Below are 60,785 nucleotides of genomic sequence, written 5' to 3'. Positions count from 1 at the left end.
CATTGTTTAGTCATCTAGAAAAGAGAGTAAATTTCATATTGAACTAAAAAGTGTCCATAACTTGATTAGGTTTTTAATCAACCTAATTCACCCCCCTCTTAGGTTGTTTTCGATCCTTACAAAGTGCCTTGGGAAAATTATTTCATTTGGTTGCACAAAACTAGAGTTTTCGAAAATGGAAGAAATCTGAAATTTGTGATCAGGAGGTCCGGACAGTACCTCTTTTTTTTAACATAACTTGATGTACAAAAGTTGAAATAGAGTGCCGTTTGTGGTATTTAAAACTAGACATTTAATAATTTCTAACAGTATAAAAACCACCTGCTAGTTCAAATTGAGTGAACCGTAATGATTTAATAAAGTTGACTGTCCTGTTGTGACTCTCTGTCCGAGAGAAATGAATAAGCTGCATCTTGTGGCTTAATTTTCTAATACTTGTGAACTGATTTTGGAAATCACATTTTCTGATAAAATGTAGAATTTTGAACCTAATTTCCAACGCCACCAACCATTCCCAATTTGAGTTTGTATTGAGTGAGATGTGGTCTGATTTCAAAAGTGCAACAAAGCAGGAAACTGGAAGCTTTTCCCTTTCTTGTTGGCCGAATAGTCAAATCTATTTTGAGATGTTTTGCCTCAAAAATTTTTGTGTCAATTGGTTAACAAATGTTTCTGGAACTTTGGTTTCAAAATGGAGTGAATTGGGATTGATTTTATTGGACAAAAATCTTTGGAAAGAAAGAAAGAGTGAGTTGGCAGATTTACTTTAAAAATTTCACGAAATTTAGTCGTCTTGTTAACTGCCTTCCTGTTTGATTTTTTGCCTATAATTTTCGAGGGAGGAAATCCACATATGATAGTTTAAGTGTACCAAATTTGGCATAAATTCAATTCCATTTCGATATCTAAATGATGCCAGCTCTTCAAATCTGGAAATTCACTGTTCAAGTAGTGAAAATTAACTGACTTTAGGTTAATATATCTTGATGCTCGAAATTCCGAATTTAGTTCCATTTATTGTGTTTGAAATCTTGTTTGGAACTCTTATTGTGTTACAAATTTCAAAGACTGATTCGTTTCCTGTGAATTTTACCGAATTTCCAAAAATGGCTGAAAAACCAAGACTGGTTCAAAACTGTCCTCTTGGAACTGAAACTTTGAATTGAAAAATGAGTGCTTTTCGTTTAGAATCTTGAAAAAGTGTCTTCTAGGAACTTTTAGTACTTTGGATCTAGTTTCCAATAGAATAAATTTTTTCCATATTTGGATGTACTGAACTCAAGATCTGATTTTACCAAATTTATCGCGCAAAGCTGAAAATTCATGATTTCTTGAAAAATGAGTTTTTGAGAAATTTTCGTTGTCTTTCAATATCGATCATCCGTTTTAAACTCATCTTCATAGAGGATGCAAGTTTCTCTTGTGAATTTAAATCTCACTTTTGAATCTCAATTTCGAGATATTAAAGTTCTTTTAAGATACTATCTTAGCATTGCACAAGTGTACATTCTTTTTTGTTTGGCAAGGGGTTTCTAAGTAATTGTGAGTGATACATAATTGTTATTTCTTCAGGCGCTCAAGAGAATCTTAAAAAGAATTTCGGAGCCAACCACTAAAGGTTTATTTGCTCACTTACTCACTTTTGGACTTGGTGAGTGTCAAGTGTATGGAGTGTTGCTACGTGCATAAATGTTCTCATTAATTGAGTATTGTGAAAGTGCCGAGTCGAACGGGTACTTTACCGCACTCGTTCTCTTTTAGGTGAATTATATATTGAATTGTATGAAGTGAATTTGCTAAGTGAATAAAATGAAGTGTTGCAATAGTGAATCATACTATGTTTGAATCAATGTCGATTGGAGTGAATCTCATCGACTTATATTGATAATAGTGGGAGACGCTCAAACTCATCGGTCGACCTTGTCACTCGAGCTGGCATAGGTTTGGTCGTGAAACCTGGTGAGTTATGAGAAAAAATTGTATAAGCTTGACCTATTTGAAAGATCTCGCTTGGCATACTCGATTAGTATCGCCTTATCTAAAAGATGTGCGGGCCCGGAACAGGGGGTGTAACGGTCATCGGGAGTGCGAAGTAAGTGGGGTTCTACGGACCTATAACCTACCTAGTTGACGGAGTGTCAGCTCGTGGAATATAGCTTCTGAGAGCTTCCGTTTCCTTATCAAGCGTGTTTCATTGTTAGTTGTGAACTACTTGAATGTTATAGATTTAATTCTCGTATAAGTGCTATCGTTATTTGAACTTTGTGTTTTGCATGTTTTTCTTGGTCTCACTGAGTATTAGCTCATCCCATTAGATTTGTTTTCCTTAACAGGAGCCAAAATCGAAAGAATTATGGAGAAGTCGACTTGATGCACTTTTGATTAGGATTTTGAATATAATTGATTAGATGACTTTTGAAAGTTGTATATTAGGAGAAAGTGATGTACTTGGTATCTTGTAATGTAGTAATTGAATACTTATTAAGGAAGTGACCTTTTCTTTGTAGTTTCGACTCTTATTGTTGATTGTTATCCATAAGTTTGAGTTCGTCTTTTATTGAGTCCTGGCGAGAGTTAGGCAGGCGTCCCGCCGATACCCTTGGGTTCGCCCTTGGGAGAAGTGGGGGCGTTACAGTTGGTTTCGGAGTTTAGGCTTCAAATTATTATTGTGTATCTTAGACTAAATGTTTAGGATACCGGACTATGGGATTTAATTGTGTGTTAAGTGCAATGTGACTTTGGTGCTTGATGTTTTAACGAGTAATATTGAAGTATTTGTGTTTAATTAGAAAGATGTTGAATACTAGTGTTTTATTTTTGTTGGAGTTAAATCCTTATACATTTATAATTTAATGCCTTGCGGACTCTACTCTAAAGGTGATTCCATCTCTTTAAGTTGTTCTTGAGTTGAGGACTTGAAGCAACATTGATTTCAAAAGTTTCTTGATGTTGTTGCACCATTTTGCTCACACAACACTATAAGACTTTAATTTTCGAGTTGTGTTGGAGGTGAATCAAGATTTTGAATTTTAAATGGCCTTCTGATGAGTTTAAGGGTTGGACACCTTGTTTCTTCCACTATTTTGTTTTCCGAATTTCAGCAGAAAAGTTGAATCATTTGAATAATTTTGGACTTCATTTTGAGTTGAAAATGAGACATCTTTTGCATTCCCTTTTAATTTGACTTATTACTCTAGTCTGTATAGGAATTGTCACCTTGAATTTAGTGAGGAAAGCTTGCATTGATTGGAAGTTTTAAGTTAAGAATTTAGACAGTAATTTAGGATTTTGGATATAATTTGAAATTTATAATTATTCGAATGATGTGGCCTGGTATCGTGGATTCTTTTAGTTTTGTCCCTAACTAGGATTATGACTTTCCTTCTTTTGATCTTGCCAAGGATAGTAGAAGTGGTGCATGCCGTGGGGTCTTTTGTATTTTGCCTGCATATACTCCTATATTTTGAAGCACTTAGTTGCCTATATCGTGTATTTGATATATTTGGCTTGTTTTGTGATCTCCCGACTCGTACTATGACTTTTGGTATATGTAAAGAATCATGCTTTAATTCTAAATATTTTTACAACTTGTATACGCATTAAGTTCTTATATGCCTAATTATTTATTTTCTTACGCCTATAGACTTGTACTAAGTATGGATTGGCAAGAACGAGAAAAGGGCCGTGAGCATGGGTTTAGGCAATCCCGCACTTCTAAGAAAGATGGGGAATTACGGAAAGAAAGATTGATAGATGGTCTTATGTAATTCAATGAGATCCTAGTGTTGGATATGAATCAGAAATGAACGAGAAAATTAGACCTACCAGTATTATAATGGATTGACCTAGTTGGGTACCTAATGAGGTTCTCCCCTGTGAAGTTTTGATAATTGTTCTACACGTATCTTGTGATTGGTCCTGTTGACATGTTTTAAACTTTTATGAACGTTTGAACTCCCAAAATATTGTATTGGTTATTCGTGAGGTGACTTGAACTCAATTCCTATTTGTTTTAACTGAATAAAGGTATTTTCAGATTCCGCTCGACTATTACTATATATATATCCACTTATTTGTTGTCCTTTTTCCACAAATATTTATATATATGTACATACATTTTGAACCCGTATGAGAATCGAAAATCAGGCAGAGATTAGATTCGGATCTTTTCTAAGGTGTAAGAATGAATATTTGTTATGAATTAGAGAGTAAAGATGACCGAGTTTTATGTACCATTAGAGTTAGTTCTTGGATTAGATGTGAAGGGTGGTAAAAGTGTTGGATCGAAATTTATGCATATATGAACCTGCATGTTTACTTATCTTTCTTAAAAGCATTTTCCAAAATATACGTTTTACTCAAACCCAGCTCTTAACTCAAGACTTTGAGGAAATTTTTGAAACACCGTCCATGTATATGTTACTATATTATATATGAATTTTAATGTGTATTTTAATATCCACGCGTTGAGTCGCATGGTTAATCTTCTTAAATGTATTTGAGGAATTCGAAATATATATTGATAATTGTGGCAAAAACATTATTTGAAGTTTCTTACTAAGAAAATTTAGTTTTGAACCATAAAGAAAAGTTTGTATCTTTAACTCTAATTTTGAGATTTTGAATTGCATTCTACCACATACATATCCAAAATACATTAAAGCTCTCGATTATATCTCGCATGTTATGATTGACTTGATTTGGACAAAAATTTGGTTGCTCATTTGGGAAAAAAGAAATCTGGTCATTACTAAAATTGTTGATTTTGAAAATCGAATGCCAGTAAATGGTTTTGGACAAATTGAGTCCAAAAAATTTGGTAAGGCTAGTCTTCTGTTGAAAATATATCCTTCTATTCAAGTTTTGAACTACAAGATTGAATCATTTAACTAGAGTTTTATTTGACCTTGAAGCTAACTATTCTTATGTAAACCCTAGTTTCATGAATGGTATAGATAAAGTGTGATCGCTTATCCTATGACTTGGAAGTTAGGACTCCTACGGGGAAATCGGTGTCTAATTGTTAGTGCAAATTATGGAAACATTGAATTTTTGGCAGATCTAGTGGATCTAGCAAATAAGGGGTATGATGTGATATTAGGAATGGATTGGCTAGATAGATGTGAAAAGTAAGCTGGCATCGTATTCTATACATACGGAAGCATGAGCATATTTAGCTTTTCTTATAAATACACCCGTGGATAAGATAAAATTGAAAAATGTACCAGTGGTGAAAGTTCCATTAGGAGAGTAAAGTACGCTTTATTTGAAATAGTATTCATTAGGGAGAGTGAATTCCGTGGAGGGTGCCTATGCTCTTTGTTTAAAAAAAAAAGATGGAAATTTAAAACTATGCGTGGATTTTTGAGACTTGAATGAGGGGACCATTAAGAATAAATACCCTTATTGCCTCACATAGATGAATTGTTTAACCAATTATAAGGAGTCAGGGTGTTTTCTAAGTTGGATCTGAGGCAAGACTATTATTAGTTAAGGAACTTAGAAAGAGTTATACCTAAGATTGCTTTTGCTTCAAGACGTGGCTATTTTGAGTTTGTAGTTATGCCTTTTCAGTTGACTAATGCACCGGCAGTTTTCATAAACTTGATACATTGAGTTTTAAACTCTATTTGGATTAGATTGTGGTGGTGTTCACAGATGATATATTGGTATAGTCTAAGTCTCGAGAGAATCAAGAACAATATTTGAGGATAGTTTTGCAAATCTTGAGAGAGCGTTGACTTTCGCTAAGTTCCACAAGTATGAATTTTTTGTCAGAAGAATCTCACTGGTCTAAGCATATGCTGCACCCTAGAGGTAATAAGGTGTACCAGGATCTGAAGAGTTTTTATGGTTGAGATAAATGAAGAGGAAAATTGAAAGAAGTATCCAGAGTTATTTCTGAATCAAGGTATAATTTCGAAGACGAAATTCCTTTAAGGGGAGAAGAATGTGAGGACCCGAAAATTTTCTTATTTTTTTGGCTTATTTAAATAATTATTCACCTGTTTTTTTCGAATAATTTATTTCGACCATTTTAAATCAATTTGCATGGAACAATGTCTCACTTATATTTTTAAAACGTCCCGTTAGTAAATTTTATTTTTTTGCGGCTCGTTTAGCGAGAAATAACGAATACACATTTTTTGAGATAATATTCAATCCAAGAGTACAATTATCTTAAAAAATTAAGAATGATCAATAGTAGACTAAGAAAAGTTAATTGAGCGATTAGAGGTGAGTAAGTTCAAAAATTTCACCTTATTGCGTGCGAGTAGAAAGTTCGTGTGTTGCGTGTAGGAACGATTAAGTGGAGATTTGAGAAAGTTATACTAGACTCACAAGAGTGAGTAAATACATTGTTAAATGAATTACAGTTGAAAATTAGTGTACAAGTGAAACAAACAAGAGAGAAAAGTGGTAGTACGGGACACTATCTGAACCCTATTTAAAGTTGACTTTTGCAAAGTTTTTTGCCACAATTTCTTCAAGCTTCCAAGATAAGATTCACACAACTCAAACCACTCACTCTCTTCTCTCTTTGGTCGGCCGAAACAGCAAAGGAAAAGGAAGAAAGAAAGCTTCTTCATCTTACTCCAAATCTTGTTCCACTTCCTTCACAAATCTTCACCCAAATCACATACTATTTGGAGATTAGTTCTAATTTGGAGAAAGGCATCATCTTGTGGAATTTCTTGGAGGTTTTGTGGTGAAAAAAATTCTGGTGTCATCTAGGGTTCAAGAGGTAACTTTTTACCTTCTTCAATCTTTCTAATTTCTTCAAGAATGAAGCTTAGTTTGCATGGGTTTACAACCCTAAGCAAGAAATAAGTTAGAGGACTTGAGGAATTTCAATTCTTGTTTTAATCTCTAGGCTAGCGGTCTTGAGGTGGATTATAGATAGCTGACTTGAGGATTAAAATGCTCGATTGTTGTGTTTATGTGTTATATAAGAGATTTATAGTTAGAATATGGAGAGAAAGTTGGAAGAGGTATGAGATGTGAGCTAGCCGAAACTATCTTGTGGTTATCTTGCTTGTGTTTCGAATTTTTGTTAGTTATTTGACAATGAAATGGATGGATATATGTTGTATAATTGGTGTACAAAGTGCCTCGCGAAAAATATTTCATTTGGTTGCACAAAACTAGAGTTTTCGAAAATGGAAGAAATCTGGAATTTGTGATCAGGAGGTTCGGACAGTAGCTCTTTTTTCGAACATAACTTGATGTACAAAAGTTGAAACAGAGTGCGGTTTGTGGCATTTAAAACTAGATATTTATAGATTTCTAACGATATAAAAATCACCTGCTAGTTCGAACTAAGTGAACCGTAGTAATTTAACAAAGTTGATGGTCTTGTTGTGACTCTCTGTCCGAGAGGAATGGAGAAGCTGCATCTTGTGGCTTAATTTTGTAATACTTTGTGAACTAATTTTGGAAATCACACTTTCTGATGAAATGTAGAGTTTTGAACCTAGTTTCCAATGCCACCAATCATTCCCAGTTTGAGTTTGTATTGAGTAAGATGTGGTCTGATTTCAAAAGTGCAACAAAGCAGGAAACTGGAAGCTTTTCCATTTCTTGTTGGCCGAATAGTCAATTCTGTTTTGGGATGTTTTGCCTTGAAAATTTCACGAAATTTAGTGGTCTTTTTAACTGCCTTCCCGTTTGAGTTTTTGCCTATAATTTGATAGGGAGAAATTCCACATATGGAAGTTTAAGTGTACCAAATTTGGTGTAAATTCAATACCATTTCAATATCCAAATGATGCCTCAAACATTGCTCTTCAAATCTGGAAATTCACTGTTCAAGTAGTGAAAATTAACTGACTTTAGGCTATTATATCTTGATGCTCGAAACTCCGAATTTAGTTCCGTTTCTTGTGTTTGAAACCTTGTTTGGAACTTTTATTGTTTACAAATTTCAAAGGCCGATTCATTTTCTGTGAATTTTGCCAAATTTTCAAAAATGGCTGAAAAACCAAGACTGGTTCAAACCTGTCCTTTTCAAACTGATACTTTGAGTTGAAAAATGGGTGCTTTTCGTTTAGAATCTTGAAAAAGTGTCTTCTAGAAGCTTTTAGCACTTTGGATCTATTTTCCAACCGAATAAAGTTTTTTCGTATTTGGACGTACTGAGCTCAAGATCTGATTTTACCAAATTTATCGCGCAAAGCTGAAAATTCATGATTTCTTGGAAAATGAGTTTTTCAGAACTTTTCGTTGTCTTTCGATATCGATCATCCATTTTAAACTCATCTTCATGGAGCATGCAAGTTTCTCTTGTGAATTTAAATCCTCACTTTTGAATCTCGATTTTCGAGATATTAAAGTTCTTTTAAGACATTATCTTAGTATTGCGCAAGTGTACATTCTTCCTTGTTTGGCAAAGGGTTTATAAGTATTTCTAAGTGATAGGTAATTGTTATTTCTTCAAGCACTCAAGAGGATCTTGAAGAGAATCTCGGAGCCGACCACTAAAGGTTTATTTGCTCACTTACTCACTTTTTGACTTGGTGAGTGTCAAGTGTATGGAATGTTGCTACGTGCTTAAATGTTCTCATTAATTGAGTATTGTGAAAGTGCCGAGTCGAGTGTGTACTTTACCGCACTCGTTCTCTTTTAAGTGAATTATATATTGAATTGTATGAAGTGAATTTGCTAAGTGAATAAAGTGAAGTGTTGTAATAGTGAATCATACTATGTTTGAATCAATGTCGATTGGAGTGAATCTCATCGACTTATATTAATAATAATGAGGGATGCCCAAACTCCTCGGCCAACCTTGTGACTCGAACCAGCATGGGCTTGGTTGTGAAGCTTGGTGAGTTATGAGAAATAATTGTAAGCATGATCTATTTGAAAGATCTTGCTTGGCATACTCGAGTAGTATCGCCTTATCTAAAATATGTGCGGGCCCGGAACAGGGGGTGTAATAGTGATCGAGAGTGCGAAGTAAATGGGGTTCTACGGATCTATAACTTACCCGGTTGACGGAGTGTTAGCTCGTGGAGGTACTGGATCGAGCATTGGCGGAACAAGTGGAATATAGCTCCTGAGAGCTTCCGTATTCTTATCAAGTGTGTTTTATTGTTAGTTGCGAACTACTTGAATGTTATAGCTTTAATTCTCGTATAAGTGCTATCGTTATTTGAACTATGTGTTTTGCCTATTTTTCTTGGCGTCACTGAGCATTAGCTCATTCCATTATATTTGTTTTCCTTAACAGGAGCCGAAATGGAAAGAATTATGAAGAATTCGACTTGATGCACTTTTGATTAGGGTTTTGAATGTAATTGATTAGATGACTTTTGAAAGTTGTATATTTGGGGAAAGTGATGTACTTGGTATCTTGTAATGTTGTAATTGAATACTTATTAAGGAAGCGACCTTTTCTTTGTAGTTTCGAATCTTATTTTTGATTGTTATCCATAAGTTTGAGTTCCTCTTGTAGTGAGTCCTGGCGAAAATTAGGTAGGCGTCCTGCCGATACCTTTGGGTTCACCCTTGGGAGAAGTGGGGCCATCACAATTAGTATCAGAGTTTAGGTTTAGGATATTTGTAGTGTATCTTAGGCTAAAAGTTTAGAATACCGGACTGTGGGATTTACTTGTGTGTTAAGTGCAATGTGATTTGGTGAGGGATGAGGGATCACGGAAAGAAAGATTGATGGATGGTCTTATGTAATTCAATAGGATCCTAGTGTTGGATATGAATCAGAAACGAACGAGAAGATTAGATCTACCAGTATTATAATGGATTAACCTAGTTGGATACCTAATAATGTCTCCCCTGTGAAGTTTTAATAATTGTTCTACACGTATCTTGTGATTGATCCTGTGGACATGTTTTAAACTTTTATGAACGTTTGAACTTCCAAAATATTGCGTTGGTTATTCATGAGGTGACTTGAACTCAATTCCTATTTGTTTTAATTGAATAAAAGTATTTTCAGATTCTGCTCGACCATTACTATATATATATATATCCATTTACCTGTTGTCCTTTTTCCACAAATATTTATATATATGTACATACATTTTGAACCCGCATGAGAATCGAAAATCAGGCAGACCTTAGGTTCGGATCTTTTCTAAGGACTAAGAATGAATATTTTTTGTGAATTAGAGAGTAAAGATGACCGAGCTTTATGTACCATTAGAGTTAGCTCTTGGATTAGATGTGAAGGGTGGTAAAGGTGTTGGATCGAAGTTTATGCATATATGAACCTGCATGTTTACTTATCTTTCTTAAAAACATTTTTCAAAATATACGTTTTACTCAAACGCAGCTCTTAACTCGAGACTTTGAGGGAATTTTTGAAATACCCTCCATGTATATGTTATTATATATGTATTTTAATGTGTGTTTTAATATCCACGCGTTGAGTCGCATGGTTAATCTTCTTAAATATATTTGAGGAATTAGAACTATGTATTGATAATTGTGGCAAAAACATTATTTGAAGTTTGTTACTAAGAAAATTTAGTTTCGGACCATGAAGAAAAGTTTGTATCTTTAACTATAATTTTGAGATTTTGAATTGCATTCTGCCACATACATATCCAAAATACATTAAAGCCCTCGATTATATCTCGCATGTTATGATTGACTTGATTTGTACAAAAATTTGGTTGGTCGTTTGGGACAAAAGAAACCCGGTCATTACTAAAATTGTTGATTTTGAAAATCGAATGCCAGTAAATGGTTTTGGACAAATTGAGTCCAAAAAATTTGGTAAGGCTAGTCTTCTTTTGAAAATATATCCTTCTATTCAAGTTTTGAACTACAAGATTGAATCATTTGACTAGAGTTTTATTGGACCTTGGAGCTAACTATTCTTGTGTAAACCCTAGTTTCACGAATGGTATAGATAAAGTGTGATCGCTTACCCTATGACTTGGAAGTTAGGATTCCTACGGGGGAATCGGTGTCTAATTGTTAATGCAAATTATGGAAAGAGTGAATCTTTGGCAGATCTAGTGGACCTAACAAATAAGGGGTATGATGTAATATTAGCAATGGATTGGTTAGATAGATGTGAAAAGTAAGTTGGCATTGTCTGCTCTTGTATCAGGAATCCAAGCTAGAAAATCTATACATACGGAAGCATGAGAATATTTAGCTTTTCTTATAAATACACTCGGGGCTAAGATGAAATTGAAAAATGTACCAGTGGTGAAAAATCCATTAGGAGAGCAACGTATGCTTTATTTGAAAGAGGATTCATTAGGGAGAGTGAATTCTGTGGAGGGTGCCTATGCTCTTTGTTTAAAAAAAAAAAGATGAAAGTTTAAAGTTATGCGTGGACTTTCGAGACTTGAATGAGGGGACCATTAAGAATAAATACCCTTTTTGTCTCACATAGATAAATTGTTTGACCAATTATAAGGAGTCAGGGTGTTTTCTAAGTTGGATTTGAGCCAAGACTATTATTAGTTAAAGATCTTAGAAAGAGTTATACCTAAGATTGCTTTTGCTTCAAGATGTGGCTATTTTGAGTTTGTAGTCATGTCTTTTGAGTTGACTAATGCACCGATAGTTTTCATAAACTTGATACACTGAGTTTTAAGCTCTATTTGGATTAGATTGTGGTGGTGTTCACAGATGATATATTGGTATATTCTAAGTCTCGAGAGAATCAAGAACGACATTTGAGGATAGTTTTGCAAACCTTGAGAGAGTATTGGCTTTTGCTAAGTTCCACAAGTATGAATTTTGGGTCAGAAGAAACTCACCATTCTAAGCATACGCTGCACCCTAGAGGTAATAAGGTGTACTAGGATCTGAAGAGTCTTTATGGTTGAGATAAATGAAAAGGAAAACCGAAAGATGTATCTAGAGCTATTTCTGAATCAAGCTATAATTTCAAGGACGAAATTCCTTTAAGGGGGGAAGGATGTGAGGACCCGAAAATTTTCTTATTCTTATCTTATTTTTTTGGCTTATTTAAATAATTATTCAGCCATTTTCTCCAAATAGTTTATTTCAACCATTTTAAATCCATTTACATGGAACAATGTCTCATTTATATTTTTAAAACGTCCCGTTAGTAAATTTAATTATTCTGCTGCTCGTTTAGCAAGAAATAGCGTATACACATTTTTTGAGGTACTATTCGATCTAAGAGTACAATTATCTTGAAAAATTAAGAATGATCAATAGTAGACTAAGAAATGTTAATTGAGGGATTAGAGATGAGTGAGTTCAAAAATTTCTCCTCTCTTTGGTCGGTCGAAACAGCAAAGGAAAAGGAAGGAAGAAAGCTTCTTCATCTTGCTCCAAATCTTGTTCCATTTCCCTCACAAATCTTCACCCAAATCACATATTACTTGGAGATTAGTTCTAGCTTGGAGAAAGGCATCATCTTGTGGAATTTCTTGGAGGTTTTGTGGTGAAAAAAATTCTGGTATCATCTAGGGTTCAAGAGGTAACCCTTTACCTTCTTCAATCTTTCTAATTTCCTCAAGAATGAAACTTAGTTTGCATGGGTTTACAACACTAAGCAAGAAATAAGTTAGAGGACTTGAGGAATTTCAATTCTTGTTTTAATCTCTAGGCTAGCGGTCTTGAGGTAGATTGTAGGTAGCTGACTTGAGAATTAAAATGCTTGATTGTTGTGTTTATGTGTTATATAAGAGATTTATGGTTAGAATATGAAGAGAAAGTTGGAAGAGGTGTGAGATGTGAGCTGGCCGAAACTGTCCTGTGGTTATCTTGCTTGCATTTCAAATTTTTGTTAGTTCTTTGACTATGAAATGGATGGATATATGTTGTATATTTGTTGTACAAAGTGCCTTGCGAAAATTATTTCATTTGGTTGCACAAAACTAGAGTTTTCGAAAATGAAAGAAATCTGGAATTTGTGATCAGGAGGTCCGGACAGTAGCTCTTTGTTCGATCGTAACTTGTTGTACAAAAATTAAAATCGAGTGCTGTTTGCGGCATTTAGAACTAGACATTTATAGCTTTCTAACGGTATAAAAATCACCTGCTAGTTCGAACTGAGTGAACCGTAGTGATTTAACAAAGTTGATGGTCCTGTTGTGACCCTCTGTCCAAGAGGAATGGAGAAGCTGCATCTTGTGGCTTAATTTTCTATTACTTGTGAACTGATTTTGGAAATGACTCTTTCTGATGAAATGTAGAATTTTGAACCTAGTTTCAACACCACCAACCATTCCCAATTTGAGTTTGTACTGACTGAGATGTGGTCTGATTTCAAAAGTACAACAAAGCTGGAAACTTGAAGCTTTTCCCTTTCTTGTTGGCCGAAGCTCAAAAATTTTTGTGTCAATTGCTTTTAATTGCTTATCAAATGTTTCTGGAACCTTGGTTTCAAAAATGGAGTGAATTGGGATTGATTTCATTGGACAAAAACCTTTGGAAGGAAAGAAAGAGTGGGTTGGCTGATTTGCTTTGAAAATTTCACGAACTTTAGTCGTTTTGTTAACTGCCTTCCCGTGTGAGTTTTTGCCGATAATTTGATAGGGAGGAAGTTCACATATGGAAATTTAAGTGTACCAAATTTGGTATAAATTCAATACCATTTCGATATCCAAATGATGCCTCAAACATTGCTCTTCAAATCTGGAAATTCACTGTTCAAGTAGTGAAAATTAACCGATTTTAGGCTATTATATCTTGATGTATGAAACTCTGAATTTAGTTCTGTTTATTGTGTTTGAAACCTTGTTTGGAACTCTTATTGTGTTACAGATTTCAATGACTGATTTGTTTTCTATGAATTTTGTCGAATTTCCAAAAATGGGTGAAAAACCAAGACTGGTTCAAACCTGTCCTCTTAGAACTGAAACTTTGAGTTGAAAAATGAGTGCTTTTCGTTTAGAATCTTAGAAAAGTGTCTTCTAGAAACTTTTAGTACTTTGGATCTAGTTTCCAATGGTATAAAGTTTTTCCATATTTGGACGTACTAACCTCAAGATCTGATTTTACCAAATTTATCGTGCAAAACTGAAAATTCATGATTTCTTGGAAAATGAGTTTTTGAGAACTTTTCGTTGTCTTTCAATATCGATCATCCATTTTAAACTCATCTTCATGGAGCACGCAAGTTTCTCTTGTGAATTTAAATCTTCACTTTTGAATCTCGATTTTCGAGATATTAAAGTTCTTTTAAGACATTGTCTTAGTATTGCGCAAGTGTACGTTCTTCCTTGTTTGGCAAGGGGTTTGTAAGTATTTCTGAGTGATAGATAATTGTTATTTCTTCAAGCGTTCAAGAGGATCTTGAAGAGAATCTCGGAGCCGATCACTAAAGGTTTATTTGCTCACTTACTCACTTTTTGACTTGGTGAGTGTCAAGTATATGGAGTGTTGCTACGTGCTTAAATGTTCTCATTAATTGAGTATTGTGAAAGTGCGGAATCGAGTGTGTACTTTACCGCACTCATTCTCTTTTAAGTGAATTATATATTGAATTATATGAAGTGAATTTGCTAAGTGAATAAAGTGAAGTGTTGCACTAATGAATCATACTATGTTTGAATCAATGTCGATTGGAGTGAATCTCATCGACTTATATTGATAATAGTGGGGGACACCCAAACTCATCGGCCGACCTTACGACTCGAGCCGGCATGGGTTTGGTCGTGAAGCTTGTTGAACCATGAGAAAAAATTATATAAGTTTGACCTATTTAAGAGATCTCGTTTGATATACTCAAGTAGTATCGCCTTATATAAAAGAAGTGCGGGCCCGGAGCAGGGGGTGTAACGGTGATCGGGAGTGCGAAGTAAGTGGGGTTCTACGGACCTATAACCTACCTGGTTGACGGAGTGTCAGCTCGTGGAGGTACTGGATCGAGCATTGGCAGAGCAAGTGGAATATAGCTCCTGAGACCTTCCGTATCCTTATCAAGTGTGTTTTATTGTTAGTTGTGAACTACTTAAATGTTATAGTTTTAATTCTCGTATAAGTGCTATCGTTATTTGAACTATGTGTTTTGCATGTTTTTCTTGGCCTCACTGAGCATTAACTCATCCCATTAGATTTGTTTTTCTTTAACAGGGGCCGAAATGGAAAGAATTATGGAGAAGCCAACTTGATGCACTTTTGATTAGAGTTTTGAATGTAATTAATTAAATGACTTTTGAAAGTTGCATATTTGGGGAAAGTGATGTACCTGGTATCTTGTAATGTGGGAATTGAATAATTATTAAGGAAGCAGCCTTTTCTTTGCAGTTTTGACTCTTACTGTTGATTGTTATCCATAAGTTTGAGTTCGTCTTGTAGTGAGTCCTGACGAGAGTTAGGCAGACATCCCGCCGATACCCTTGGGTTCGCTCTTGGGAGAAGTGGGGGTGTCACAGTTTATTATTAGTCGAAATGCAAGGTGCTAGGTTTGGATAACATAAGAAGTTCTATATGGAACTAGTTCTAGGCTTGACAATGATGTCTCACCTAAAGAGCTGCTATTATAATTAATTTCATCCATATTCCACCTAAATGCATTGTTTCAAAGGCAACCCATGGAACCATATAGTACAAATTAAACCTTGTCAAATCTCTTAGGCCTATAAATTACGTTGATTTGGTAGACCCATTGATAATTACCTCCTCCTTGGTCACATAAAAAAAAAGCAAGTTTTATCGCTTCGAAATTTTAAAATTGACTTATGATTAAGGGTCTATCAGCTACTGTCTTCGAAAATGGTTCATCACCTGCACTTCATGATGTTATCCAAATTTTAGATTATCCTCAAATATTTATTGAAATTATACTGGCCTTGCTACATAGACAGAAGCATAACAATTACTTTGATTAAAAAAAACTGTATATATATATATATAACTTTTTATCATTAAATTTTATAAATTTTTTTGGAGGCAAAAGTTAACATTTATGCTTTCAAACCTTTAATGAGGGAAAACTAATATTTCTAGGCTTTAGAGAGTCGGTGACTAGAGAGAGGAATGGCAATGAGGTGGATATGAGGCTAGGAAACACTCACCCGTCTCCCTCCTTGTGCTTTAAAAACTTCTCCTGGCTTTAGTGCTATCCCCCCACTTCTCTTACCCCCACCCCCATCTGTCTACCCAACCAGGGTGCCCTGATGGGTGGTTCAAAACAAAATTTTATTTTTTATTTTGATCTTATGTTTTCATTTATAATATTAATAAATAACTTTATAAATCAATCTTTTGGACTTTTAACTAATATTCAACATTACATTATGTTTAAAATCTACTTTAATCTTTTAAAAACATTTCTCCGTATTTGTTAGCAAATCTAAACTAACAACTGTTACTATTATTGTTACAAAATTATAAATAATATAATATGTACATAGATATTGGCAAATATAGCTGCATATTAATTAATTAATTTAATTTATAGGCAAGGTTGGCGCGGGGATGGTAGCCACATGGTGGGGGGAGAAAAATCCCCACCACCCCACTCCTGTCCCCACAGCTCTCTTCACTCCATTTCTCTCCCCAAATGACGGGCATCCATTCCTATCATGACCTCTCCCCACCTCTTAATTCTCATGCCATTGGATGGGCCAATTTAGAGGGAAAGTGAATAAAGTTGGCATCTATCTGCCCTATGGTTTAAGTCGTTATGGAAAGGAGGTGACCTCTTAATTCTCATGGCATTTCCAGCTTTGAGTGATGAAACCAGGAAGATGAAAATTCTAGACAAATTGTCGTGTCTCAATCAATGAACTCGAAGATGGATCATGCAACGGCGTGATTCTTGGTATGTTATTTTCCAATTAGCAAATTTTGAAAAATCATTGATGGTTGAGATGAAAGTCAAGTAACAAGAGGTTTAAAACTTTTCGGATTCTTCTATTCACGGAACATAATAAAAGATAGGTGCACTCTTCAATTATTCATGCCACCGTATGTTTCATTAATCAACATTATTGTTTATTATTAATCGAATGCAACGTTCTATATTTGGATTATAAAAGAAGTTGTATACGGAACTAGATTATAGGCTGACAATGATGTCTTATCTAATTAAAAAGGTGCTATTCCAATTAATTTCATCCATATTTCACCCAAACGCACTGTTTTAAGGGTAGCCTATGGTACCGAACTAGAACTAGGTATGTCAATGGATCGGATTTTATCCAAATCAAATCCAAACCCAGTATATCTGAGTAGGGTTTAGGTTTAATTTATTAACCCAGACCCTAACCAAATCTAGATCCCGTAAGAGAATCATGAATTGGGTGGAGTATGGTTTTCTATGATTTAAATCCAAATTCAAATCCAAATTAGACCCTACAAATACCCATGCAATATTCTATGTGTGTGTATGTATCAGTAAATTCGGAAAATAACCTAATATTCTATGTCATTATAATTAGTACAAACATTTTCAAGAAAAAATGAAAAAATGAAAGCAAATAAATAAAAGATTGAATATAGACACAGATGAAACTTTGAAAACAAATAGTTTTAGTTGATAATAATTCTTTCTTTGAGTTCATAATATTGTGTTCAACATCATGAATGTTGATTTTATTATTTGAAAATAAAAATTCGATGATATTTATGTTATTTTTTAACTCTATATATTTTCAAAATATTTTCACTTTGGTTCTTCATTGTATGTTCAAAAAAGTATTCACGAATACCCATTGAATACCTAAACCTATGAGGGTTCGAGTTTGAGTTTACTTTTTCAAACCCATAAGGGTTGGGTATGAGTTTGGGTCTAACTAAATTTAATAAGTATGAATGTAGATCAAAGAGATCTAAATCAAACCCTATCCATTAAAATACCTATAAAATACCTATACTATACAATATAAATTAAACCTTGTCAAATCCCTTGGGCCCACAAATTATGTTGACTTGGTAAACCCCTGGATAATTACCTCCATTTTTTTAATATAAAATATCATAGTTTTATTAAAATTTGCATTAATGATAGAAATTACATTATTAAACATACACAGATATCAAAAAACAAGATAATATGGCGAGCTCTATCGAATAGATCCAAAAAATTCCAAATCTGATAATCAAAATCTAAAAAAACTCAACTTGGGCACATGAAGAAAGCAAGTTTTGTCGTTCCAAACTTCAAAATTGACTTTTAAGAGTCTATTAGCTATTGTCCTTGAAAATGGTTCATCACCTTCACTTCATGATGTTTATCCAAATTTTAGATTATCCTTAAATTTTTTATTGAAATTATACTGGCCTTGCTATGTTACCTATGTAGAAGGAAGCATAACAATTACTTTGATCGAAAAACAATATATACAAATAACATTTAATTTTATAATAATATTTTATAGAATTTTATTGGAGGTAGAAGGTAACATTTACTTCAAACCTTATGTGAGGGAAAACTAAAATTTCTAGGTTTTAGAGAGTTGGTGACTAGGAATGACAACAAGATAGATTTGGAAGTAGAGAACCCTCTCCCGTCTCCCCTCCTGTGCTTTAAAACATTTCCCTTGCCCTAAGCTGTCACCCTGCCCCCACCCCACTACCCAATAAGGGTGCCCCAATGGGTGGTTCAAAATAAACTTTTATTTTTCATAATTTTTCATATATAATATCAACAAATAACTGTATAAATCAATCTTTTGAACTTTTAACTAAAATTCAACATGAAATTAAGTTTAAAATATACTTTAATCATTTAAAAATATTTCTCCGTATTTATTAGCATAACTAAAGTAATATCTGCTACTATTATTATCTTATTGCAAACATGCAATACACAAAAAAAAATTCACTAAACTAAAAATAACAAAATCATCATTTTACCACACAAATAATGATATCATGAGTTTTCAAATTATAATGTATATGTCTGTATGTGTATGTGTGTGTCTATATATATATACATATATAGAGGTGGGGATAGTACCGATACAAATCCCCACCACCCCTACTATATATAATATGTACATAGATATTGACAAATATAGTTACGTATTAATTAAGGATTAATTTTTCCTACACTAACAGTATACACTATCAATGAAGAGGTGATTTTTGGTGGGTAGTTGAACCGACCAGAATTAGACTCCTCTGAGATGAAGTGAGGTGTATCCTCGTGTCCGAAATGAATGGCGGGGCTTCTCCCCTGGTGTCACTCCGACGGTCAAGTTAGTATGGGAACGAGAGAAATCGTAGTATATGAGAATGAACAGTGTGCTTACTTGTTGGGAGTGTGTGGGGTATTTATAGAGTGAGAGTGGAGGGCAGGACGGAGGTCTTATGCCGGTGGGACCCATGTCCTGCCATTACGGCTCTGCTCCCTGTCAGGCGGCCTGGCTCTGACACTATAGCCTTCTGGGTATGATGACGGAGAGTATGGTGCAGGTGCCATTAAGTGCCTCCAGTGCTTTTCAGATAAAGCACTGGTCCCAGGTGATGTCAGGTGGCTTGACATCATCAGCGTGCAGTTGAGGTGGAGGTGCCGAGGTCACCTGCACGGTAGACTAGGGATCTGGCCGAGCTTAAGGGATACCCCGAGACGCGGACGAGCTCTGATGAGGACGAGGTGAGTTCACCTCGGGCATGCGGGATGGCCGAGGTGAGCCTCCTCAATAAGCCCCCCAAGCCTCGGGAGCTCCGGGCTAGGGGGGTTCCGAGGCTTCCTTGTGCCGAAGTCGTAGAAGTCGGAGTCCCGAAACTGCCCCGGAAGATGCGGGGACGTGACACGTGGGCGTGTCAGTTGAAGGGACGTGGTCACTGGTAACCGTCGCGTCATGAAGTAGTGGGACGTTTCGTGCAGGGTGTCAGCCGAAAGGACGGGGCATTAATGAGGAGAGAGGGAGGCACGACGTTCTGAGTTCGAACGTGGCCGTCCTTTCGCATTCTTGCCGCCTCTTCATATTCCGCCCAAACCCTTATAAATAGGGGGGCCCCCTCACTGCACTTCTCACACCTTTCATTTTCATTTGAGATTTGCAAGTTCACGAGCGTAGCCGAGGTCAGTTCTTTCAGCCGAGGTCGGTCTAGTAGCCGAGATCAAAGCCGAGGTCATCCACTTCGTCCAACTCCGTAGGCAATAGTAAGTATTCTTCTTCTTTCTTACCTCATCTTTCACCCATGGCCAAAACAGCTAAGACCCACAAAGAAACCGTGACACCGAGTTATCGAACCGAGGTGAGGCCGGATCCTATAGAAGTGACGACGTCCAGCTCTGATGGGTCGATGCCGAGCTCTGGGGAAGGATCCACCGAGGAGGTCCGCGAGGAGGTTGACGTCGAATTGGAGTCATCCGAGATGAGCGATGGTGGCTCCGAAGTGGCCTATGATGAGGAACTCGGCGTCGAGATACCACACGACGAGGACGCACTGGAGCCTGTCGCTCCCGAAGATACATCCAACATCGACTTCGGCAAGATGCCGAAGTTTAGAAGTCGAATCGGAAGAGATAGGGTCGTGAAGGTGATAAACAAGTACCCTTTCCGGTCGGGGTACGAGATCACACCGCCCGGGGTGGATGACTCAGCCGAGAAGCCCCCCATTGGCATGGTGGCCATCTATGTCCAACAGTTGGAGGCCGGGCTGAGGATGCCTACGTCGAGGTTCTTCAGGGATCTGCTCCGTCACTTCGGCGTGAGGATTACCCAACTCGCCCCGAATGCGATCCGCATCATTATTGGGTTCGAGATGCTGTGCCGACATCAGGAGGTGACTCCGTCTGTCGACCTCTTCCGCCGATGCTATACCCTCAAGGCGCACGGGACAGACAAGGGATGGTTTTATGTTGGCAATCGGAACAATGCCATTCCGAAGTTGGTGGTCGGCGCTCCCAGCTCAATCAAGAATTGGAAGCGCGACTACTTCTTTGTGTCCGAAGTGGACTTCCCCAGGGGCTTTTGGTGGAGGCCAATCAAAGCGAAGGCCGATCCCTCTGCTGGGGATGCCAAGGAGGAGGACTTCCAGAAGCTGATGGGGTCGGGACTTCGGATATACAGTCTGGACTACCCCGAAGCCGTGCTGGTTGACGGGGGAATTAGCCGAGCTTTGATCCCTCCTGACAAGACTCCCTTCACCTCCACTAAACTTAAGATACCTTGTAATTTTCTTTCATAGCTTTGATTTCACTTCGGCTAAGGCACATGATAATATTTGCTCTTTGTGCAGTGACCAAATTGTCCGACATCATCACGTCGAGCTCAGGTGCCGAAGTGGCGAAGAGGTCGAAGAGGAAGAGTTCGGGCGAGACATCGGCGCCCCCGCCCAAGAAGAAAACACAAGGGCAGCCTCCCAAGACGTCGGCCAAGGAGACCACCCCCACCACGGCAGCTCAGAGCAGTTCGGCTGCTGCTGCCACAGGGTCCACTTCGGTACCAGAGGGGGTGCCACTAGGGGTGACCACGGCACTTCCACCTCAACATGGCCGAAGCAAACAGCTGAAAGCTCCGGTCAACGCGGTGACGGCGACTTCGCTCTGGAACCGGTACCATAGCCCCCCAGTGTATTCTGGGAAGGATAAGTCTCACTCCGGCGGGCAGTGGTGTCCGGATTGGTCGCTCAAGGTCAACGACCGATGCTCGAATCCTCGGGTCGCCCAAGACCTGGTGATGCAGTCCACTCTGCCAAGAGACTTGGACTTCACAAGGAAGCTGACCCCGGCCGAGATGCTCCAAAGCGTTATGGTGACCACGGCCTCCAGAACAGCCTTTGTGGCCGAGATGGCACATCGGTACTGCGAGTTGCTCGAGGAGCAGGACACCGGCAAGCTGCAAGATCAGATTGTCAAGTTGAAGAAGAAGCTGGTGGTGTCTGAATCTGAGAAATCCGAGCTTCAGAGGCAGCTCAAGGAGGCCGAGGCTAAAGGGGAGGAGGCCGAGATCACAACCAACAGTCTGAGGTCCGCTCTTGAGGAAGAGCAGAAGAGGGCCGAGGAGGCGAAGAAGAATCACGAACAATCCCTTGATAGCGCGAGGACCTCGGCCGTCGAGGATTTCCGGAGGTCCGAGACCTTCATTGGGGATCTCGGCCAGCTGACAAGGCCATCCTTCATGCTGGGCTTCACTTCGGCCATAGACCAGGCCGCAGCTCATCTGCCCTCCGAGGCTTTGGAGTCATTGAGGAACAGTGCTCACTATAACGAGGACTCCACGGAGCTGTGCGATCGGATGGCCGAAGGCATCCGAGCCGGGAGGAACCTGGCCGAGGTTCAAAACGAGTTCAACAAATGGCTGTCTGAACTCGACGAAGCGTTCGAGGAGGAAAGAGGAGAAGAAGCCGATGTAGGCCTCGGCGAAGGGACGGGTGAAGTGCCTGGAGGGAACATCGGCGAAGAGCATGGAGAAGAGCTTCACCCCGGTGGAGAGGAGGCCGGAGAGAAGGCTGCCCAGGAGGGAGCCGAAAAGGGGAATGGAGCCGAGACAGGGGTCTAGGCTCGTGGGTCTTAAAGGGGTGGCCGAGGTGGAGAGCGCTTAGTAGCACTCCGACCTCGGCCTTGTATTTTTTGTAACGCTCCTTTGTTGAATGAAAGTTTATTTCTTTTCACCTCCGCACTTTAATTTCTTGCTTTGACTTCGTCTGTTTTGACTTCGTCCCTTGCTTGTCCCCCCTTATTTTTTAATAACGTGAAACCGATGTTGAAAAATAATGTAAGATCCGAAGTCATATCTTGATTAAAAATTCAAGCACAATACATTTTGAGGTTCTCGGCGTGCCAAGACCTCGGCACTAGTGAGCCATCTCGGTAGCTCAGTTTACAATATCCCTTGAGATCAGACTCCACAACTCGGTAAGGGCCTTCCCACTTCGGGCATAGTTTCCCTTGCGGTTCAGCTCGGCTGACTGAGTTTTTCCTCAGAACCAAGTCTCCAGGCTGGAATCGACGGTGCCTGACACGGGCATTGTAGTAGTGTGCCACTGTGCTCTTGTAGGAAGCTATCCGGGCTGAGGCGAGGTCCCTTCGCTCATCGACGAGGTCGAGATCCAACTGCCTTTCTTCGTCGTTAACCTCGGCTGCGAGCCGAGGGCTGGGGGTAAGGATCTCGGCAGGGATGACAGCCTCGGCTCCGTATGTTAAAGAGAAGGGGGTCTCTTGCGTGGCCGACCTCGGCGTGGTCCGATAAGACCAAAGGACACTAGGGAGTTCTTCGACCCAAGATGTTCCAGCTTGGTGTAGTCGAGTCTTGAGGCCATGCAAGAGAGTTCGGTTGAAGTTTTCTGCTTGGCCGTTGGCTTGGGGGTGGCCTACCGAAGTGAAATGTTGTTTGATGCCAAGGTTTGTGCACCAAGTTTTAAAGGGGTTCTCGGCAAATTGCCTCCCATTATCCGAGATGATTACCTGTGGTATGCCGAAGCGGCAGACGATGCATTTCCAAAAGAATTTTTGAATTACCAGCCCGGTGATGGTCCTTAGTGGCTCGGCTTCAACCCATTTGGTGAAGTAATCCACAGCGGTTACCAGGAAGGTATGGCCCCCGACGGCTCTGGGGAAAGGACCTATGATGTCTGTCCCCCATTGCTCGAATGGCCAGGGTGAAGTGATGGGAACCATGAAGTTGGCGGGCTGGTGATACTCGGGCGCGTGGACTTGGCAGGAATGGCAGCCGAGAACGAGGTTCTGGGCGTCTTGTCGAACCGAGGGCCAGAAATATCCAAGAAGCAGAGCCTTCTTGGCTAGCATTCTGTGGCCGACGTGAGCTTCACACAAGCCCTCGTGGATCTCTTGAAGGACGTGGCGTCCTGTCTCGGGAGTGACACACCTCAGCCATGGGCCGAGGTAGGAACGTTTGTACAGCTCTCCATCGCGGAGAGCGTACCGAGCCGCCTTGCGTTGTATTTTTCTCGCCTCGGCTCGGTCTTCAGGGAGGACTCCTTGACCCAAGAAAAGGATGAACGGGGTCATCCATGATTCTTCAGAGTGCACGGGGCAGGCCACCTCTCCCACGTATCCTGGTTCACTCAGGACTTCCACTAAGACAGTTTTGTTGAGGTCAGAGAATGACGTAGAAGCCAGCCGGGATAAGGCGTCGGCTCGCTTATTCTGGGAACGGGGTATTCTTTGGATTTCGAAGGACTCGAAGTACGCCGTGAGTTGGTGTACTTTGGAGAGGTATCGTTGCATGGTCTCATCCTTGGCCTCATACTCACCAAGGACTTGGCGTACGACGAGTTGGGAGTCACTGCGGACGTGGATTTGTTGTGCGCCGAGCCTTCGGGCCAGCTGAAATCCAGCGATTAAGGCCTCGTACTCGGCTTCATTATTGGTGGCTGGGAAGCCAAAGCGGAGGGCGTAAGAGCACACTTCTCCCTGAGGTCCTTCCAGGAGAAGTCCAGCTCCGCTACCGTCCCCATTAGAGGATCCATCCACATACAATGTCCACAGGGATGGGGTGCTCACCCCGGCAAGGGAAAAGGTGGACTCTGGACCTTCCGTGAAGGTGAGCTCGGCCAAGAAGTCGGCTAAGGCTTGAGCTTTTATGGCGGTGCGCGGCTCATACGACAGGTCGTACTCCCCTAACTCGACGGCCCACTTAGTGAGGCGCCCGGAGGCCTCGGGTCGAACCAGTATCTGTCGGAGAGGCTGGTCGGTCCGGACGGATATGGGATGAGCCAAGAAATAGGGCTTCAGCCGCCGAGCGGCGTGAACTAGCCCCAGCACCAGTTTTTCCACCTAAGTGTATCGGGTCTCCGGTCCGCGGAGAGCTCGGCTGACATAGTAGACGGGCACTTGGGTGCCCTCATCCCGGATAAGAACAGCGCTGACGGCCTCATCGGCTGCGGAGAGGTAGAGGTAGAGCTTCTCCTCGGGCCGAGGTGAAGCGAGAGTGGGTAGGTGATGGAGGTATTGCTTCAGTTTGTCGAAAGCAGCCTGGCACTCTTCCGTCCAGGCAAACTGATCAGCCTTCTTGAGCACCTTAAAGAAGGGCAGAGCTTTCTCAGCTGATTGGGACAGGAAGCGATTCAGCGCGGCCAGGCGTCCATTTAGCCGTTGGACTTCTCGGATGTTCCGAGGTGGGGACATGTCCTGAATGGCCTTCACCTTGTCGGGGTTGGCCTCGATTCCCCGGTGGGAAACCAGATACCCCAAGAATTTTCCCGAGGTGACGCCGAAGACGCACTTCTTGGGATTCATCTTCATCCTCGAGTCTCGCAGGACACCAAAGACTTCCCTCACGTCTGACAGAAAGGATGAAGTGGCGAGGCTTTTAACGAGGATGTCATCCACATAGGCCTCCACATTGCGGCCGATCTGATTCTGGAAGAGTCGGTTGATCAGCCTTTGGTAGGTCGCCCCGGCGTTCTTTAGCCCGAAGGGCATGGTAGTGTAACAATAAGTACCTCGGTCGGTGTAGAACGCCGTTTTCTCTTGGTCCTCCTCACTCATTCCTATTTGATGATACCCTTTGAAGGCATCTAGGAAGCAGAGGATTTCATACCCCATCGCCGCGTCGACGAGGGCGTCTATCCTTGGCAGAGGATAGCAATCTTTGGGGCAGGCCTTGTTGAGGTCGGTGAAGTCGACACACATTCTCCATCCCCCGGTGTCCTTTTTTACCATGACTGGATTGGACAGCCAGGTGGGATATTGGACCTCGTGGATCATCTTGGCCGGCAAGAGCTTGTCGACCTCATCCGATATGGCTTGGCTACGTTCGGGGCCGAAGTGCCTTCGTTTCTGTCGCACAGGTCGGGCCTGCGGGTCAACGTTGAGTTGGTGAGTCATGAGCTCGGGTGGCACTCCGACCACTTCATCCGCGGACCACGCGAAGACGTCTCGATGGTCTTTGATCAGGGAGATCATTTCTTCTTTCAGGGGTGGGGGGAGTCCCGCCCCTACCTGGACCACTTGGTCAGGTTTCGCTTCATCCATGACCACCAGTTCCACCTCATCCCCGGGCTCCAGCCTGTTGGGCTCTTCTGCCTTCTGAGGGTCGATGCAGTCTATGGAGAGGACCGCTGGCCTCTTTTCTTCTGACCTCGGTGAGGGCCGGGGGGTGACTGCTGCTTGAATGGTGGCGAGGTAGCACTCCCGGGCGGCGCCCACATCGCTGCTCACCTCAGCCACCCCCGCAGATGTTGGGAATTTAAAGCTCAGGTGGTAGGTGGAGTATACGGCTCTCAAGGCATTGAGCGTGGGCCGGCCTATCAGCATATTGTAGGGCGAGTCTGCTTTGACCACCGCAAAACTGACAGGCACAGTTCGGCAGCGTGGATGACGCCCGATTGTTACCATCAGGGTCAACATGCCCTCCGGGTGGACGACGTGTCCCCCGAATCCCACGAGGGGAGTTCTGACAGGAGTGAGTTGCTCCCTGGTCAGTTTCAAACTTTCGAAAGTTCGGTAGTACAGGACGTCTACCGAGCTTCCGGGGTCTACGTAGACCTTTTTGACTACGTAGTTGTTGGTGAGGACTTCAATCACAAGAGCTTCATGATTGCTGGAGGCCGCAGGAACGGGGTCAGCGGGGCCGTAGGTGATGACCTCGGACAGCCGAGAGCTCGGCTCGGCCACCTCCATCTCGGCCTGGCGGTAGGTCCGCTTCCGGGAGTTCTGGCTGTCTCCTCCCGTTGGTCCTCCCGCGATGGTGTTGATCACCCCGGCGATGTTGGGGCCGTAGCCCGGTGAGCCATCGCGTGGGGGCTGCTTGTCCTCCCTACGGTCTTCGGGACCTCGGCAATGCATGTTCGTGTCCCGTCGGTCGTCTCGGCGGGGGCCCCGGTTCTCCCGGTGGGAGACGCTTCGGTTGAAGCCTCCATCCTTGCGGACGAATTGCTTCAGGTATCCTTGCCGGATCAAATTTTCGATTTCCCGCTTCAGGTCATTGCAGTCCTCAGTCTCGTGTCCTACATCACGGTGGTAGGCACAGTAGAGGTTCGAGTTCCTCTTATCTCTCCTCCCCGGAATTTCGGGAGGGTTGCGGCCGAGGTGATTCTGCCTCATCACAGCCAGGACGTGGGTCCGGCTCGAATTGAGGGGCGTCAGCTCGGCGTCCGAGGTGGACGATCTGCCTTTCACGATCCGGTCGAAGACACTTCGGCGGTCTCGGGGTTGGTTTGAAGTGCCACTTGGGCCTGGTTCACCTCGGCCAGTGTCTTTCCTCCTCCGGGGATCTTGCCCCGTACGAGATGCTTGGGCTTCTCGCTTCATGCGATTTACATCTTCACTTCGGATTCCCTGGTCCACTCTTTCCCAGAGCTCCCGGAGTGTACGGGGGTACTGCCGATGGATTTCGGTGTTAAAGATCCCTGCCACTAACCCGTTGGTGAAGGCAGCAATAGTTACCTGCTCGTTCTGGTCAGGTATCTGTACATTCTCCTCGTTGAACCTTTGGGCGTACGAGCGAAGTGACTCGCCCTGACCCTGTTGCAGGTTCAAGAGGTAAGCTGAAGTCTTTGTTATTGGTCGAGACGACACAAAGCGGTGGATGAACCGGTCTATCAGCTCATCCAGGGAGGAAATGCTCCCCGGTTCTAAACTCCAGAACCACTTCCGGGCGGTCCCGTGCAGGAAGATGGGGAAAGCCCGACAGATCACGGCGTCGGGGACGCAGTAGAGTCGGAATGCGGAGATGAAGGCGCGGAGGTGATCCTCGGGGTCACCTCGGCCGTCATAGGTGTGCAAATTTGGAAGCTTAAAGTTTGGGGGCACCATCTCCCCGTTGATGTCATCTGTGAAGGGCGGAGCCCTCATGTAGTCAGAAGCTAGGCCCCCGGGGCGCCGAGGTGGGTCCTCGGCGCGTTTTCCCTAGCAGTCCCCGGGAAAATGCCCTGGAGATGGAGGCTATTTTAGAGGTTGCCTTGGAGGAGGCGCGCCTAGAGGTGCTCCGAGAGGGACGCCCCTCATCGGAGTCCTCCCCTGAGGGCACTTCAGGAGACTTCGTCGGCCTTCGCTTGGAAGACTCGGCCTTTTCCTTCCCCTGCCTCTTGAAGTACCTCCCCAGTTCTTCAAAGATGTTTGGGTTATCAGCCACGAACTCGGCCATCTTGGCGATGGCGTCTTCGTTATTGGGCTGGGTTCTTGGGGACCCTGGCTCTTCAGATATGCGGTCTTGCTGGGCTCCCGAGGTCTGCCCAGCCCCAGTTGAGGGAACTCTTCCGCTTCTGGAGCGCGTGGATCTCATTTTAATAGCTATCTCGTTCCCACAGACGGCGCCAATTGAAGAGGTGATTTTTGGTGGTAGTTGGACCGACCTAAATCAGACCTCTCTGAGATGAGGTGAGGTGTATCCTCGTGTCCGAAGTGAATGGCGGGGCTTCTCCCCTGGTATCACTCCGACGATTAAGTTAGTATGAGAACGAGAAAATGCTAGAGTATGAGCAAATGAACAGTGTGCTTACTTGTTGGGAGTGTGTGGGGTATTTATAGAGTGAGAGTGGAGGGCAGGACGGAGGTCTTATGCCGGTGGGACCCATGTCCTGCCATTACGGCTCTGCTCCCTGTCAGGCGGCCTGGCTCTGACACTGTAGCCTTCTGGGTATGATGACGGAGAGTATGGTGCAGGTGCCATTAAGTGCCTCCAGTGCTTTTCAGATAAAGCACTGGTCCCAGGTGATGTCAGGTGGCTTGACATCATCAGCGTGCAGCTGAGGTGGAGGTGCCGAGGTCACCTGCACGGTAGACTAGGGATCCGGCCGAGCTTAAGGGATATGCCCGAGACGCGGATGAGCTCTGATGACGGACGAGGTGAGTTCACCTCGGGCATGCGGGGCGGCCGAGGTGAGCATCCTCAATCAACGTTGGATGAATGACAACTATGCAAAATTTAAATTTAGAATTTAACTTTTACACACATGTCATGAATCAAACGGTGATAGTCTATACACTATCAGTGTATATAAGATATACTCATTAATTAGTTTATTTAATTTATAGGTGGGTATGGTACTGAGACAAATTCCCGCAACCCCTGCTCCCACTCCGCATTTCTCTCCGCTCCATTTATATACCTACGGGGTGGGCATGCTTACCGATCGTGACCCCTCTCCATCTCTTAATTCCCGTGCCATTAGAAGGGCCAATTTAGAATGAAAGTGAATAAAGTTGGCATCTATGCTGCCCTATGGTTAGGTGACCTATAGCATTGAATGGTTTCATTTCTAGCTTTGAATAATGAAATCGTGAAGATGAGGTCTCAAGGACGATTGTCGTGCCTCAGTCAATCACTTCGATGATAGATCACGCAACGGAGTGATACTTGGTATATGATTGTCTAATTAACAAATCTTTGCAACATCATGGATGATTGAGATATAGTCAAGTTACAAGGTTTAAAACTTTAAGAATTGTTTCATTCACGACGCACGATAGGAGATGAATCTACTTTCCAATTATTTGTACAAGATTTTATAATTCAAAAAATAAATAATAATAACTGAAATTTATAGCGAGTCCGCCCTTTCTATTTTATATGCTTATTCTGTGTTAAACTTTTAAGGACATAATAGAAAAACCCAAAATTTGAATTTAATACCATATCAACACATAGTTTTCCTTTTGATTTTTCTATGCTGCCACGTAAGATTGATATTTATTTGATAAATGTTAGAGTTAATGAAACTAATTTGACAAACTGTTGATAGAAGTGGGCATGGCATTGACTTTGTAATTCTTCTATTGATTAAGGTTTCTTATCCTATGCACTTGGAAGTTGACGTTTTAACTTTCAAGGGGGAAAAAAAGGGAATAGTGAGAGGTCCGCTTAGAATTGGGGCCATCAGCTTAAAACATTCCCAATCGGTTTCATCTGGCTAAATTTCCACAATGTTGATGGGGTAAGATTCGAAGGAGTGAAGCTATGTCGGTGAATAGAATATGAAATAAACGAAAATCAAACTTATGAAATAGCAATTTATTCAAAGATTTATAATTGTGTAAAATAGCAAAGATTTTTTTTTTTGGTTTTTTGGTTCCCCTTATCAAGATCTGGCATAAAGAATGACTTCTAATACGTCATTGATAGCACATACAATTACTCATCATTCTCTTTCATATTTAAAAAATAGATTAATTTTCTATACATTAATAATGTATACAGTATTAGACCTGTATGCATACTATTTGTTTCAAATTTTAAATTTAAATTAATATTAGTTGTCATGCATTCGAATCTAATAATATATATAATGTCAGTATATACAGGATTAATTCTTAAACAATTATACAATTTGTGGTGAATGAAAGTTGGGGGAGGCGATGAAGAGGGGACACCAGGTCAACAGTGTACATAAGTTTCAGAGAGAAAAATCATAAAGGGACTAAGAGCCTAAAAGTCTTCGATTTGGGTCCTCATTGCGTCAATGAATGATTTCCCATCTAGTTCACGGGAAAAATACGCTTTTGAATAGTCAAGCATCCTAATTCTTCTGAAAATTGCTGGATTTTCAGGGGTGATAAGACTTGGCGCTGGACCCATATCACCATCCAATTTTGGGGCGAAAAACGTCGCAATGGAAAGCCTTTCGTTGTGCAAATTCACAGTTGCCCGATGCTCAACACTCTTGTAAATCCCATTTGTCACAATCTGCATCTCAGTTAAAATACGTCACATTATTCCCAACTGTGTACTGTGCAGCATACATTCTCATAAAAGTTCAATTAGGCTCAATAATAGGATATAGTTAACAGGGCAATCTTATGAGTCCACCTATAACTACTGTTATGCCCCAAAAACATTGGAGATAGAATTCAGAAGCTATACCAAAAGTAACACGTGTAATTAGCATTGAAATCAAGACAAAAAGTAAATTCTTTTCTGAAAATAAAAACAAACTTGTTGGGGAAAAGAGCAAGCACTTTTTTCAAAACGATGAAAGGAAAGTAGTTTGAATTTTACCGCTCGTACATCACAGGTAAGCAATAATTTGGAGGCTGGGGTGTAAGGGCATGTACAATACTAATTTTGAAGTTATTATGCCTAAGTTTTACATTCTTGGGAAATATTACTCGAATAATGAAGTAATTAATCAATTAAATTGGTTACTAATATGAATAAAACTGCTTTTTCAATATAAAGACCTTTTCATCCATGTATTTTATGCTTTTTTTTTACTTTATAAAGATACATGTTCTATTAAAATACTCAATATTCTACCAATAAACAACATTTGTCTAACTCTGACAAAGTAGCCAAAGTTAGAAGTTTAGGCACAAATTTGTCAAAAGTTAAATTTTGGGATGAAAGCTACACTTTGACCTGGCCTCATTTTCTAGGCGGTGCAAGTTGATAATTAGTCTTACACATCAACCTAGTGTAGGCATACTAATCATAATCGGAAAGATTATCTCTTGAATACTATTAAAATATGGGAAGGACATTCTAATTTCCATATATGTTCATAATTGTAGAAACCAATTTGAAAATATCTCATAAGGGAGACCAAAAACTAGATAGATGTTGTAATTATATAAACATTGCATCTTTGGAGAAAGGATTTTGAGCATGATTACCTCTAAAATGTCTCCAACATTGACTGTGAATGCATTAGGAAGTGGTACAACAGGAACCCAAGCTCCAGCCTTTTTGATTTGGAGGCCTTCCACTTCATTGACTTGAAGTAATATGGTAAGCCCAGTAGCATCAGAGTGGGGGCAAAGGCCCATCACTAGCTCAGGTTGGGGGCACGGAGGATAATAGCCCATCCTCAATGATTGCATCCCTTCTTGAAAAAGCATTGTCATATCTTCAAGCTTCATTCCTAATGCTTTTGTCATTTGCTCAAGGACCTTGATGGCAAGGATTTTCAATTCCCTTGAGTACTGATCTAGAGTTTCTCTACAAAGTTAAAGAAAATGTAAATAAAAAGTAAAGAATATCCAATATATAATAACAATGCACAATGCTTTAGATGTTAACTAATTTTTTATGCATGCAAGGATGGATGTTTTATCATCATCTCACGGTGACATGGCTTATTAATTTTCCTCATAAAGACAATTAAGAAGGTAAGATTTAAGAAAGGGATAATTTCATAAACCTCTAAGATTTTTAACAATTTCACTGAGCTCCCTTAAGGTTTCAAAAATTACACCTACCTCCCCTAATTTGACACTTTTGGTAATCAAACCTTAGACTTGGTCAAGATTTTTAATGAATATCCTAAAATACCCTCAAACTTATAACGTTTGAATTACTTTCCAGAACAATCATAATATATTTAACACAAAAAAACAGAAAGAGTGTGAAGTTTTTAACACCATATTTATTATTTGATAAGCAAAGATGACAATAGTTCTATCACTATGATAAACTACTTTTAATGGTGATTTACCAGGGTATGTATTTTTTAATTTGAAAAAGAAAATACCGTCATAATTCTTTTAAAGTTTGTAGAATTTTGGATTGGTGGAACTATCATAGCTTGGTAGCAATTTTGGGCTTTTTTTTGAGTTAATGTTGCTTTTGGTACCCAAAAAAATCAGCAAGTAAAAATTAGATCACATTCAAAGTCATAAAAAATGTCACTAGTAAAACATTTATGCTGTCAATGTTTATATTTTATGGTTTTATTGGCAAAAATATAAAAAGGGGGAATAAGAATAGAAAAAGAAAAGAAAAATAATTATTAATACCATTCTTTGTAAAAGTATATCTAACAAGAGAGTTTTATTAAAATGTTAAACCTAATATTGTCATTTTATGTGGGCAAAGGAGGTAAATGTTATTTTTTATAACCTCGAGGGAGCTCAATGAAATTATCAGTAACTTGAGGAGAGGTTTTTGAAATTGTCCCTCTAAGAAAAGCAAGAGAGGATATATTTTCCTGTATGAGAGAGAGAGAGAGAGAGAGAGAGAGATGATATAATTTATTTTTTGTCAATCGTCATGATCTACTCTATTCATACTCTAACCTATCTACGGGGAGACCCAACTGAATCTATTAGGGGACCGAATCTATTGGGGATCCGACGGGGATTGAATCACCATCAGATCAAACTATTTCTACTCTAATCTATTTTAGAGGAAGACTCAATTGAATCCATTGAAAACCCGACGGCAATTGAATCACCATTGAATCAAACGTACGCACTTATATGGATTTGAGAAAATCACATATAGTAGCAAAATGATGGGGGTAAGATTTGAACCTTTAACCTCCCACTCCACCAAGACTTTAAATCATTGGGTGGCCAATAGCCATACGATTAAAAGGAGAGAAATGTTGGAAAACCATTAAGAATGACTCCAAGGTAAAAAAATAAGTAGAAAAGGCCTATCATGTGGAGACTTCAAGAGAGATAATGATCAAAATATTCAATCCTTAGGACACTTTGTGTCTGATAAGCTGTCCTTTTTTTTCCTTTGAAGGACTGGCTGATAAGCTGTCTTGATCATTACACATGGAATTTTATTGAAGGGATAACATTCAATGTTTCATGTCGTACGTCGGCCCCTAAGAGAGTACGACTTCCAAATAAATGCATCTATATAATAAAAAAAAATATTACGTACATCCGGATATTCTCTGCTACAATTTTTCATGTAACAGCATTTGGCTTTATTATTGCCTCCTCAGTTTGAATTATTTTTCAAAATTTTTTTTTCTGAATAAAGCATTTTAGTCATCAATGGAATACTTGTTATAAACAAATTGTGACCTAGAATAAAGAATCATTGAGTGGTTATCGGTTTTTTTACCCCTCAACAACAAAATGAGACATTTTTTTTTTCGACAAAACCAAATTCACAAACAGTGATTAAGATGCTGCATAACCATTATCTACATCTTTCTTTATTTACTGTTCTTTAAGATTTAAGACAAAGTACTTAATTACCTCATCAAGTCCTTTATTACTTTGCTTTTTAGAAGGGAATTATATAGTTCAAGTCCTTTATTTCAGTGATGAAGATTTATTGCGTACTTCTGTCTACCAATTAATCCCTGATTTCCATAAAATAAAATCAATGCAGTATTTGTAATCTATCGATTTCCCCTCTCCTAATTTTCCCAAATCTCTAATTACAACCCTTAATTCATAAACTTCAATGCAATGTTGGTATTACAAAGATAATCGACATTGCCACTGTAGAAATAAAGGAGCAGACTAGAAGTGGCAAAATGGATATATGGTTGATAAATGGTTTTAGTTAAATGAATAGTGGATCAAATTGATCCAATCCAATTAAAACCATTTAATAAATGGATCTAAATGGATGTCATTTAAATGGATAGTGTAAACCATGATCCATCCATTTATCCATTTACTCTCCCAAATCCTAAATTTAAGATCCAAATGTTTTTTTCCAAAAAATACAGATCCCCAAAGTTCTATTCTTAAATCACCTAAAATCTTTTGGTAATAACAAATGCTTGTACTACTACTCTATTTCAGTACTTCATAAAATTAGTTTAGTTCCAAGAAAATTTAACTGCTGTGGTCAATTTAATCTTTCGTCATTACTTTAAGTATCATTTTGTAAAGTAATGAACAATTAAGAACTTGGCTACATTTTTATAACTTTTGAATGAATTGAATACGGCTTTACAGTGAAAAGAAGTTTACGTTTCCAATTTTTTGCACTCCTGTTCAAGAGTGATGTCTTGAATAAAAGTGCAGTTCTAACAAGAAATCTTATGTTATTTGACAAGTAAAATATTTTCATCATATGTGCACGTAGTACCTAAAAATGTATGAAATTCCTTATTATACCATTGATACACAAGCTACCTTATATTACTTAATAAATTAGGTGTCTTTTTTTTTGGATAGTTGGGTTAGGTGATAAGGGGAGAGGGATTGCAAGTATGAGGATTTGGAAAAAAAAAAGTTGTCATTTACATATCTTAACCAATGTTGCGGGGACACTCGTTAGAAAAATTCTTTTTATAAATAAAAGAATTAAAAAAATAAAAATTATTTTGACACTGCATGATGCATTCTCGCTTTTTCTTTACTTAAGAATATAAATGTTTGCAATCATTACTACATGAGAGTTTAATTAAAAAAAACAAGAGTAGAGACTAAAATATAATTTTGAAAAGGATGGAAGAAGTCTAGGAACTAGAAGCAAATAAAATGCAATTAATGTTATTGGCAACTTGGCATGTGAGGAAGTTATGAAGGAAAGAATAGGTGGTCCCACAAAATTAATTTGACATATGAGGAAGTTATGAAGAAAAGAATAGATGGTCCCACAAGATTTTATCTCACATTTTTATAAATGTGTTTTCTATTTTTTAAGTTAAATGGATGTATATGGATAAGATGGATAATCCATTTAAATCCACCAACATAATTGGATTTAAATGGTTATCCATTTAAAACCATTGAATTTATATGGATCATCCAAATCCATTTAAGGTTGGTTTATATGGATGGATTGGTGGATATGAATCCATTTTGCCACTTCTAGAAGCAGAGGACATAAGGAATAAATTAGCAAGCGGTAGTATATAAAGAACCAAATGAACCACCACTGCTATAATAAAGGACCAAAATGTTCATATTTCCATCAATTAAAATACATGAAAGAATCAAACCGCCACACTTAAATAATGTCTCTTATTGTAAATCCAGTTTATAACTCATAAAAATCATCATTATATCTCTTTACAATTTCAATTCTAGACTTTCAGTTTCTTTATATATATCAAGATGTTGACAATTTATGTAAAAGAAAATAGAAAGATTATAGGTACGGTGATTTGCAAAGTTACAGACTGCTACTAACCACTTATTTTCTTAACCTATTATTAGTCTATGATCATCTTATCCCTAGCTTTTAAGCATTTTCACCCACAAAATTTTTAAATTTTAGACAAGTGTAGAGAATTTTAGACGCTTATGACTTTCAAAAGTTATACTGTGTGTGATGTTACTATAGTCCTTGATAAGTGACTAATTTACGTAATAATTGTATGACATTTTATATTATTTTTTTTGGTTATATTATTTATTGAAATGCGTGAAAAATGCTTTTAAGTGATTAAATGAGGTTTTTATCACTTTTTACTTGGATTTTTGTGTATTTTGACAGTTTTGACACATTTTCGTATTTCGGCTATAACTTGAGTTACAATGATCGGATTGGGATGCTTCTTGAACCCATTTGAAGATAAGAGATAGATCTACAACTTTGGTGAAGACATCTAAATCCAGTTTGAAGGTTTTCCAGGTCAAAATGCCGAATTACAATAGCAAATTTCTACTGGTCGAAACTGGAACAGGGCAATGAGCAGGCAAGGGTATTTCGGTCATTTCTCAGCCTACACAGATCCAAATGAGGTGATTCTTGATGCATTGGAAAGCTAACTCAAAGGGCTACAAGTTTTATGTTTTGGTCAAGAGCTGGTTCAGCCTCTAACATCAAGAAAAGATTGGTTGAAGTTGGGCCAAAAACAGAGCAAGTGATCCACACTCGGATCCACTATTCATCCGAACCCTCGGTTGTTTCTGGGTTAGTGGATCCGAGCTCGGATCCATACGGATCCGAGGTACTGTAGCAGCTCGGATCACTGGTCAGAAAAGGCTGCTCTGTACGCGTAAAAAATCAATTTCACCTCCACCAACTCACATTGGATGCTAGACATGTGAGAAACATTCCCAGCTGTAAAAGGGAGATGTAATCCTCATTTCTTGACCACCTTTCATCATAAAAGAGCCAAAATGCATTGCAAAAATAGAGGGGGGAGTTCATAGCAGAAAAATAGAGAGAGCTACGGGAGAAAGCTTGAAGCTGCAGAAATTTAGCTCTTTCATCTCCCTAGTGTTAGTTTAGCTTAGTATAGAGTAGTGTAGCTTTCCATTCTTGTGATTATCTAGATTAGGATGAAGATGGAGGATGAAGAAGGCAAGGAAGAAAGCTCATGTGACAAGGGTTGTATTCCTTCCAAACTCTTTATCTTTTGTATTTGATTCCAAATTTAGTTAATATACAAGTTCTGGATTTTGTGTTCAATATGTGTTTCTAAAGTTTATACCTTGGGTTTGGTTGAACTTTCTATAATTGTTAGTGTTTATTATTTGGTTATTTGACTGCTATGATTTGAGCAAGTTATTTAGCACTTTAGCTCTTGAAATCATGATTAATCTGGTACCATTAATTGTGATTATCTAAGGTGTTGTTTCTGCAATGAAAATTGAGATTTAACACTAGTTCAAGAAGTGCTAAACATAGGGAGTACACTCACGAAAGTAGAGGTGCACTTATGTGGTTTTTAGTGATTCATTTCATGTAATTTCATTGAAGAAATGAACTTGTAGCTAATTTCATAACCATGAAAATAGGTATGGATTAGTTATGAGTATAATTGATTCACTACGAAAGTAGGATTCAAATGCATAAGGAAATTACACCATAATTAGCCTAGATGTAGTATTCAATGATCCAAATATAGCACTTGCATGAGTAGTTAGGGATACCACAACCCAAGGAGCTTTCATTTGTTATTTTGTATAATTTCAGTAGGTTTAATTTGTTATAATTCATTGATAGTCTAAATAATAGAGAAGCTTTAGTAGTACCGGTAATTGCAATCTTCCTTGTGGGATCGACCCTTAATACCCTATACTCGCTCACGATTCGTATACTTGCGATAAATCGCGTGTGGGGTATTTAGGAGTTTATAAATGTAAAACTTGATTAGGATGAGCTTAATTGTATATGTATACTCCGCGCACGTCACTTTATACGCAGCATTTGTGATCTTCCTAAAACTAAAACATTAAAGGATAAAAAATAATCATACAGATTACTAACAGTATTTTGATTACTATACTTAAGCTATTATATTTAAGGATATTGATGGTGCATTGACAATCTAATCTAATCTAATACTATATAAAAGTGTTGATGGATGCTCAGGGAAACAAATTGTCAACCAAGGGTACTTAGATTTCAATAGAGGGAGATGATGTCTTAGAACAGGAGCATTGACCACAAGGTCCTCATTTTTTTTCTTTTTATTTATTTATTTTTTGGTTTTGACGATTGCTTAGTGAAAAGCTTAGAAATTTGAGATTTCGAATTCAAATTCCCCTTCCACCCCTCTACTGCTTAAATTCCATCCTTCTTTTATTTGAAAAAAAATCTAAGACAAAAAAACTAAGATTTAACAAAAGAATGAAAGTTGGGATTGTGTCATCATGCTTGTATATGATGCCTTGATGAAATTATTAATCTATAAAGTTTACCATATAACTTCTCATTTTCATCATATCGTTACCATTATCTAGATTCTGAACTACTCTGCTTTCAGCACATCTAAACATAAATATGCCTGGCTTCTAGTAAGTTATTTATCACCATCCAAGTCCATGGTTGGCCTAAGTAATTTTTGTGTCGAAATACACTTTCCCGACATGGTTAGCCCAAGTAACTAGTAACTTATGAGACCAAATCTTGTATATATATCAATCCTTTTCCTCTCCCACTTCCAACGTGGGACAAGGGGTATCACATTATTACTTACTAACATATTTTCTTTTTCCTAAACGTGAAAATCATATCCCAAAGCCTACAAAATATCAAACTTATTCAATTCATTTCACAATCTGTATTTGTTGTGTAAGTGCGTACGACTATTAGAGGTAATATCTATATTATACCATGGAGTTGAAACTGATAATTGAAGATGCCCTAAATCAGTAGAATGTAAAAATGATTAATTTGCCTAGAGGCTCTATGGTTTCAAAGTTCTAACATCTTGGATTTTCAACTTTGGATTTCATATTCAGTTTGCGCTGAGATAGGGGACATTTGATAAAATTGAAATCTGAATTCATTAAGTTATTATAAGTATTAAATCTGATATATTTGAGTGTATATCATATTAAGTGATAAGTGAATAACTTATCGCTTTTTTTTAGGGGTAAGTTTTGCCTGGAAAATTTAGTGTCACTTAATTAATTCAGATATTCAACTTTTGGTTATTAAACGCATCTGAATATGTTAAGATCTTAATCCATTAAATTTAAGTGCTGAATTGGGTTAGCAAACAAGGCCTTAATTTGAAGTTTGAACAAGAGAATTGCAACGATAAATGGATTGGTATGATACTGGAAGACATCTCTCGGATGAGCTGTTTCTTTGAGAAATGTTGTTTTTCTTTTGTCAAAAGGATTTGCAACTTTGTTAGTCACTCTTTGGCACATTTTGCTTTTAATGGTTGTGAGGAAACCTCTTGGAGGACCTCTTTCCCTGTCTGGTTAGTGCATGCAGCCAGGGAAGATTTTGAGAGCAGTTGCTCACCCTTTTGTACTTAACATTTTGCTCGAATAAAATACATTTGCCGCTTTTGGAAAAAAAAAAAAAGAACAAGAGAATTGCAACAAAGGATAATGATCACAAGCTAGGATGCTTCATTCATTTCTATAGAGATAATTACATCTACTATAGATATCCTGACTAAAAAAGTAATTAAATAAGGTTTAATTTATTCCTCCTTCTTTTTTTTTTCCAATTAATAAATCTAGAAGTAGCTAGAGTGGGAACCGGAAACAGAAAAAAAAATCAAAACTATGCAATTTATCACTAGCTCAGAAAATTTAAATGCGTGCAATTATGGCAATTGATTCATTATTCTTGTTGTGGGGGAACATGTACAGACATGCAGCCATCGCTGGAGGAGGAGATTGAGACGAGAATTTTCAGCTTTTGGGAGAGTACAAGAAAAAAGAATGTCATGCATGATGCAGAAATCATTGACATGGTCATTAATTTAATCTTATTAAATTAAAATTATACAAGTTGAGATATAATTACAACTTGCATATGAAATACTTCCAATGGTCCCACATTTTTCGATCTTATCATTGACTCTTAGAATTTGATTGAGCTTGAAATCATATTTCATTCTCGAAAAACTTGTTTCTTTTTCCTTGGTGATCTGTTCGCACTTGTGCTCCTCACTTCCTCATAGCTTCCAACTTGACTAAGTCTCTATTTCATTGTTTTGTATTTGTTTTCTTTTCTTTTCTTTTCGGTTGTCCCAATCGAATTCTACTCAACATATTGGGCCCATAGGAAGTTAGTAAGGGGATGAGTGTATGACTAAAAATATTAGTGTAATTTGAGAGGAAAGATCGAGAGTCGAATCAGAGTCCTCATATTCACCTAATTAGTATTCCTATCGATCAAGTAGGATTTTAGGGACCATTGCAATATAATTTCGCATCTCTAACATTGTGACCTTACATAGGTAATTGGATCACATACTCTGTAGTAACGATGCCTGGGGCACATGTTGGGCACAAAAGAGTTCAACCCACAAAAGTATCCTATTTTAACAGCGGCATATATTAAAATCGCACAAAGAACGAACCCCATTTGACTAAGGATGTCTCGTTTTTGTGTTTGCACCCCTATAATACGCAACTCCAGAAACTTTGATGAGGGTCTAAGAATTGACCTTCAAAGGGGTTACACTGTCCCATGGATATTTGAACAACTTATGTATCTTCCCACTCATCCTTTTTCAAGATTATGTATCTTCAACATGATCAAATCAACGAGGTAATTTACTTTTCAATGTTTACAAAATTATATAAACACTACCGTGACTATTTTATTAAACAAATAAACACTTTCCTTTTTTTTCAACAAATGATAATATCAGTATATATATTAACACTTGAAGTACAAGAGTTAATTACAAACAGGGGCATTCACCCACTCATCCTTCCTAGCTGCTTCTATTAGTCGAATTGGGAAATCATTTACCCATTCTATATCATTAACTAGTTTTATTGCAAAATTTGCTAGCATATGACTTGCTACATTAGCCATTCTAGATACAAAAGAAACTGTGCATTGCTCGAAACCTTGTGTTAATTGACAGGTGTCAGGCTTGGGTAATAATAAATTCCTACTCAAAAAGATATAAACTCAAGGTTTCGAGTGAAAATTTGCTTCTTTCCAAGTGACAATTAATTGGGGGGAGTTTGGAAAATTGCAATTAAAAATAAATAATCAATGCAAATTGAAAATAATTAAACTAAAACAGATTAAATTTAAATCAAGGATGAACGAGCTCTAACCAAGGAAATAACTCCGGAAGCAGGTCAAACAACTGCTCATCGCTGCAAGAATTATTTCATTTATTGGTTAATAAACAGGTTATAGTTGCCAAACACGCGATGACAACCGGCTCTTCCTTAGTGTCTCAATAGTTAAGGTACACTCGTTAACTACTTCTCTAACCAAAAAATAACCCTAGGTACGTTGATAGAATTTAATTCCTTGATTGCATTAGAAACTAGAAAAGTCTTGTCCTAATAAATAAACACATTATCAGGGTTTATTTAAATTAAATCATATGTCTCCCTGACGTAAAGCTAATCACGCTAGTCGCTACTAATTTAAAATAATTAAATAATTGTGAATTTAACTGTCTTAATTGGCAATAGTTTGTTAGGTTGAATTAAATATCAAACGTCTTTGATATTCAAACAACTAATACCCATAAGCAATTAAACCAAAAAACATATGAATACTAACGAATAAAAGAAATTAATATAAACAGTTAGATCTCACAATTGTTGATGACCCAAATTCACGTTATTTCTTGGCTAGAAAAGCAAAATTTAGTTGCACATCATCGGCATCAAGCAACACAATTTAATTGAATTAAATTGCATAAGCATCCAGTAAAATAGAAAACGACAGTAAAAGCAATGACAAAGAGACAGGATCTTTGTTCTTTTCCTCCCGGCGAGTCTAGTCACCAGCGCTCCCAAAAACTTCTCGTCTCCCACGTCTTGTTTTTTGTCAAGTACTAAAAGTCAAACGGCCCGTCCCCTATTTTCTTGCTTCCAAGAATAAAACTACTTCTAATTGAAAAAGGAAACACTCCTAAAAGATAACGCTAATTGCTTCCTAATTAAATCAAATCTCTAGAAGAAAAACTTTCTTAATCTCTAGTCGCTACTCTGCTCAGACTCCATTTTGGATTAGGAAACGTTTGCATACAAATTCCGCATCTCCGCACTTGGCAACCAACTTTGAAGAAATCGTCCCTTTTTAGCAACTTTCACTCCACTGCCCTACAATTAGCATCACATACCAAATATAAGTAGAATAAAAGGGAAAAATAATCATAAATTGAATAACAATTTTACACCCTATCAATTTCCCCCCACACCTAGACCATACTTGTTCTCAAGTATGAGAAACAACAAATCAGCAACTGAATCCCAACAATGATTATCACTCAACTTGTCTACTGTCAAAATATCATCAAAGTATATATCAGGCATTGATAGCTAAGTTCCATGAAATAGCTCTTCAGTTAGCTTTTAAAACCAAGGACTTCTACAATTACTGACTAACTAATCTAAGACGATAGAACATTTGACTAGCATTGATCAGCAAACGGCTCAACTATTGACCAAAATCTCAACATTAAACCCATGGATCGATAGGCTAACATAATCAACTGCATACTCGCACAGTTTCTTTTTTTTTTTTCTTTTTTTCTCTTTTTTTTTGGTTCATTTTTCAGGGACAAGATTTAGTCGTTAGCCATTCAAGTCTTTTGATGTAAATTCTGACATCTACCAAATGAAGGAATCAGGTTACTCAACTTTTTATCATTTAAGGGCCACATACTCATAGCTACCGCTACTGTTTGACATGAAAGTTGACACTTTAAGAGAAAACTCTCGGTTATTAGGTAGCGATAACCAGCGGAATATAGTCGAATACTATTCACAAATTAGCAACAAAATAATATTAAAAATCACACAAGCTTGCATCATTTTCTCAAACATGGAGAACTAAAATTAATAATCGAACCAATTTACATGGAAAATACTAGAAAAATATGCACAATGCCTAGAAAAGCTAACCAAAAATTGCAAAAGTCACAAAATCTCAAATATTCACCAAGGAGCTATTCTTAGACTTACCCATATTGCACTTGATACATTCTTATAAATAAAACTTGGTAATAGAAAAATTGGAATCAACTAACCATTGTCGATCCCAAATATCCATAAAAATACTCACAAATGACAAAGAGAAAATGAAAACAGCTAAAATGAACAGTACCAACTGTACAACAACTCCCTCCTTACACCTAAATCTGATATTGTCCCGAATGGAAGAAATAAAGAAAAGAAAAAGAAGGGGACAATGAAACTTTCCTAAAGAAAGTGGTGAAGGACTCCGGACAGCTATGGATGAGGCGGGAATGATAGCATAAAACCCACATGGTGGAAGTAAGCCGCAAAAGTCTAGGACATCTGGGACATGTGAAGTGCAAGATTAGTCAACCGTTCATCCATATGGTGAACTTGTGCATGAAGGTATCGCCACTCAGCATCCCAAGACGACGATGGAGAAGGTGCGGAGGTAGATGGTCCAGGCTTGCCATCAGCTACTCCTGAAGTAGAGGTGGTGCTAGCACACACAGAAGGACGACGAACGGGTACATGAGTGGGCCCCGAAAGAGTAAACTGCCACGCGTCATCAACCTGTTCCACTACACCCATTTTCTCTAGACAAACCATATCTAAAGGGTCCATGTTACAAGCAAAATACAAATCATGGTTATGGGGATCAAGAATGTCTAAATGAATAGCTAAATGTGTGATGTAAGACCCAAGAATCAAAGGTTTGTGTTTCTTAACCATAACCGTCTTGAATTGGGAAACTAGCCAATAGCACAAATTAACTTTGATATTTTTAGTCATGCACCAAATAAAGAAAAATTTGGGCTTAGAAAAGGTCTCGTTACTATCTTTCCTACCTGAGTAATTGTAGGCTAAAAAGTGCTGAATATAACAGGAACTCAGGTCCTTGAGATAACAGCTCTTTGACCAGCTAGGATCATAACAATCACCATCAATAGAAACATCCTTCCAAATCTCGGTGTGAAAGGAGAAAAATGGGTCAATATAATCACAAGCACTCTCGGCATATTCCCTAGAATTGGCATACTCACTATCAATGAACCCAAAGGCCAAATTAAACTCGGTAATGGAGAACTTAAACTCCCTACCCATCAATCGAAATCGAATCACATTCGAAGTTGTGACAGAATACCCTATGGATAGATCAAACTCAAAGGTGGTGTAAAACTCCCTAACCAATTCAACAAAAGTAGGACATCGTATTTCGGCATAAGAATGCCAGCCTATGGCAGTAAACATTTGTGCAATATTCTCAAAGATATTCAAAGAAACCATGATGGGAGGGTCAAGATGTTTACAAGGAATAATTTGCCACTCATAATAATTAGAGTATCTTTGCTTATCCACGACTTTGGTGAGAGCCAAATTACCCCTAAAGTGGGAGAGTGAGGAGATATGGACCCCTTGTCCCTACCTAAGCATGCCCATTTACCCGAAAAAGAAGGTGTTGGCCTAATCAGCAACATCCCTCAGATCCCGGTTCGAAGGGACTAACCGCCCAGCCCGTGGCACCTAGGGGTGCAGCCCCTCATGCTGGCCGAGCGTGGTACGGTGCTTTGCGCTGCCATTGTGGTTAAGGAAATAAAGTTGCGCCTTCGCTAACAGCTATAGCTTTTGGTGCAATGGTAAGCACTTGATCCTGACAAGTGGTATCAGAGCGAGGTCGTGGGTTCGAGTCTCCCTGGCTGTTGCTTGGGGGGGGATTGTTGGCCTAATCAGCAACATCCCTCAGATGCCGGCTCGAAGGGACTAACCGCCCAGCCCGTGGCACCTAGGGGTGCAGCCCCTCATGCTGGCCTAGCGTGGTACGGTGCTTTGCGCTGCCATTGTGGTTAAGGAAATAAAGTTACGCCTTCGCTAACAGCTATAGCTTTTGGTGCAATGGTAAGCGCTTGATCCTGACAGAAGGATGGTAGAAGGGTTAGTCATGGGTATAGTTGGTTGGGATGGGGGAGTGGTTTTAGTCGTAGAGGTCTTGGCCTTGGTGGTCTTTTTTTCTTAGCCATTTAGATAACTGAATCCAAACATAGCAGTAAACAATGATTCAGACAATGGTGAAATACAAGCCTCTAATGTATGTCAAACGACTAAAGATAGCCAAGCAATTTCAAATCAAAGTGTACAGTAAAGAGCCCATAGATGTGACACTATTTAATAAGAAAACTAGAAATGTAAGAACAATACCCCCTATCAATATCAAAAATCAGCAATTGGCAAGTAAGTAGCGGCAATTTCACCACAGTTTATTACCTCCAATCAGCATTGAATCCCCATGGATGCAAAATAGTAGTGGAAGTTGGTGGTCATCATCAGAAAACAAGCAGATGTCAGGTAGTGCCAATCCAACAATTCGAGGAATACCCAATCAACAAATTAAATCAACCCTGCAAAAAGAAATTCTAATAAACTCTGAAGTAGCAACCCAACAATATTTAAAAGAGAAGGATAAGAATACCAAAAACTGGGTCATTAGAAACAAGACAACAGAGAAAGTGCGGAGCGATGGCTGTCGTTGGCAGAGGATGGACGTTCATGGCGGCGCTAGCAGCGGTGAATGGCACAGTAGCGAGCGACAGCAAAACTAGAGACGGGTGATGGCGAAATTAGTGACAGGCTTTGACGAACGACGACGACAGCAACGGTAGTAGAGACAAACTAGCGAACTGCGACAACAGTGGACGGTGGGCGATGAACTGCGGGCAAGCAGCAAGTAGAGTTTTGGTCGTGCAGCTGAGGAAAAGAAAGAACAAAATAAAGAAAGAAAAAAAGAAAGAAGAAAGAAAGAAAGAAGGAAAGGAAAAGAAATAGAAAAGGGAAAAGACAAAGGAAAGAATAAAAAAAAAAGGAAAGAAAAAAAAAGAAGAGAAAAAAAATTCTTTTGGGTTCAATTTGTCTTTTTTCCCTTGCCAGGACAAGACGTGGCACGTCTTATTGGTTGAAACACTTTTGATGATAAAGTTGGCTAATTAGGAGTTACAACATACCCTCAAGACATGGGCACGTCATGTTGGTCCATAGTTTTTTGATGATGGAATTGGATATTTGTGCATTACCACGTACCCTTAATGCGTGGGCATGTCTTGTTGGAAGAAAGTCTTCTAACCAATAAAACATTAAAAACGAAAAATAAATACCAAATTTGAAAAACCTAAGATAAACATAGTGAAACACATAATATTAGTGAACAAACAATAAAAAAAGAATTTGATTGCCTCCCAATAAGCGTCTTGGTTTAACGTCTTTGATTAGACATGGTCGAATATTGTTCAAGTAGCATAAGTGGGATCTTCAAGATTTATTATCTCCACCTTCTCCATTGAAACACTTTCATAATAGGGTTTAAAACAATGACCATTAACCACAAATTTCTTATCTATCTGCATACTCTGAATTTCCACTGCACCATGGTGAAAAATATTAATCACAACAAATGGACCAGCCCAACGAGAGCGCAACTTACCTAGAAAGAGCTTTAGACGAGATTGATAGAGAAGAACTCTTTGCCCAACTACAAATGATTTCCTTGCAACTTATTGGTCACGAAAAACCTTAATCTTCTCTTTATATAGTGTTGCATTCTCGTAAGTATCATTCCTCAACTCTTCCAATTCTTGTAATTGAAGTTTTCTGTGTACTCCAGCCTCATCAAGATCCATGTTGCATTTCTTGATCCCCCAATATGCTTTGTGCTCGAGTTCAACTGGTAAATGACACGGCTTCTCAAATACCAACCTATAGGGAGATATACCTATAGGAGTCTTATCGACTGTCCTATCAATCTAGAGTACATCGTTCAATCGTGAACTCCAATCCTTCCTATCAGGGTGAACCATCTTCTCAAATATTTATTTAATTTCCCTATTCAAAATCTCCGCTTGACCATTCGTTTGGGGGTGATAGGACATAAATACCTTATGAGTCACTCCATATTTACGAAATACAGCCGCCATCATTTTATTGTAAAAGTGTTTTTCTCGATCACTTACTATAATTCATGATACCCCAAAATGAACAAAAATATGTGATTGAATGAAATCTACAATCACTTTAGAATCATTAGTTCGGGTGGCTTTTGTTTTTATCTACTTGGACACATAATCTACGACCAACAAGATGTAAAGGAAACCAAAAGACAAAGGAAATGGACTCATAAAATCAATACCCCATGTATCAAAAATTTCACGAAAAATCATAAGGGTTTTTAGTATCTAATTTTTATGACAAATATTTCTTATCCTTTGACATCTATCACATGACTTACAAAACAAGTATGTATCTTTGAAAATTGTGGGCCAATAAAAATCGCTTTCCACTACTTTACAAGATGTTCTTTGTGGTCTAAAATGGCCTCCACATGCGTAAGAGTGATAAAATATTAAAATAGAATTAAATTCACTCTTACTTACACATCTGCGCAGTACTTGATCTGCACATTGCCTCTATAAATAGGGGTCTTCCCATAAGTAATACTTAGCATCACATCTGAGCTTATCTCATTTTGTTTTCGACCAATGTGCAAGCAATTGATTAGTGGTCAAGAAATGAATAATATCCTTTTGGGCCGTTGCTCAAGTTTGTATAACTTGGTTTGAAATCAATATATTTCCTAACGTTTTTGTAAAAAAAAAAGAAAAGAAATGAATAATATCCACATACCAAGGAAGAGAGGAATTAACAAAAAATAGTTGCTCATTCGCAAAAGTTTTCCTCACTATAAAATCATCCTTGACAATAGGCAATCGACTCAAATGATTGGCAACTAAATTCTCTCCTCCCTTTTTATCACGGATCTGGGAGTCCGGCGGAGTTCGCGTGGGGGGAGGATTTGGTGGTGCCTTCAGTTTTAGGTGGGGGTTTGAGTGATGTATATCACACTAGTACTTAAGTAGGAGTAGTGGGTACGTGTAATATATTGGTTTCTGCAATCAATTGGATGGGGCCGAAAATGGTCTGGGTCTGGGGGAGGTTAAGATACCCTCACGTGAGAAAGATAATGAGGAGCAGCTTCTGAGCTTGGATTTTCTTTCTTTTATTAATTATTATCAGCTATAAGAAACTCGGTGGATCCACACACGCTATTATTGATTCTCCAATCCACCAATTGCCAGTTTTTTTTTATTTCAATAAATTCCGGTTTGGTGTTAAAACAAAAAACTAGTAGTACCTACTTTCGACCTTTTATTAAGATAGTATTTTTTCTTCTCGCTCTTTTCCCTGTGAACAACTTTCTAGGAAGGGAATGACATTAGAGCATGTGGTGGGAATGAGCAATGGAGGCGTTGATGGCCGGAAGGGGAAGTCGGAGTGTGTTTTTTTTGGGAGGGGGGGTGGTTATTTGGCGGATCGGGCGAGGAAGTTTCTTTGTTGGACCAATTATTGCTTCATTTTCAAAATAGAGCACCGAAGACTTTTGAGCAGAGAGCGGTGTGGTTCAATAGTCAACTGCTTGAATTACTTTTCTGCAGTTCCACATTCGATGATGATCCAGAACCTGAATAGTGCTGAAATCAAATTGCAAATCAAATACTCATTCATTTGATTGAAGAAGCTAAATAAAAGAAACAAAACTTTTAGCTTGGCGCATGTCCAATGCAGTGCAATCAACAAGATATATTAGTTGATTTACTACTGTCTTTGCTAGCTAGGACCCGAATACTAAATGATGCCTGAAGATCGAGAAACACGTTCATTTGGTTGCTTTTTTTCGGTTTGCTACAAATCTTATGTCTAGACTCTAGAACTCCTCGAAAACTACCTTTCTGTTTAGGCATTGAGGATAGTCCTTCCAACAGTGTTCCATTTGGACATGTTTATCCTTTACCCTCAATTAGGTTTTGTACCCTTATCATGTAAGAGTGAAACAAGGAAAAAAAATATACGCAAGAGTAAAGTTTATGCTACTTTTCTTTAATTCTTTAAAGCAACTAATGTTAAAGAGATAAAAGCAATACGGGAAGCAGGTGAAGAACTCTGATTTCAAATCTTCATTTCCTTATTTCTACTTGAATAGCAAAAGAAAATAGCCACAGACGCCCAGAAATACCTATTTATTTAAGAAACTTCTCTGCTTTTCCTAGTTGGTTTTAGCCCCTATTTCATATGCAATCAGTAAAATTTCTCCATCTAATGTAATCTTCCCTTTTGTGCAGCTTAATCAAGTTAGATTTAAAGAGCAGTAGTGCTGATATGGAGCCAAATCAAGGCAGTTCTATTGAATGCCGTCTGATCTGAATTTACCTACAAGTGTATAGAACAGGTCAGCGTCTGTGTACATACTCAGTGTTGGAGGCAAGAGGACTTGGGGGAGATTTCAGGATTCATAGAATCATAATACCAGCTTGCAATTTACTGAAGTTGAAGTTGCAGTTCCATTGTACTAGGAATTCTGCAGTTGAACTAAACTTGGTCTATTCCAAAACATGGGCCATTTGGGTTTAGGTGCTTTTTGTGCACTGATTGTAAAACCTGATTTCAGGTATTAATATTTTGTTTTTTTTTGGATATATTCTCACTAATTTCAAGTATTATTACGTTCTGCAATTTTTGATCTTCTCAATATGTAAAGTTGTGTAAGGAGGACTTTGCATATACAAGGACTTGGAATCTACTTTTCGAAACAGTTTTCCCAATACGCTTTGTTGAACATCTTAGGCAGATTGGAATCAGAAAATTTATAGGGGAGGAAGATGAAATAAAGCTCATAGAGTACATTTTGCAGCATGGGAAATCTTTGAAAAAGATGACTCTGTATATAGTTATAGAATGACAGGTGTCGAACCTGTGTAATATTAATTACCTACTCAAAAAAAATACAAATTTGTATATAGCGGTAAGCAGGGTCGAATCCATAGGGACTGGAGATAATTCATTTCTTCCAGAGTCCGAAGTATGGGGGATTTTGAAAAATATAAAATAATTAATTAATCAACTAATGAAACAACTAATAGAAATAAACAGAAATTAATCAATAACCAATACAACTCTAGCCAAAGGTGCAACTTTTCAGACACGGTCCATTCAACTGATCATCGACGCAAAGATAATTCAGTTACTAATTAATAGATTGGTTATAGTTGTCATACATGCGATAAACAAATAGTCTTTCCTTACTTTTTCGATAGTTAAGGTACAACCATTAACTATTTCCCTAACCAAAAAATAACTCTAGGTACGACCATTAACAAACATGCTATGAGGGTTCATTTAAGTTAGATCATACGTTTTTCTAACATGAAACCAATCACGCTAGTTGCCACTGGTATTAATCAATTGAACAATTACGGATTCAATCAATTAATCTGACAGTAGATTATTAGGTTAATTCGAATATCAGGCCCTTGACATTCAAATAACATAACAAGCATAAGAAGTTAAATCAGAAAATGCACAAATACCAATGAATTAAAGAAATAAGTAAAATAATTCGATCTCACAAATGTTTGGAACAAAATCCTCAAATTGACATTCGACTAGAAAACGAAGATTTAGCTACACATTCTCAGGGGAGATCCGCAAAACTCCATCGATAACCATTGGTTTTTCCCTAAAGACTCACTAAAGAAGAGACAGCGGCCGTCTCCTTTTTCTTGTTCCCTCCAAGGTAGTAATCACGCGGGATTCCGGCTTTTTTTCTCTCTTTGTTTCCGAATTGAAGTCTACTACTTTGGCCATCCATTGGCCAACTAAAAATAAAATGCTAATTGCAAAAAGAAACTTCTCCAACTAATGCTAATTGTTCCCTAGTAAGACATCTAATAAAAAGTGGTAGTTTCCTAATTTTCATCCAATACTCGACGTAAACTTCATCTTGAATTGGAAAACTCTTGAAAAATCACCTCTTTTATTACTTTTTGCTCCACCTTCCTACAATTGACACAAAATACCAAATATAAGTAGAATCAATCAATTAATACAATATTTGGTAATATAAACGAGGAAAATAATCATAGAATTAATGACAAAAATGCAACCTATCATAGAACCTTTGAAGTCTTCATCAGAAGGTCGCAACACCATATTGTCATTCAAAAAATGTTCCATGGATTGCCGGTAGAGTTCCAAGATAACTGGACTGAATTAAGGAATCGGAAATACTGAGGTGACAAATATGTGTCCATATGACTAGTTTAACTCTCTCTCTCTCTGTTATATTTTTTTCTGCTTCTCCTTTTTGTGGTGTTCTCTTGATGAAATCTTCTTTTGTAATGACTTATTGAAGTTACGATTTCTTGGATGGTTAATGAGCTAAAAGAAATTTGGATTGCCAATTGATTTCAAGCACTTCCTATTGTATGGCTCAAGATGTTGAAAGAGCTGGATGTTGATGTATTACTTTGCTAGCAATTATTTTTAGCTAACCAAAGCTTTTGTATGTTTTCTATTGAATGTTTATCAAAGTAGCAAAATGGGGTTTGTTGGCACCAAGTGATATTCCAAAAAGCTATCAAATAGCAGGGCTTATGAGTTTAAATTTAATGAGCAGCTACGTTAGTCATGATTCATTAAAAAAAAATTTTTTTGCCAAACAATTTGATACTTATAAGAACCTGGAAAATGTACAACAGACACGTGAGAAGCCAAATTGAAGCTATTTGCAGCTAAATTTTCTAATAAAACCACCCAGTAATTTGCTCAGAGAATATTAGCATGCTAAAATGGGATTAAGAAATGTTCATAACAGCATTGGAGAGGAACATTTTCCCACCAAACAGTTAGGCAATAATCAATTATCACTTATTAGAGAGGAAACTTTCCTGGCCAAAAATGTTTTGCTGGTACGTGGGACATTGCAGATTTGTCAAAAGACTCCTTGCTAATTCTATACTATTAGTGAGGATGCGCTATTTTTCCTAGCAAAACACCTTGACTATTTGCAAGGAACTACTGGTTTTTGTGAGGAGTTTTTAATTTTAGTGGTGAGAAAAGTTTTTCTCGCCATAGTATTTGAGCTATTAGCGAGGAGGTCAACCCTTGCTATTGATCTGTTTCATTAGCGAGGATGCTGCTTTTCTCGCCAGAGTATTTGAGCTATTAGCGAGGAGGTCAACCCTTGCTATTGATCTGTTTCATTAGCGAGAAAAACAGCAGCATCCTCGCTAATAACTTTTAGCGACAAGCATCTAGCAAGAAATTTGGCGAGGAAGCATTTTTCTCGCTGAAATTAATTGGCGAGGAATTCAAAACTTTTGGCATGGACTTTTGCTCCTCGCCAAATCCCTTTTCTGTTGCAGTGATATGGTATCTCTCTTTATATCTATCCTTACTAGATATAGACTTGTTCAAAGTTGTTGGTTCTTTTAATTTACATTTGGACACGCAAAAAAAATAAATAAATAAAGAACTTCAAAGGAAGCTTGGTACTAGAAGAAACTATCCGTTGCTGGTCCACAAGAATTAAAAGAAAAAACATGAAAGCTTACAAAACACGCATACGTTATAGTTCTTATAACAAATCAATTAATTAAGAAGTCTTAGATATGAAATGTCAACAATACTAATTAAGTCAGATGAAATGTCAACAATACTAACTTGGTCTTAGATATGAAATGTCAACAATACTAACTTGGTCCCCATATTAAAGTCAGATGAAATGTCAAATATGGAAAAAAAAAAAAGCAACTCATAAAGCTGGACGAAGCAAGTTAAACTATCAGACTGATTTCTACGCAAAACCCGAATTGTAGAAGTCTTGTTAGCTAATGTTAGAGCTGGTTTTAACGATTCATAAGGTTTATGAACTAAGTGATAAGAAGGAATAAATTCTACTAGACCTAATAAATGTCTAGTTCAAATTAATAGCAAACCAATTACTAGACGCCTTGGTAACCGTTAAAATCAATCATTGAGATTTAATATGAGGGGTTACAAAACTCATGCTTAGGAAATAAATGCAATGTAATTAATATAAATCGAACAAGTGAGGGAATTTTGGTGTCGGTTAGCTTTGAGAATTAGCTACTATAATTTATTGAATTGGGAGACAAATTAACATGTGGAGTTATTGATAAGTGATAGTATTAAATATTTGTAAAATTTAAAGTATAGTTCGTAAAGTATAATGTATCAAGAATTTATTACGTATTTTTATAGTTTAGTTGAAAAGTATGAATATTTTTGAAATATATGAACTACACATTTAGTTGATTGTATGTATTACTATATTAAGTGTGTATTGTACAAGTGTAATAGAAGCATTTACTAACTAGGAAAATTCGTATAAATGAAGCATTTCCACCAAAAAAATCTTGAACGAAGATAAAGGAAAAAAAAACAACATTCAGATCTCCAAATGGCATTCAATTCAAAATCTTGATGGCATCCAAAATATCCATTTTTGAGGGACTTTGTTTCCTTTCTCAGGAGCAGGATTGGGTACGTTTCACTCCGTCGATGCTGAATTCTTTCACATTGTAATGGCATGGCGCGATGAAGAAGCACATATATACATATATTGAACATTCTGCACGTCTTATATCAATCACACTAAATTCTAGGTCCAAGGTCAGAATGATGTAACTGAGATAGAGATCATCAATTAGTAGATGATCAAGTAGATTTATTTATTCAACATGACAACAACATAAGAAGAGCACTCGAACTGAGTACTCATTACATGCTTCCCCTGTTGATTCTACACCAATTCAAAGAGAAGGCACAAGTCTTTTACACATACAGGAAATCAACCATCAAAGGCAAACACAACATATTAAGGTAATAATATAGGTGTCACGGATCCTGTGTCACACCCTTATTTATTTAGCATTAATTTTTGACCTCATCTCCGGATGTAGCTTCAGGGGTCTCCTCAGCAGGTGGACAGCATCTTTGGCAATATCCATGGTACCAGCGGCAGCAACCATATCTGCATGGACACATCTTTGGCAATATCCATGGTACCAGCGGCAGCAACCATATCTGCAACGATCTGCGGTTACGGTATCCTCATCTCCGGATGTAGCTTCAGGGGTCTCCTCAGCAGTTCGACAGCATTTTTGGCACTGTCCATGGTACCAGCGGCAGCAACGATATTTGCAACGATCTTCGCTTATGCTATCCTGATGAACCTGACCTGAACTGGCATCGTGGACACCAGTGGTTTTCACGCTCTTCTGATCTGTTTCAAGACAGAAGGAGACATTAATATTTGGAGCTTTATCTTAAGCTGCGAACGTTAGGTGACCGGCTAGGCTGAAAATTTGCAAGATATATGCAAAGAAAAGAATACAATGGATTAAACAAAACAGTCCAGGCATATAAGATGGTGCGACTTGGACATGGATTATTTTGCTTTAATAGTCTATTCAATAAATTATAATTAGAAGCAGTTAATTTGGTTTTCAACGTTAGTTTAACCTTTAGTGTGACACTATGGAACGTGTATCCTTACAGCAATACTATAAGGATGCATGAAAAATCAGATGTGCCACTAACCATTGATGGAAGCAACCAAGATTTACTTTTGCTAAACAATGAAAAAGATATTAGCACATTAATATGACTTGCTTGATAATATACTAATAGCCTTCCATAAAAATTCACATCCCAATAATGAGTCTCCTATTCTCCATTCATTTGAGTATTTAGGTGCAGCCAAAAAAAAAAAAGGAAGAAAGGAAAAAAGAAAGGTACCTGCAGCTGTTGCATCAGAGGAAATGAGGAGCACAAGTGCAAAGAGAACACCAAAAACAAAGAGCAAATTTTTTGAAGGTGCCATTTCATCACAAGCTCACTCAAAATGTAAGTAATGTGCTAAATTATTGCTATCGAGTGATAAGTGCATGGAGTTGCAGCCCTATTTATAGGAACAAAGGGGGGAACACCACGCCTTGCGTGGGATGAATATTTTAGGGTTAATTTCAAAAACCTCCCTTGATGGTTTTCATAATTTCACTACCACCCTTGTTATATCCAATAATACAATGAGCTCCCTTCTGATGTTGATGGGACCTAATATCAATATCATCAGGGGCAAATTGACCATAATGCCGTCACTAAAATAGCTTTTTTAAACATTATCTTAGAAGCACAATATAATCTTCCAAGCTTACCAAGATACCATCAAAACCTAGTGTGCCAAAATTTAACAACTTTCCTAAAAGTAATTTCTCTGTTGGTTTGTGAGACTTGGAGAAGAGCTTTAGGAGCTGAACTTTAAGCTCCGAAAATCTTTAATTGGGTGAAGGAAGATTGCTGCCAAAAGTGCGTTATTAGCTATATTCCTTGACATCTATAAAAGGTAAACGGTGGAAATTTTTTTAATTTAATGGTATGGTACCATGAATAAACTCGTTAAGTTGATAAGATGAACATTCTGGCCATAAGATATGTTTAAATGTAGCCAGTAGACATGACGAGTCATTTGAGGTCCACACCATGATATCTTGATGTTATATGAGCAATTTATGATGGATAATGCCATGCATTATTGTTCTTTCTATAATGTGAAAATGGATGAAATATACATAGCTGGTGAATTAATTAGACTGAATGGATTTTGATATGTGAGTACGACTTTCTGATTGGTTGCTCATTTTTTATCTTCTAGGACAATCTCCCAAAATAAGTTTCTATGGTGTTTCATTGTTGAATCACGAACATTCCTATAGTAAAAATTTTAGTCTTAAATCAGGTTGAACTAATTATATGGAGGGAAAATTTTAGATACTAAGTGACTGATTCACTCCTCATTTTGTCATGTACTGTCCCAAAAAAAAAAAAGGCTTAAGTGGCTAATTAGTTTGTTAATAAAGACCGTATAAGATCACCTCCAAAAGTAAGCTGTTGTATTATCTCTTTGTTGAGTTTTTATCATGAACATTTTTTAAGGAAAATTAATCTTCAATTAGCTTGGACTACATTGTCTTAAATTAGTTAAGTTTTTGCGGTAGAAAAAAGAAATATGTTGTACAATATAAATTCACTTATCTAGTTAGATTACTTTTTTCGATGCCTTTATCTGTTGACCACTAATTGAAATCCACCGTGAATGTTGAACAACTAAGATGGGAACTGTTTCTGCTCATGACATTATTGTGCATTAATTTTTTTTAGTTGCTGTGTGATCGATGAATTTCTATAATTGTACAAGGTGGATCGTAATAATAATTCCCTTGGAGTACTCCAGGGGTCGAACCTACAGGAGTGAGTTAATTTTTCCTACTTTAATTCCTCTAATAAAAATAACAAAATTTAAATTCAGAGAGTTTTTAATCACTAATTAAGAAATTAAATAAATAATCAAATCAAACAAGATATAGGTGAGAAAACAATTAGCAAAAGACTAGAGTTTTAAATTTTGATTCAGAATTGGAATTATTTATCCAATTATTTTCTTAACAAGTCAAAGATGTATCACGTAAAAGTACTTTAGATTATCTGTTGATATTTCTAAATTTGTCTAATGAAATCTCGCGTTGCTCTCGAGATTATAAGTATTTAATTAAATCCTTTAAAATATTAGGTGATATAATTATGCCATACAATGTTTAACCCACTTTCATGATTATACTAAGTATGTTTATCTATCTAATGTACGGTTGTATATCACTTCTCAACTCAATACAAATCCTAAAAGCATATCTATAGTGGCAAAACATAAACATGTAATAAAGGCAAGATAAATAAATCTAAGCAAAGCGAATAATTTATCTAAAAAAAATAATTAAATCTCCTTCACAAAATCCTAACTTTGGATATAAATGAGTTCAACATATTCATAGATAAATCCAAGAATTCAAATGAAAGACAAAATAATTAAGAAGTTAAAAGTAAGAAAACTTCTCAATTTTTCCCCGCTCCAATCTCCATCTTGAACTCCTTTGATTTTTCAACACTTCCATTGTGATCTCTCAAGAAAAGAAGGTATAAAAATGATGAACTAACTTTAGCCAAATGCTTTCCAATCTAAAAACATCCTAGATTGTCCTATTTATAGTCTCTCAAAGTTGTATCCGAAATATGGTAAGAATGGGTCTTGAAAACTTACCAAAAATCGAGTTTGAGTGGGTTTTCCAATCATTAGAACTAGAAGAAGTCCTCGCAAAGTCCCTTTCAATGTTTGGCGTTGGACATAGGATCCACCCACGGATCCTTGTGTCTTGGCATTCTTCCCCTTTTGTTGCGTTTTCGATTCATTTCCTCCTCAATCACGTGCTTTTCCCACAAAAACCAACATATACTTAAATTAGGCGACATCCATTCAAAATATAGCTCAAATACAACCATTCATTGACAATTAATAAATATAAACCACTGTAATTTGTAGCTTATCACTGTGCTTCACGGCTTTGGAATATTTCACTGCTCTGCGAAATGGTCTATTCAATTTGTTCATTCACTAAGACTTTTATGCTATTTCCATTCAAAAGCAATAGTATAATTAGCAATGGTCATGTGATAATAAAGATCAGAGACTCAAAAAGGGCTCTGCCATGCTTTTGCCTCCAACCACATGCAAAGCATCCAAAATTGAAGTTTAGTGTATAGAATAGAAAAGTGATTCAACTTCGGAGGGACAAAGTGAAGTTTGTCCTATGTTACAATATTTCTTTTAGGGTCTCCAAGGGAAAATATGGAATAAAATGTGATGACACCATTTCTTGTCAATTTATTCCATTTCTTTTACATATATGGGCTGAATTGGTCACAACACTGGTTAAAGGAAGAGTGGTCAGCGTAATATTGAAAATAAGAGGGGTACTAGCTGAAATTGTCCAAAACTTCAGGAAAGGTCTATGAAATTATCCAATAGTTTAAGTAGCTGTGCAAGAGCGTCTCCTCTCTGTTTCCTTGAACGAGCTAAGAATAGTAGTCGAATTCCACACTTTATTATTATTGACTAATGAAGCGTCCACGTCTCAATTCTCCGGACGCAGGAATAAAGAATTGGGCCCTAAAGAATTTATTGTCCCTGTACAAGTTGCAGCCTTTCTCGACTGCTAAAGTTGATAATTGAACTAATGATAATTAAGAATGATAAGATAATGTGGCCATTTCTCAATCAATCTCCTTTTTATTGTTTGTTTAAGTAAGATAGACGTTCCTGTGAATATCATCATTTAAAAATATTTTTGTATTGAGTGAATTGGACTGCCCTTAAAAATATCATCACTCAGTATTGCTTATCACTCAGAGGAAATTCTGGAGATTCCTATTAGTATATCAGGAAAGGATGATAGCAATTACTGGATACATAGCGGCAATGGCATCTACACTGTCAACTCAGGTTACAAGGCATTGTGTAGAGGAACTGTTCAACACAAAGGAAGAAGAGAGAATGAGGCGGAAACTAGTATAGCAAGTTCCTATGAAAAGCAATGGAAGTGGATGTGGAGGCTGAACGTTAAGAGTAAGATCAAACATTTCCTTTGGAAGTGCCTCCATGGTTTATTACCAGTCAACAGCCTGGTTTTTAAAAGAACACACAAAGGTGATCCAATCTGTGGTGGCTGTGGTGAACAAGAAGAGTCAATTGAACACATGTTTTTCCAATGCAGCAAAGCACAAGAGGTGTGGAAAATGGCTCCATTACAATGGGATGGGTTAAGGGAACAGACAGGGAATTTTCAAGCTTGGTGGACTGCTCTTCTGGAAGCTACATGCAGGACAGAAGGAAAGGAGCATATAGAGCTCACTGTGAACATCCTCTGGCAACTCTGGAAAAGGAGAAATGAATGGCAGTTCAATGCCAAACACAGGCACCCTTGGAAAACAATCCAAAAGGCTCAACAGGAATGGCAAGAACAAAAAGCTGTCCAGAGCAAGCAGAAAATATTCACTGAAGATGCGGTAAGAGCAGATGAGAAAGTTGATCCGGAGGAGGCAAGAAGGAATGAAATTCAGATCAGAATATCAACTAAGGTGCAAGACCAAACCAACAGAGTTGGCATGGGGATTTTTGCATCTACTTTCAACAATCAGTGGGTGGCTGCCTGGGCACTTATTGACAGAAAAACAGTGCATCAGATGCAGTCTACTGCAGAAGCTGTGAAAATGGCCATCATAAAGGCTAGACACCAGCAATGGAAGGAAATTGTTGTCCACATCCCCAGCCCCCAACTACTGAAGATGATAAAGGAAAGGATGGCTAAGGACATCAAAATGGCTACTTTGATAGACGATATTAACGACCTCAGGTCCTTATTTCAGAAATGCTCCTTTTGCTTAGATAGGAGCTTAGACTCTAGATGTGAAGTGATTAGTGATTATGCTTTGGGCATATTTCAAGATGAGGAATGGATTAATCCTCAGTGTGTCTAACACTCTTGTATAGAATTCCTTGAGCCTTTGCTCATATAAGTTTTTTTGCCAATCAATACAAAAATCTATCGTTGCAGGAAAAAAAAAAAAAGTAGGTTTTCGATACAATTCAGTATTGCTTAGTCAGATTTTTCCAATTTCTTGTTTGAATATATGAAAAATTCTAGCTTGGGCTTATTTGAAATTGTTAAATCTAAGGAGCCCTGTTGTTCTCGTCAATTCTTTGTGTTTATGGAACATTTTGTTGAGTAGGTAATGAGATTCAAGGATGGTTTCAAGAAATTCATATATTTGGGATATATTTTGAAATTTATCGTACATTTACCTTGAAGATCAGAAGAAAATTGAGGCAGAGTTGAATTATTACTAAGAATGGTTAAGGGACTTAGCATTAAGCTAAATCTAGAACAAAGGCTAATTTATTTTGAGGTGGATATTGAAGCAGCTGACATCAAATGGATCTGGCTGCTTAAGTCTTTATCTTAAAGTACTTAATTTACCAATGCTCTCCATTTTAGCAATGTACTTAATTTAGCTTAATTTAGCCTATGGCATGCTTTATACGCAGCATTTGTGATCTTCCTAAAACTAAAACATTAAAGGATAAAAAATAATCGTACAGATTACTAACAGTATTTTGATTACTATACTTAAGCTTTTATATTTAAGGATATTGATGGTGCATTGATAATCTAATCTAATCTAATACTATATAAAAGTGTTTTGATGGTGCATTGATAATCTAATCTAATCTAATCTAATACTATATTAAAAAAAATACTATATAAAAGTGTTGATGGATGCTCAGGGAAACAAATTGTCAACCAAGGGTACTTAGATTTCATAGAGGGAGATGATGACAAACCAAAGGAATAAATCTTCGAACAGGAGCATTGACCATGAGGTGCTCATTTTTTTTTCTTTTAATTTTTTTTTTGATTTTGACGATTGCTTAGGGGAAAACTTAGAAATTAGAGATTTTGAATTCAAATTCCCCTTCCACCCCTCTACTGCTTAAATTCCATCCTTCCTTTATTCGAAAAAATTTAAGAGAAAAAAACTAAGATTTAACAAAAGAATGAAAGTTGAGATTGTGTCATCATGCTTGTATATGATGCTTTGATGAAATTATTAATCTATAAAGTTTACCAAATAACTTCACATTCTAATCATATCGTTACCATTATCTAGATTATGAACTACTCTGCTTTTAGGACATCTAAACATAAATATGCCTGGCTTCTAGTAAGTTATTTATCACCATCCAAGCCCATGGTTGGCCTAAGTAATTTTTGTATCGAAATACACTTTCCCGACATGGTTAGCCCAAGTAACTAGTAACTTATGCGACCAAATCTTGTATATATATCAATCCTTTTCCTCTCCCACTTCCAACGTGGGACAAGGGGTATCACATTATTACTTACTAACATATTTTCTTTTTCCTAAACGTGAAAATTATATCCCAAAACCTACAAAATATCAAACTTATACAATTAATTTCACAATCTATATTTGTTGCGTAAGTGTGTTCAACTATTAGAGGTAATATCTATATTATACCATGGAGTTGAAACTGATAATTGAAGATGCCCTAAATCAGTAGAATGTAAAAATGCTGAATTTGCCTAGAGGCTCTATGGTTTCAAAGTTCTAACCTCTTGGATTTTCAACTTTGGATTTCATATTTAGTTTGCACTGAGTTAAGATGCGTTTGATAAAACTGAAATCTGAAATCTGAAGTCTGAATTCA

At 37.9% G+C, this 60,785-nt stretch overlaps 3 protein-coding genes across 3 annotated transcripts; 1 reads left to right on the top strand and 2 right to left on the bottom strand.

The window, feature by feature from the left end:
• Positions 1–22,606: 22,606 nt before the first annotated feature.
• LOC113782539 lies at positions 22,607–27,908 on the bottom strand. Its single transcript, XM_027328426.1, has 3 exons — positions 27,723–27,908; positions 24,638–27,670; positions 22,607–24,505 (listed from the first exon to the last, which is right to left on the bottom strand). The coding sequence occupies exons 1-3, from the start codon at positions 27,906–27,908 to the stop codon at positions 22,607–22,609; spliced, it is 5,118 nt and encodes a 1,705-aa protein (XP_027184227.1).
• Positions 27,909–30,012: 2,104 nt separating this feature from the next.
• LOC113782538 (codeine O-demethylase-like) lies at positions 30,013–31,705 on the bottom strand (the record flags this gene model as incomplete). Its single annotated transcript, XM_027328425.1, has 2 exons — positions 30,013–30,446; positions 31,373–31,705. Coding segments are annotated over 2 exons (591 nt in total), but the record flags the coding sequence as incomplete, so codon positions are not given.
• Positions 31,706–57,974: 26,269 nt separating this feature from the next.
• LOC113782537 lies at positions 57,975–59,032 on the top strand. Its single transcript, XM_027328424.1, has 2 exons — positions 57,975–58,064; positions 58,148–59,032. The coding sequence occupies exons 1-2, from the start codon at positions 57,975–57,977 to the stop codon at positions 59,030–59,032; spliced, it is 975 nt and encodes a 324-aa protein (XP_027184225.1).
• The last annotated feature ends 1,753 nt before the right edge of the window (positions 59,033–60,785 follow it).

Source organism: Coffea eugenioides, chromosome 9 (genome assembly GCF_003713205.1).
Source record: "Coffea eugenioides isolate CCC68of chromosome 9, Ceug_1.0, whole genome shotgun sequence".
NCBI classification, from domain to species: domain Eukaryota; kingdom Viridiplantae; phylum Streptophyta; class Magnoliopsida; order Gentianales; family Rubiaceae; genus Coffea; species Coffea eugenioides.
The sequence above is the reverse complement of the archived record's forward strand: the minus strand, read 5'-3'. Positions and strand labels throughout refer to the sequence as shown.

Bases quoted from the DNA above. Each gene is read 5' to 3' on its own strand.
- LOC113782539 (XM_027328426.1), bottom strand. From the start codon at position 27,908: ATGGCCGAGTTCGTGGCTGATAACCCAAACATCTTTGAAGAACTGGGG. The intron at 27,671-27,722 runs GCAACCTCTAAA...GGGGACTGCTAG, and splicing joins CTAGGCGCGCCTCCTCCAAG to GGAAAACGCGCCGAGGACCC. The intron at 24,506-24,637 runs GTCAGCCGAGCT...CGGACCGACCAG, and splicing joins CCCAAGTGCCCGTCTACTAT to CCTCTCCGACAGATACTGGT.
- LOC113782537 (XM_027328424.1), top strand. From the start codon at position 57,975: ATGGCATCTACACTGTCAACTCAGGTTACAAGGCATTGTGTAGAGGAA. The intron at 58,065-58,147 runs GTATAGCAAGTT...TTCCTTTGGAAG, and splicing joins AGAGAATGAGGCGGAAACTA to TGCCTCCATGGTTTATTACC.